At 39.9% G+C, this 72,089-nt stretch overlaps 2 protein-coding genes across 15 annotated transcripts; both read right to left on the bottom strand.

The window, feature by feature from the left end:
* Positions 1-12,607: 12,607 nt before the first annotated feature.
* On the bottom strand, positions 12,608-60,474 carry LOC309497415 (uncharacterized protein). Of its 13 annotated transcripts, XR_014205518.1 has the most exons (7): positions 60,389-60,474; positions 59,504-59,907; positions 56,655-56,874; positions 56,434-56,517; positions 56,144-56,219; positions 52,250-52,748; positions 43,551-46,782 (listed from the first exon to the last, which is right to left on the bottom strand). XR_014205518.1 is itself a non-coding variant. In XM_082167693.1 (4 exons), exons 2-4 carry the CDS (start codon positions 59,847-59,849, stop codon positions 46,743-46,745), a joined length of 462 nt encoding a protein of 153 aa, XP_082023819.1. In that variant the 5' UTR covers positions 59,850-59,907; positions 60,389-60,474; the 3' UTR covers positions 43,551-46,742. The 13 variants fall into 13 exon arrangements, 7 of the variants coding, with proteins under 7 accessions (XP_082023824.1, XP_082023819.1, XP_082023818.1 ...); XR_014205517.1 differs by having other exon boundaries at positions 56,144-56,517; XR_014205519.1 differs by lacking the exon at positions 52,250-52,748.
* Positions 22,370-37,130, bottom strand: LOC309497337 (uncharacterized protein). 2 transcript variants are annotated; one of them, XM_082167555.1, is made up of 4 exons: positions 36,934-37,130; positions 36,212-36,614; positions 23,027-24,585; positions 22,370-22,941 (listed from the first exon to the last, which is right to left on the bottom strand). In XM_082167555.1, the coding sequence occupies exons 2-4, from the start codon at positions 36,552-36,554 to the stop codon at positions 22,798-22,800; spliced, it is 2,046 nt and encodes a 681-aa protein (XP_082023681.1). In that variant the 5' UTR covers positions 36,555-36,614; positions 36,934-37,130; the 3' UTR covers positions 22,370-22,797. The 2 variants fall into 2 exon arrangements, with proteins under 2 accessions (XP_082023681.1, XP_082023682.1); XM_082167556.1 differs by having other exon boundaries at positions 37,095-37,109.
* Positions 60,475-72,089: the final 11,615 nt, after the last annotated feature.

The raw sequence follows: 72,089 nt of genomic DNA, 5'->3' as shown, positions 1-72,089 counted from the left end.
TTTCAGTAAAACAGGACTGACCGGAGTCTTTTGCTAGAAAACTCTGATAATAATAATTTATACCTAACCTTAACATGCTAAATTCAATGTAAACCTAAATTAAACATTTTAATAAATTTGTAATCCCACAATACTCTCTGACTCTTACTTTCACAGAGCTCTGGACTATTTGCAGGGAGTTGGTGACTTGTCCCAGCAGATGACCCGGATTTGGACCTCTTTGGGGGTCGGTAGTCCTCCTCTACATCAGTGTCACCAAAGAAATGTCTGTTTAAATTAAAAAAAAGATATTTATCTACATGCAAATCAACATTTAAAGGAGACAGAGAATGGTTGAACAGGGCATTGATCTCTGTTCTGTGTTATGTGACTGAGAAAATGGCCCAGGCTCAATGTCGGCCCTTACAGACTCATAGACCTAAATGCACGTTCACGCTAAGTTCATGAGAGTTTAGGGTGTTTTGCTGTCTCGGTTGCCCACTTCACCCTGTCCCAATCATGCAAACAGCAGGGTGAGCACTCACAGCCTGGCAAAACTCATTCACTTTACAGCGTGAGTCAGTTAAAGGATTAGTTCACCTCAAAGTTGAAAATTGTGTCATCATTTACTCACCCTCAAGTTGTTTTAAACCTGTATGAATTTCTTTCTTCTGCTGAACACAAAGAAAGATATTTTGAAGAATGTCGGTAAACAGACAGACTTGGGTCCCATTGACTTCCATAGTAGGAAAAAAAATGCTATGGAAGTCCATGGGACCCAAGTTACAGACATTCTTCAAAATATCTTTCTTTGTGTTCAGCAAAAAAAAAAAGTGCGCAAAAACATTTTTGTCACTTATCTTACTCAAGGGGAGACCGTGAATAACCCAATTTCATAAAACGGTGGCATATTCTTTTAAATAGTGGTGGTAGTGGATTTGTAAGTGTAGGATTTGTAAAAACCACTTTGCCAAGAAACAACTTTGAGATTTGGCATACCAGATGATTTGATGATTCTGACATCATGTGTCTGCCAGTCATCCTGTGGCTCCTCTCCATGTTTTACAGCCCTATTTATTCTTTCATCGCTGTTATAAGTTGGCCACGTTGCACAACCATCCTCGTACCAGCTTTGGGGCACCACTGCTACGGTTTTACTGGTAACAAATTCAACTACATGGAACATCCTTAATGGAGAAGACAAGAAAAGAAACAAGTGTGAATGCACAGTTATTGTGAGTCAAAGTAAGAAGATCTAGAAGATTGTTTTTATTAATTTTGATAATATAGGGGCTCATGTGAAGTGTCAACTTGCACAACACTGATACTGACACTGATACTGACAGTTGACACCTGAAAGATGATTAACTTCAGCAAAGTACTTACAGCAACTTATCAGCCCGTTTTCTGATGCAGCAGAACCACTGCCAGCAAGTCAAACTTTGGTCAGTCCTCATACCCTGATCTAAACTAGTCATGCTATGATTATGATTGGATTAATGAAGTAACTAACTAATTAATGTCTGAACTAATAAACAATTAATAAAAAAAATAATAATATTTTTTTTTTTTTGCATGTTAATGTTGGAGAGGAAAGGCCACAAAACCTTCCCTGTGGGGCAGGGCGACACATTTCCCATCAAGCTCTGAAACATTGGCAGCCTTGATGATCTCAGATTTTTCTGAAATGATGTAAATATTCAGTGTATCCGAGCTGAATGGGTAGCTAAAGAACAATGACTTCCTTCTATATTCCTTCTATATTGCATAAATGCCCCCTCAATGCATTCCACAATATTTTGGATGCAGACAATGTCATTTCCAAGCCTGAAGATGTTATCACCAGTCGATGTTCTGAGAGTCCACTTCTCAGTGGACATCTCGCCATACTGTGCCTTGATGGCCATCCCCCTAACAATAGGGCCCACAAAATGCTGCCATCTTAAAGTGCTGCCAGGTAATGTGACCTCCCGAATTTTTACTTTTGACAGACGACGAATGATCTGTGCCAAAGGATATTCCGGTTTTCTAACCAGTTTTTTTTATCTTCTGCAGATAATTTTCATGTGGGAAGGCAGAGAAGGAGTCAAGGCGACCATGCTGCTGAACTTCACCTGCCAGATGGGTTATGCAGTGTACATTATACACAACGTGGTGTCTCCCATAAAGTGTAGCAAAGTGTTGCACAAACGACTTAAGTAAAGTGTCAGCATAATCAGTGAGGTGGGAAAATTTTGGGCTTGCTAAGATGGAGATGCCAGAGAAGAGAAGCATAAAATTCTGATACAGGTCTTTGTCCAGAAAACTGGCCAGCATTACAGGTCCAGTGTACAAAAGAAATTGTCTTAGCTCAGTAGCCTTCCAGCGATCCAATTCTCTAAGAGATCGCAGCTTTCTGGCAAACTCCACCGGAATATAAGGCCTCATGGATACCAATTTAGCAGACATTTGTTCAACTATAGTTGCAGGGACACGGACAGTCAGAGGACCACGAAGCCACATATTGAGCAAGCGCCTAACGATACCCAAGCACACGAGGTGCATGTAATCTAGGGGAAACTGTGACACCATGCCAACCCCAGTACCCTCAAATGCATATGGCCCCTCATGGTGATGTATCTCATCTAACCTGTCATTGAAAGACTCATCCGTCCTTAGTGCATAATCTTTACATGGAAAACTCATTCGGCTCTGTTCGTGTCTACCAGGGTTTGTGCATTTATCACAGCCGTGGTAGGCATTATGACTTTTGGTGTGTTTCACAAATGCTTTTGCCGGTGTGTCACAAATTACTGTATCAAGTTTAAGCGTCAAAGTCTTTCCCTCGAAACAGAAACCCTTTTCCAGATAAACAAATTATTTGGTGAAGTCTTAGAGGAATTCTTTTGCTGATGAAGTTTTTTCTCCAGACTATAATGCGATCACTACAGGCTCTTTCATAGGGACACTGAGCAGGAGACCCAGGATGGGCCACAGCTGAACAATTGAGCTTTTAAATAATGGTAGCCCATCTATGTTTATTTGTAGCCTCAAAGTTAACCCATCAGTTAGCGTGTGTGCATACCCGCTGAGTGTAGAACTAAGTGAATGGATGATGCCAAAATAGTAGTATTTTCCCCCTGCCTTCTCTTGAATGGAATATTTAGTCATTGTCCTAAGGAGGGTCCTGCCATCCTTTGGAAGATCAGAATGGGAGAGGCGAAGGATGCCTAGTAGGGCAGTAAGAGCAACCAATGAAATTCCAAAGTGTCTGGCCCAGTCCGCAATCTTGTCAGATAAGGACATCTCATAGATCTCATCTTCAGGTTCGGAACTATCACTGCCACTAGCTAAGAGACCCTCAGTATAGTCTGACTCAAACTCCATGCCACCTTCCTCTTCATGAAAGACTGCTCCTGCTGCAATACCCGAGGTATAATTTGCACAACCGAGACAATCTTCTAACAATCCTACACTGTCATTGTCATTCTCATGCCTGTCATTTCGCCCTGTCTCTGTGTCCATGTCAGTCAGATTGAGATAGTCATCCTCATCCCTAATTTGTTCAAGTTGTTTTCCCACATCTACACGGGTCCTCCGTCTTATGGTGGAGCTGGAAACTGGCACAGTCTTTCTGTTCATTTCCTCTAAAGAAACATTTCATTTCATCAAACATTTCAGAAAGCAACCAGTGAGGGGTTAAACGACCAGATTTTTAAATGCTGCTTCAAGTATTTTGGAGTCAATCAGCCCATATCCCTGTTCTTTGAAGCTACCAAGTGCTGCCAGTAGATAGAAGAACGACAGCATTTAGTACAACGTAATCCGAATTTAGCAAACTAGCAGCTAACGCTAACAGATGGAGGCATAAGAAAACTTAACTTTCTTGCCCTACATTACTAGTCAGAGCATCATCAAACTGGTGTCATTAACTAGACAAGACATGAGGATTCTGTACAAAAAACCCCCAGCCCATTACTATAGACCATTTGAAGATAATTCCATTATCATGCTGTAGTGGGGACCAGTGTCAGTATTTGACTAAATATCTGGCTAAATCAAGTTGGAAAAGTATTAAATCTTACTTTACTCAGATATTCGGATAGATGAAACCGTTGATCAGACTGGTAGCACTTGAACAATCTGTAAGCTGAAACAGAACACACACACACACACACACAGTCTCTTAATATGATATTAAATAATTATCTGAAACAACATTACATGGGGAGGTGGTTGAAAATATATTTGTCATGATGTAAACCAAAATGAACTCAACCTAACCAAACCAGTGTACAGTGTTAAATGCTGTAGTGGGGACCAGTGTCAGTATTTGACTAAATATCTGGCTAAATCAAGTTGGAAAAGTATTAAATCTTACTTTACTCAGATATTGGAGAGGTGGTTGAAAATATATTTAGGCGGTCTCTGACGTGCCAGGGCGGGAAGTGCCCTGATTGGCTCAAGCGTCTGAGCCGCCTCGTCATAGGTTCGTGCAGCATTTGCTGCAGCACAGCCAATGACTGCTCTAGACTCTAGACCGCAACTTTACTGCGTCACAAAAAAATTGGCTTCAATATTCTCGAGAAAAGGAGTTTTCCCGTAATACGAGACCTCTCGGAACACAAATTTAATTGAGAAAGGTCATAACACTTGTATATTGTTACTGTTAGTCTAACTGATTTTATTGTTCTCATTTGTAAGTCGCTTTGAATAAAAGCGTCTGCTATATGAATAAATGTAATTAATATAAAAGTCATTAGGTGTCCTTCCGCTGTTTATGAAAAGTCATAAAGTCGTAATTACACGACTCTGCAGAGCTGTCTGCTCTAACGTTACTGAACTCAAGCGAAATGTCATCCACTCCCTCGAGCAACTAACAGTGACAAGACGTCGTCACTCGCGAAGTTATGGCAACCAAATAACAAAAATATATTGTATATAATATATATAATATATTTGCATATAGTGAAAGTGACAAACAGCGACGAAAGCCGTGACATGAAATACGCACTCACGTGTCCCGTGAAATATGACAGCTAACGTACAGCTTATTGGAAAATACATAGCATTGTGGACACTGAATTTTATTAATTTAACTTAACGTTACTGTTTATTAGACCCCAGACGACACAAGAAATGTTTATGTTCACAAGGTATGGTTTCAATGTAACTTAGACGGTATAACTAACATTAGCAGAAGCCCGCACTTTTGAGTTTGACGTTCAAATAGGCGGCATAGTTGTCTGAACCGACTCAAACAGTGATTAAAATGCCATTATATAAGAGGATGGCAGACACACACACGAGACCAAAATTGGCAAAATGCAAATTTAATAATGCACAGCTAGCTAGAAGCTAGCGCTAAACCATGAAGTGAACATTCTAAAGTTGTCCTAATATCAAACAACGTCATTACAATCATTAGTATACAGTGATTTAAAAACCAATGTTTACTGTGAATGTCGCAATACATCAATAAATCAATATACTTACTCAAAAGAGGGTTCCACACAACCGTGATACAGCAAAAATATTCTCGACTGATATATCGGCTCTTGGTGACGTGCTGTAGTCCAACCGTTGCAGTAAAAGGCGCGTCCGAAGTGCGGATCCGTATGTGATCCGTTCTGGGTCTGCCGATTAAAACCGCAGGCGGGGCCGATCCTGGAGGCGGGGCTGATCCTGTTAGCGCAGCGAAAACGAATCTGACAGTCAGGCGGATCTGGCGGCTTGAGGGCGGGTCCGCCACGGACTCCTTTGCTGTTTGGGAACGCATATGAGAATTTAACCCACACAAGATATTTTTATTGTTTTGCTACTGATAGAATTAAATGGAAAAATTATATCTCTGCTTCCTTTAGAATCATAGTTTAACGTGCGTAACTGCTTGGACAGAAAGTGTAACGAACGTTAGTAAATGTTTCCATTGCATCGTGGTGGATTAAGGGAATTATACTTTCAGTGTTAGTAGTAGTATTTTGTAGAAGACACACCTAAATAAATGTTATGCGCCAAAATTCAGGATTTTATTAAAGGAAATGAAAGAAATGACTTGCACTGAATGCACTGCACTTGCAAATCCAGATGCACTGAATGTCCCACCTTGACATCCGCAATTTCTGGGGACGGAAATAAAATAAAGTCTCATTACACGATAATGCCAAGGCTTAGTGGGATAAAAGTAACTTTATTATTTCTTACATCTATCTTTAACAAAATAGTGAAAAAAAAAAAAAAAAAAAAAAAGACAACTGTGTATTATTCAATCTATATTGTTCATTACACCCCTTGTGGACAGAAACTGTGGAATCGCCCATATAGTTCCTGTCATACCACAGCATGAGACTGTCTTTTTCCAGAAAAGTAAATCCATGATTTGTTCTTATGAAAACTGACTAACAAGTCTATATCTTTCATTTGATTATGATGCAGTGGAATCCTCTTATAGTGAGCACATCCATACAGGTGAAATTGATCACTATAAATGGTTAGATAAGCAGAATTCAAGCATGTGTATAGAAATTATTCTGACATAAGATCACTACACATGGATGATCACAACAAGCTGGTTCCAATGCATGAACTTATCTTATCTATTACGTGCCTCATCAGCTGAGAAACCGGGTGCTCTCCACAGTGAATACGGTCTCCTGCCCTGACTGTGATAGACTGCCGGGGCCTGGGTCTGACTGGGATCCAGTACTGCTGGGGCCTGACTGGGACTCGCCTGACTCTCCCTCCACACACAAGCTTTGTGACTCCAAAAATGGCTGGCTGCCATTGTTCGCTCCTTAATCAAGAATGAAATGTATTTGTCTATGTCAAGAACAGCATGCAATTGGATATAACGGCACAGCTTTTAACTATAACTGGCAACAATATGCTGACAATACAATACAATGGGATCCTCTTATAGCGATTATGTCCACCCGATTTTTTGTGCCTTTTTAATATAAATGGATGACTACTATAGCCAAATTTAAGTATGTATATAGGAATGATTCTTTCCCAAGCTTTTGGATCACTATAAACAGAGGATCACTTTTAACGGTGAACACTTTAAGCAGTTACCATTGTTATTTCAAGTCCTTGACAAAACATACCAGGTGGAAGTTGTTAGCTTCCCTTACAGTATGTACCCTTACAGTATGGCCTTCATCCAAAAAGTATAACCCCTGGGGGGACTGGTGTAGGGGAGTCAAGAGGGGTTGGGTTCTTTCCACATCGAGAAATCCCTGCATCTCCTCATCTAGGTACACTGTGTTCGAATGGAAGCTGATTTCAGTACAGCAGATGTACATGGATTGTACTTTTGATGATAAAAGCATGAGATCAAGCTAGCTAAACATTGTATGCCAATTTCGCTATGCTGAGAAATTGTACGTTACATATATATTTTTTCATAAGCATGATCAATGCTCTCAAGTTCAGGTTTATGTCACCTTAACATTTCCATGCGGCAATACACTTTCACGACATACTTATTGTTTCAGACACATAACATTGTAATACATCGTGTGTGTATTATTATCATTATTATTATATTATTATTAATTTGACTGCAACGTTATATTGTCCTAAAGTGTATTCTCACCATGTACCGCCTGCAGAAACACTGCATCCGTAGGGGCTGCCATTGTTGTTTTGTATGGTTTCGCGGGCTATGTGACGTCAGAGCTCGTAACTGGGAGTACATCAATCTAGTACGAGTTCACGGGTGGGAAGTCACGGATTTGACTGCCGTTCCAGTGCACTTTCACGGGTATAAGGTTGGAAAAACACGGGTTACAGGTTGCCTGGAACGCACCATAAGGCTTCTCTCCCGTGTGAACTCTCAAGTGGTAAATTAGGTTTCCTTTTTGCTTAAACTCATTCCACACTGTTGGCAGGTGTAAGGGCTCACATGTGGTTTTTAAGGTTTCCTTTTAGCCTGAAACTCTTTCCACACTGAGAGCAGGTGAAAAGCTTCTCTCCAGTGTGAATTCTCATATGGACTTTAAGGTTTCCTTGTTGATTGAATATTACTCCACACTCTTGGCAGGGGTACAGCTTCCTTCCAGTGTGAACTCTCATGTGAACTTCAAGGTTTCCCTGCTTTTTTAAATTTAGTCCACACAGGTGGCAGGTGAAATTACCTATAGTCCCTGTCTTTCGAGCCCTTTTTCGTAAGGAAGTTGTTTCAGCCTGTGAGCAATTCAAATACTTTTCTTCAGTCATGAAATCATGATGCGTTCAGCGCAAAGAGGAGGCGTGTTCCGGCGCAAACGTTCCCTGGTGCTATTTTGCAGGTTTAGAAAACAATTCTAACATGCGTGTTGCACATATTATTCATATGCTATTTTAAGGGCACATGCTTGGCCATAATCAATGTAGCGTGTGCACAACGCGCATGCACTTTGCTTATCTCATCTACACACAGACGCAGCAGTTCTCATTTTTAGAAAACCATACATTATTACAAGGAAAAATATTAACACACGAGGGAAATCATTGTTGTGTCCATGAAGATGTGAAAAAATAGGCATAAATCTAGCTTACACATTTACCCAAATGTTTATACGCCTGTTTAACTGAAGCTAATTTGGGTGGGTTTCTCCCATCCCCATACAATGTCACTTCTCTGTCTTTTATGGCCCTGATGAGAACGTCGGTCTCCTCGGCTGTGAACCGCTCCTGGCGCACGCTTGGCAAATCCGCCGTTATAATAGCAAGCCGCCATGGAACAAGAGCGCCTGCTCTTAAAGGGAATGTGAGATGTCGCTCTGATTGGTTTATTTCATGTTACGCCCAAACCACACCTATGAATAATGAAGCTACTTCATATCCATTTTCTAACCCATTTTCTAACCCATTTTAGATTTGCGTCGGGCGCAAGAGTCATTTATCCCGCCGGTATAATAGCAACAGCCCCCAAGACCCGCCCACAAAGTTACTTGCATTTCGTGCTTGATACTTGCGTTTCAGATCATTAAAATAGGGCCCTTAGACTCATAAAACATTAAAATAACATGTATGTTTGAACCTATACACGAGGGCTGCCAAACTCATTTTTTGTAGGGTTGCATTTTCACCACCAATATGAACTCAGAAGTGATGTATGCCTTCACAAAAGTCCTGCCTCTCTGGTTGTTGTGTGGGACTTTTATTTTTGACTTTTACTAGTCAATTTATTTTATATTGACAGAACTGGGAATGCCAGAGCCACCACTACCGTCCATCTTCCTTAATTTACAATCTGTTTAAAAGTCCCATCTTAATACGTTATAATGCACATGTGGTTGATGACTTGGTATGGGCGCACATGTGAGGATTTACTCTCAGTCATTTTTATTGTCACTTAAGCCTGTTTTATGCTTCTGCGTCGAATCGACGGCGTACCCCCGCGGACCCCTCTGCGTCGACGCGAACCTCGACGCGACCCCTCCGCCGTAGCTTGACGTGCACCTCCAAAAAATTGTAACTACGCGTCGCGGTGACGCAGACCGCAGGGGCTGTGATTGGTCAGATTATACATCATTTCCGGAGTAAAATATATTAAAATAGAAAACAGTCATTTTAAATTGTCATAAAATATGTTTTGTTTTATTGTTTTTTATATACTAAACACAGCCTTGGTGAGCAGAAGAGACTTCTTTTAAAAACATTAAAAATCTTACCGATCTAAAACTTTTGACCGGTAGTGTATATGTATATATTTATATATATTCTTTTCTTTTTTTGTTGTTGCTAGAAATAAACTTCAATCAATCAAATCAATGTTTGTTTTGAAAAAAAGTTTGTTGTTTATTTACAATACAATGTTCACGGGTACATCATGGATATCAAGTAATTAACCAAGTCTGCCACGGGACACTACATTATCCTGCCATGGCACCGTGGTCGAACCCATTTTGTAGCCCAACCCGGTGATCTTTGCACCCGAAGATAAAATCTTTAAAGTCACTGCCAGTCTCTGAGCGAGGTCAATAGGCATACTGTGTGTAGTCTGATGCTGTATTAACGGCTTTAAACGATGAACAAGATCGTCAAATCGACCTTTCGACATCCGAAAATACTTAAAGTGCATTTCTTCGTCCAAGTCCCTCAGCGGTCGAACAACCGTAACAAATTCGCCAATCCTTCCCCTGTCTTCGTGCACTGGTCGTACAGACCACCTTCGCTGACGTCTTTTTCTTCTACGATTAAACATTTGCAATAAAATCATTTGTTGATTAGCTCCAGCTGCAACAACACTCTCTCTCTTTCGTTCGCCATTGTCGGAAATGAAAAAGCGGAACCGGCGCATGGAACCAAAACAAACTAGGAAAGAGATTCGCGAACCACACCACCCCCCTAGCGTTCTGGCGGTGAAATGCACCGCGATGCAACGCAACCCGACGCAGAACCATAAAACGGTCACGACGCCGTTGGAGTGACGGCGTAGCTACGCCGTGGAGTTGACGCAGAAGCATAATGAGGGCTTAAGAGAGCATTGACACTCCTTGGTAACACCTGTAATGCTAGACAGACATTTTCTATCCATATAAAAGGAGGGACAAAGGAAAATGACACAACATAAATGTAAAATAAAGACAAGGGGCTCAAAAGGCACCCATCACCCTTTTCCTATGATTACTCTTTCTAATGTAAGATCCCTAAATAACAAACTTGATTAACTAATTATTAAGGTTAAGACAAAAGATTTGTTTAAGTGCAGTAATTTAATATGCCTAACAGAAATTTAGTTGACAGAGAATAACCACAATACTGACCTGGATGGTTACATGCTTATTAGAGTGGATCGGGCAATAGAGAAGCGGGAAAATCCATTGGAGGTGGACTCTGTCTATATTTGGACAATAACTGGTCAATGCAATTTAAATATTGGACAAAGGTTGTACCCGCACTAATGAGATCATCTCGGTTGCAATAAAGCGTTTCTATTTACCCCAAGAGATTGGGCAGATTACGGTGAGTCTTGTCTATGTAACAGGACCAAAAAACACTGTAGCGGCTGATAAAATTACAAAATGTTTCAGAGACGCTTTGGAGAGATCTGTGGATGAGCCAATGTTTACTCTTGAGAACTTTAATATCTGTGATATACGTATCTGCAGCTCTTAAGCAATATATCACATGCCTGACACACTCAACGCATATCTTGGACACATTTTTTGGAAATAATTTTGATGCCTATGAAGCAGTGTCGAGACCTACCCTAGGAAAATCACATCATAATTTTATGCAACTATTGCCAAAATATAGACAGAAAATTAAGACGACAGACTGGCAGGTAGGGCTGCACGATTAATCACAATTTCCATGTAAGAGCACTTAATTGATTTCGCTTATCACGATTGTTAAATCACAAAGGCTGCGATTTTTTTTTTATGCGCAGCTTGTCATTGATGTATGGCTCTGTAACGTCTCAATTACATATGTACCCCTCGTTCGCTGAAGGAGGGAATGGAGACGTTGTCTACGTGTCGGCTGATTGGGATCACGCTTAGGGAGCATGTCATCTTTGAGTATTGATAAAACGACTCAATGCACATATTGGCGTGCGAGCTTTGCATCCACGCTCTGCCCCGTAGTGCGGGTATAAATACGGAAGTGGATGCACGCACCACTTGTTTTTCGCTGAGGAGCCAAGTGGAGCCCGGAGTCAGCGGTGATCCAGCAATAGTGGCGACGGGACTGGGGATTGGGATCCCTATTAAAACGCCACTAGTGCTCCCACCTTCCAGTGCCTAGACAAAAGCCTCCTGATCCGCAAGAATGGCGCATGTATCCGGTCTATAGGAGGGGAATGGCGCAACAAGCCGACTCTTCGAACCGGGCTTACAGTGTAACTGGCTTCATGTGAAGGGAGCACACGGGGAGCAACCGGCTCGACACACTCGGCTATTTTTCTAGGGAGCGTGATTGGTGTCGCACAACCCGCAGCTCTACAAACATCTGTCAGTGAGGCACCCTGTCCCAACGCCCAGGGAGAAGCTACATTCTCATTTTAGAGGAGTGGGCTCGCAACCCAGGGGGGCATAGTGCGTCTTGGGATTGATACACCAAGATGACGGCATCCACTATCTTTTTGTTGGACTAAGGTCCTGAGGCTTTGCATTCTGTCCATGTTAACCACATTGGAGTGGACGGGACAGAGAAAAGCCAGGGCTGGGTCTGCCTCCTCCGGGGCAGCGCTTACAGGTTCACCACCTGGTCCCCTTTAAGGGGAGAGGTAGGAACTTTGGGCACATATCCAGACCGGGGTCTCAGGACAATGTGAGAATTAGCCGGACCGAATTCCAGGAACGATTCGTTGACCGAAAATGCATGCAAGTCCCCTACCCTCTTGATAGAGGCCAAGCAAGTAGGTTAACTGTTTTTAAAGACAGGACTTTTAACTTAGCTGCCTGCAGGGCTCAAAGGGAGGTCTCTGCAGTGCGGTAGCACCAGAGATAAGTCCCAAGAGGGTATAGAGGGGGTGCGAGGCGGATTCAGTCTCCTCGCTCCCCTCAGGAACCTGGGGAACAAGTCGTGCTTTCCCACGGATTTCCATCCACTGCATTGTGGTGTGCGCAAATAGAGCAAAATACTCTTTGAGGGTGGAGAGAGACAGCCCTCGCTCCAACCCATCTTGCAGGAAAGAAAGCACGGAGTGATCGAAGAGAAGAACACCATTCAACAAATAGGTTCTGTGGAAGAAATTGAATGTGTTCTATAATTGTCATTTTCTTTTATTCATAGTAATTAGATTAATGTAGTAAAATGACTGCATGTGGAGTCCCATGATTCTCTGCTACATTGATGGAACAAAGAACTGTTATTAACCCTTATGAATGTACGTATGCGTATGACCTTGTATACGTGACTTGACAATGAGAAAAGTGTGACTAATGTATGACTGAGACAAAGGGCCTTTACTCAAGGGTAGTAGGATGCAACAATATGTTAGTTGGTGGACATATTATGTTCATTTAGCCACTCTGATGACATAGGGAGTCAACTATAAAGAAGGAAGGGTGATTAGTTGTCACACTCTGCAGGCACTCTGTATGACTATGACTGTTGACCTTTTCTTGCAAGAAAATAAATAACCTTTAAAGAAATTATTATTGTTTGCCACCACAATTCCACTTCAGGGCATAAGCAAGCCTTGTAAAGGGTGCTCTCGAGGAAATGATAACGACCCACGACCTGTTTGTGGTAGATCACCTAGAACCTCCGCGTCCCGTCCTTTCGGGACCAGACATGGAGTTTCTCGGGACTCGGCTGTGAAGCCATTCATATGGAGGAAGCCGTTCTACTGCGGCTGCATCTGCCAGGAGCCCCAAGAGCCTCTGAAAAGTTTCAGTGGGACCCTTTCTTACTTCTGTATAACACCGACCAGACACGTTCCTCTTGAGAGACGTGTTGGAGAATTTACTCTTTTCCCAGTTGACCCAAAGACCCAAGTGGCTGTGGAGCACTCGAATGGTAGGACTTTGTACTGACTTCGAACCCTAGAATGCAAAAACACAGACATATCCAGTGTTGCGGAAGGATAGAGATCTGAAGTACGCGTCCTTCAAGTCAAATACTGCAGACCATTCTCAGTGACGGAGCATTCGAAAATGCGTATCTCCGTTAACCACTTGAACGAAAGAAGCTTATAAAGGGCCCGATTCAAGAGTCGCAGGTCCAACCGTAACCCACCACCTTTCTTGGGTACAATGAAGTACGGGCTATAGAAGCCGGTCTTCATATCGGCTGGAGGGACCGGCTCAATCGCACCCTTCGCCAGTAGGACTGCGATGTCCGCACGCATGACAGGTTCACATTCGCTCAACAACGGAGTGTAGCGAACAGCACTTAACTTGGGTGACACCAGCTGGCCGCCGGGGCAGGAGAGGCGGCAGAGAACTGTTGGGCCCAGATCTCCACTACGTCGCCGAACAGCCCATCCTGGGAAATGGGGGAATCCAGGAACCGAACCTTGTTCGCATCCCTCATATCAACCAGGTTGAGCCAGAGATGGCGCTCCTGGACCACTAGGGTGGACATCGCCAGACCGATCACGCAAACCGCAACACTCGTGTCCCGGAGGGCAAGGTCAAGAAAGGCATTTAGACAGCGGGCTGAGAACCCCGGCCCCGAAAGACAAGTCGTGCATGCATCCACTTCCATATTTATACCCACGCTGCAGGGCGGAGCGTGGATGCAAAGCTTGCACGCCAATGTTTGCATTGGGTCATTTTATCAATACTCAAAGATAACAGGCTCCCTAAGCGTGATCCCAATCAGTCAACACGTCGACTACGTCGAACATAAGTGACAGAAAGGGAAAGGGAAACGCTGCTCCATCTGAAAGCACTGTGAATTTGAGTCACTTATAACATGCATTTGAATGGAGAAATCCTGGAATGTTTTCCTCAGAAAAGACATGAACATCTTGGATGACATGGGGGTGAGTAAATTATCAGGAAATTTTAATTCTGAAGTGAACTAATCCTTTAATGTTTAATATTAAGCATTTGTACTTGTCTGACAGATGTTATCGAAATGTGTAAGTGGACCAAAAAAAATAACCGGGTTCTTTTCAAATAAATTATATTATATCACCCTTAATTTGTAGCTCATTGGTTATACGTGTCCTCTCACGGGAGACTGGTGCTCCAGCGTATGACGCAGGCGTATCGTAAGTTCCGGTGACGAATGCGGAAGTGCAGAGTATAGAAAACAAAACACTGGTTGCGAATTAGAAGTCTAAAACGAGGGTGTTTAAAGGAAAATTTCGGAGGATTTCGAGATAATCCAAGAGGACTTTTTTGACCAGACATATTTGTTTGAACCGGAGTATACCGACCATGAGCTCCGGGAGATGGAAGAAGCTACAGCAGCGGCAAAAACATTTACAGGGAAATGGTGAAGCACGTAATCTTAAGACTTTTGCTTTGTTGAAGCAACCTGGATATAAACATGAAAAACTATTTTTAGACTAATAAAATGTAGAGTATAGCTCAAACAATTAAATTCTTCACATGCTTGTCAACACACTTGGTTCTCGCGAGAACTAGAAAATTCTCACCAGAACATCCTACATCATACGCTGGAATGCCACTCTCTCGTGAATGCGTGTACGACAGTTAGCGGGAGTTAGAGATTACAGCTTGTAAAGTTTTAAACATGGATATTTTTCTTACACAAACGCATCACTTCGCTTCAGAAGGCCTTTATTAACTGAGAATTATGAGAATTATAAAACAGAACCAACCATTCACTGCCATTATAAAACATGGAATTTTTTAACATAGAGCGGGTACTAGACTGCTGTTACTTTATGTTAATAAAACAACAAGAAAAAACAAGATAATCATTCACGGTTCTTCAATGAATAACATTAGTAACTTTTTTACATTTCATTTATTCAATGTTCTATTACTTTTTTGTATTTATTTACTGAACCTTTCAACTCACTGTTGTTTGTTGACAAGAAAAAATAACTTTATATATATATATATATATATATATATATATATATATATATATATATATACATATATATATGAAATTAACAATTTAGCCTGCTTAAGGCTTCTCTCAAGTGTGAATTCTCAAGTGCCTGTTAAGGATTCCTTTTCGGACAAAACTTTTTCCACAGTGTTGGCAGGTAAAAGGCTTCTCTCCAGTGTGAATTCTCATGTGACTGTTCAGGTGTCCTCTTTGAGTAAAACGTATGCCACACTGTTGGCATGTGAAAGGCTTTTCTCCAGTGTGAACTCTCATGTGGACTTTAAGGCTTGCATTTTGAGTGAAATTTATGCCACACTGTTGGCAGGTGAAAAACTTTTCTCCAGTGTGAATTCTCATGTGGACTTTAAGTCTTTCTTGTACACTGAAACTCTTTCCACACTGAGAGCAGGTGAAAGGCTTTTCTCCAGTGTGCATTCTCATATGGATTCTAAATTTCCCTTGTTGCTTGCAACTTATTCCACACTGTTGGCAGATAAAAGACTTCTCTCCAGTGTGAACTCTCATGTGATTACTAAGGTTTGCTTTTTGCCTGAAACTCTTTCCACACTGAGAGCAGGTGAAAGGCTTTTCTCCAGTGTGCATTCTCATATGGATTCTAAATTTCCCTTGTTGCTTCCAACTTATTCCACACTGTTGGCAGATAAAAGACTTCTCTCCAGTGTGAACTCTCATGTGATTACTAAGGTTTGCTTTTTGCCTGAAAGTCTTTCCACACTGAGAGCAGGTGAAAGGCTTCTCTCCAGTGTGAATTCTCATGTGGACTTCAAGGTTTCCATGCTTATTGAAACTTATTTCACACAGTTGGCAGGTGAAATATCTTTCAGTCCCTGTCTTTTGAGCCCTTTTTCGTGTGGTAGTTTTTTCAGTCTGTGAGCAAATAAAAGATGTTTTCTCAGTTGGATTTTTCAAATGATGATGTGTCTTGTACTGATCTTTCTCTTCCATTTCATTCAGATCTTGACTCTCCTCATTCAACGGCATCAGGTCTAAAGCGAAAGAAAAGACAAAAGTTAATCCCAGTTTAATGCCACAAAGTAAAGACATGTAAAGCAAAAAAAAAAATATATATAACATGTATGATAGATACACGCGCCAGACGGAGTATCCTGAATAAAAAAACAGCAAAAACAAAAACATCCAAAAACAGCATACACTCGATTTCCTCCATTGTCCTGTGTGTGTGGGTAGCGGGTGTGTCTCGCGTAAAAGATTAAGTCACGGCAGTTTCCTGCGGCGTCGCTATGACGACCAGGTACTATTGTGGAGGTATTATCTGCAATGGAAAACGGAGCGAAAAGCGAGCCGAGCCGAGCCGAGTCGAGTCGAGCTGGTACTGGTAATGGAAAAGCGCCATAAGCTACAATCCACATGGGAAAATAGTAAAACAGTAAAACAAGCAGCTGTGCAAAATATGATACACTGGTGTTTTGCCAGATGAGAAGTTTATGTATAATCTTATTACTCTTAATTCGTTTTATAACTGTATCCACTGTATGTACTACTGATTGCACTGTATTCCTTCCCTTTGATTCTAAACTGAACTCAAATGGCACTGAGAATTGGGTAAGAGACAAACATAAATGACTTAATTGGAATTTAAGAGATGAAACCATGCTGATAATCTGGGTATGTGGTGGAGTAGTGAGTTTGATGTGTGATTAAACTCGAGGTTCTGTAGGGCGCAGACAGGATTGATTCCATTCCAAGAGCTTCCGAACAAATGGGTTTTTGGGGTGCGGACTGATGGGTTAGTGAACCCGAGGTTACCCTGTGAGTCAGTCCTAGAGCTCCTCCTGTCCGATTTTAGGGAAAAATCAGGTCCATTGGAGACGTCCAATAGATTTCTTAGGCGAAAGAACACCTCAGACAGTGTAATCACCATGGGAAAATTTCAGAGTTGTGAAAAATATGATACAGCGTTGTTGTCAGATGAGAAGTTTATCTATGTATTATCTATGTACCATCTTTTTATTCTAAATTCATTTTATAACTGTATCATATATCTCTTTTCATTTATTTTATAGCTGTTTTAATTTTCCTTGCTTTTATTTTGTGATTATTTCAATTCCTTCCTGTAAAGCACTTTGAATTGCCATGGTTTATGAAATGTGCTATTTAAATAAACTTGCCTTGCCTTCTTAATGGGGTGTTGCATAATCTCCGAACTTCTCAATATTGTTCAAAAATATTCTCTTTCTTTAGGACACATCTCAAAAACTTTCAGCGTAGGAGTTGGGGGTTGCACTTGAATTTTTTTAACAGTGGGAAAAAAACTTAAAATACAGTAATATTTCTAAATGTAATACTATAAAGGGTCTACTATTATTTGTGTACATTCACAATAACAACAAAACATTGTGCTTTTCTAAAATAAAGAAAACAAATAGGCTGTGCTTCCAGCCATCTCAGTTTCTGTGAACTTCTTTCTGGAACACATCACAAAAATTATATTGCCAATCGAAATGTCGTACAAAACGAGTGAGTGAATGTTCAATAATGTAATATATAATATGATACAAAAGTAATATGAACATTTACATTGTAGTATGATAAATGTTAGTTTAAGAAGGTTCAGACCAATGTTTAGGTATGGTTGACTGTACAGATGTACAGGATCTGTTTGCAGAAATGGCACAAAAGTGAATGACTGTTCAAGTCTCTATGTTTAGATCAGTGTCCTCAATGTGCCTTTGTTCTTCATTACTAATATTTTGATTATTATACTTTGTAAATTTCCTTACAGTCACATTCACCTTGATAGGCCCATTAGGGCCAAAAAAAACCTCAACCTAATATTGTTGGGGAATTTCATCTGTCTCATGCAAAAGTCTAAGTCTATGCAGCAAACTAGGTCACAGGGTTTGTAAATGGTAAATGGAATGCATTTATATAGCGCTTTCACAGACCTATGGCCACCAAAGCGCTTTACATACACTCACCTAAAGGATTATTAGGAACACCATACTAATACTGTGTTTGACCCCCTTTCGCCTTCAGTACTGCCTTAATTCTACGTGGAATTGATTCAACAAGGTGCTGAAAGCATTCTTTAGAAATGTTGGCCCATATTGATAGGATAGCATCTTGCAGTTGATGGAGATTTGTGGGATGCACATCCAGGGCACGAAGCTCCCGTTCCACCACATCCCAAAGATGCCTTATTGGGTTGAGATCTGGTGACTGTGGGGGCCATTTTAGGACAGTGAACTCATTGTCATGTTCAAGAAACCAATTTGAAATGATTCGAGCTTTGTGACATGGTGCATTATCCTGCTGGAAGTAGCCATCAGAGGATGGGTACATGGTGGTCATAAAGGGATGGACATGGTCAGAAACAATGCTCAGGTAGGCCGTGGCATTTAAACGATGCCCAATTGGCACTAAGGGGCCTAAAGTGTGCCAAGAAAACATCCCCCACACCATTAAGCCCAATTTATACTTCTGCGTCGAACCTACGCCGTAGAAGTATAAATGAAAACCAACGCGTTGCCTACAGCGTAGAGGCTCCGGCGTAGGTCCGACGCAGAAGTATAAATCAGCCTTTACACCACCACCACCAGCCTGCATAGTGGTAACAAGGCATGATGGGATCCATGTTCTCATTCTGTTTACGCCAAATTCTTACTCTACCATCTGAATGTCTCAACAGAAATCGAGACTCATCAGACCAGGCAACATTTTTCCAGTCTTCAACTGTCCAATTTTGGTGAGCTTGTGCAAATTGTAGCCTCTTTTTCCTATTTGTAGTGGAGATGAGTGGTACCCGGTGGGGTCTTCTGCTGTTGTAGCCCATCCGCCTCAAGGTTGTGCGTGTTGTGGCTTCACAAATGCTTTGCTGCATACCTCGGTTGTAACGAGTGGTTATTTCAGTCAAAGTTGCTCTTCTATCAGCTTGAATCAGTCGGCCCATTCTCCTCTGACCTCTAGCATCAACAAGGCGTTTTCGCCCACAGGACTGCCGCATACTGGATGTTTTTCTCTTTTAACACCATTCTTTGTAAACCCTAGAAATGGTTGTGCGTGAAAATCCCAGTAAATGAGCAGATTGTGAAATACTCAGACCGGCCCGTCTGGCACCAACAACCATGCCACGCTCAAAATTGCTTAAATCACCTTTCTTTCCCATTCTGACATTCAGTTTGGAGTTCAGGAGATTGTCTTGACCAGGACCACACCCCTAAATGCATTGAAGCAACTGCCATGTGATTGGTTGACTAGATAATTGCATTAATGAGAAATTGAACAGGTGTTCCTAATAATCCTTTAGGTGAGTGTATAGCCTCACATTCACCCATTCATACACCGACGGCAGTGTCAGCCATGCAAGGCGCCATCCAGCTTGTCGGGAGCAGCTGGGGTTAGGTGTCTTGCTTATGGTCAGGTGGTGCACACTTGGTCAGGTGGAACCGGGGATTGAACCACCAACCTTCTGGTTTGTAGACAATGAACCTACATGAACCACTGAGCCACTGCCGCCCCAAAGGATGTAAGGATGGAAAAGTACCAAAAAGCTCTGTACATATATCTTATGGGAAGATGGACATGGTGAAAGGCACGAGAAGGTACTGAAAAACATGTAATATGAGAAGTTTTCAAAAAAAGTATATGTAATATTAGATTTTTTTTTTTAAGCGTATGGTCAGAGATTCTCCACCAATAGAAAGAAGGCCTCGGGGAAGATGTTTCTAACGGTGGCAATATCTTGAGGAGGAGCAAAAAGAAAAAGATAACTGTACGGATGCTCATTGGGTACCTAGCGATAAGAGATAAGAAAGGTATAAAACCTGTAGGCTGACCATTGTAAGTCAGATGAACAGTTAGCATCTCACTTTGTTGAATAAAGTTAATTCTTCAGTGACTTTAAATCTGCCGCAACAATATCAGCCTAGCTGAATGTATCCCCTTCTTTAGTACCGTATAATTTACCTTTAATAAGATATGCAACAAGCAATCAGCAGAATGTTTAAGACTTCTCACCAAAATAAAACAAAATGCAATCAAATGAAAATTCTCATTACAAATAATTGTGGCCGTTGAGTTAATAATTTTATAGATTGATCAGTAATCCTGCAAAATGACTGTTTTATCAAATAAAGCTTAAAGTGTATAAAACAGTGCTGGCCAGAATAAAATCAAATGGCACATGACCTATTAGATTTTGAATAACTTACCCAAACAGAAAATTTCAGCAGTAAAGCTTTAGCTCCTTGATTGATGCTGACGCTTGTAATTGCTGGGGTTGAAATGCTTTCAAAAGATTTGGCTTTCTGCTCTAAATTAAGCTCTAGTGTAGGTCTTCCTTTGATAAATAAATCAAGCTTTTCTTTAAAAGTTCATCTTGAAAACAGCATGAAAAATTAGCAATGATAACTAAGATTAATTGCGTTATCTTCAATAGATTCACTCAACGCTGCATAACGATGATGCACTGGGAACCTTTGTTTTTGCCAACCACCATACTGCCCTAAAAAGGCAAAGTGCAGTAACTACACCAACACTGAAACTGAGAAAAATGGCTTCAAAGTTTTCATACAGGCCAGCCAAACATGTTGTAGGTACAATAGTGTTGATACTTTTATGTAATACCTTTACAGGAAGGAAAATGTTATACATAAAAAAAAAGACCATTGATATGACCTTTGACCCTAAAAATGTAGATACTGCACTCTGCCTTTGTCTAACCTCAAGCAACTAAAACACTATTACAAAAGCAGAGTGCAGTATCTACAATTGAAATATGTTAATCCAACTTTCTTTTTTTATTCCTTATACCTTTTCATTTGTTTTAATTGGTTTTATGTTTTGAAGTGTTGAAAATGCTTGGTAGTAACCTTCATCCAGTGTATTCAAGAATAGTATTTTCTCGTAATATCCCTGTCACATCAGTCTTAAATGATTAAATTGTCATTCTCATTATTTTCCCCAAAACATCCTATTTTACACACAATCAAAATGCTGGTATTTTGGTTTGTGGACTTTTATTTTAATTGAAAATTAATTCATCAAATACCAAGGTTACTTATAAAACAGCACTTAAAAATTCATATACATTTAACAACATAACTCAAACAGAATAACAAGGAGATTTTGTGTGTGTGTGTGTGTGTGTGTACACTCCCAAGCTAGACATGTAATTCAACAGCCCTGCAATAAATCTACCTTCTCAAGTAGCATGTTACATGTGTAACGTTCAGGTTTTGTTTGAACTAAGACAAAAATGTTAATCCTTTACATTTTGGAGGCTGTAGTTTTTGTTAAACTGTATTCCATAATGAGAGGTTTTTCTAATATCTAGTCAATCTGGACAAAATAACACCTCTAGCATACGACACATAAAATGTAACCACAGCACAAAATATACAGCCTCCAAATTACAGTTGAATAAACACTTTTCAAAAAAAAAGTTTAATCAAAACACAGTCTAACCTTCCTGAAAGTAGGATTATACGTTTTAGAAGATAAACTGGTTACTGTACACTAAAGTGTCAACATGACATCATGACTTTGCGTAAACATACACGCCACTTTCAAGTCAAGTGGCGTGTTATCTATACGCATTTTGAGCTATCCGCGTGTATGTCCACGCCGTCATCTTCCGCGTGTATGTCTACGCCGTTAAATGTCCGAGTGATTCCGCGTGTATGTCTACGCCGTTAAATCTCCGAGCGAAACGAAGCAAAATGTATATCTACATCTGGGGAGCGATATTTTTTTACTAGGATGGTAGGGGAAGACTCATAAATGGTATTAACCCCAGTGACGGGTAGGTTTAGGGACGGGGTTGGGGTAAGTCATATATATTTATATAGAGAGTAATGTAACGTTAAGTCAACGGCGTTGATAAACACGCTGAAAAGCGATTATGCGTGTTGATAGCACGCCAAAAATGGAAATACGAATTGTCGTGTCATACATACGCCATTTCATGAGATCAGTCTGAAAGTGTAGAGTTATTATGGAGAAGGAATCTTTCTTGCTGAGTAAGTGTAATTGGTTGTGGTCTCATATCTGTTGGTGTAAGAACATCTTGCTCTACAAGCAAATGCAGAGTTGCTTACATGTGCTGTTTATGGAGCATTAATGTGGGTGTAGGCGTTACTACGGACTCCATCCAGTTTGCAGATCAGAGATTAACTGACAACAGGTATTATCGCGTGTATGTGGTTATGATCTGCAAGGTCTATGAGGAATTTGTGGTTCATGAGTACATCTCGCAATGCGACATCCTGATATTAACTGCTTCATATCAGAGCAGAAAAGGCGGATGATGAAGGACGGTGTGTGCACATGTGAAAATGAGAGTAGGGGTGTGCACTTGTGTGTGTAAGTGCATATTTATTTTCCTCCTCAATCCTCCTCAGCCAGATTCTCCCAAAAATGACGGCGGTTGGGGGGCATCATTGGGCAGAGCTTTGAGATGATGTCCATCTTCTTCTCCCTCTCTACCCCCTTGTCTCCAGGCCTCAACTGTCCAGGGTACTCCAGGGTTACCTATCAACCAAAATGTGTATATAATTGCAAGTGTTACAATGTTTATAGGTCTATAGTATGTGAATTACAAGTCTTACACTCTTACCTTCTTCATGAGGAAGTCGCATCGTGTGAACTCCTCTTCATCGTGCGACAGTTTGTAGAACATGCACCTGGAGCCCCTCCTCATCTGAATGACAGTCATTCTGGGCAGATTTGGCACATTCTTGACTTTGGTCACTGAGCGACCATTGCTCCATGCAAGGATGTTGTTGCACTGAAGCTCCATCACATTTACTTTGCCTGAGTTGGAAGAGGCAATCACATCTTTGAAGTCCAGAAAGTCCAGGACGAAACCTCCAGGTTGTTTCCTCATGGCTTTCTCCACCCCATGGTGGAAGCTGTCAGCGCTCATGAAGGTGTGCCCTGTTTCAAAGTATTTCAGTGTGATGTCTTGGATGTTGTTAGTTTTGTTATTCACCAGCTTAACCAACGTGGTGAGCAGGACCCAGTTTTTGTTTTTTGAGCAGTTGTCCACCCAGTATGTCACATGTCGCACATCCCGCTCCTGATGGAGGGCGATGACATATGCAGATGCCACCTCTGCTGCTGTTCTCCCCGCAATGCCTTCATGCCATATCACAGACACAGTGTTCTTTTTAAAGGGTGACTTCTTGCCAAAACAGGCAAAAGTCTCATGAAAGGCAGTGATTCTTCGAGTGAAGACTGCAGACTTCACTCCTGGCATACGGGGCAGCATAATGACCTTTTGGAGGTCAACACTACGGATTACCTGGTCATCCACCTCTTCTCTTTCTGCATCCAATCTGTAGTGTTGGCTCCCTATCTCTGCTCTCCTCTTATGTTCCTCCCACTGTAGACAAGAATGACATTGAGAATTCCCATCAGCCTGATGCTCTGTATTCAGGTGGATCTCATGCTGCAAGCAGTGCTCACACTCCTCCTCTCCCAGTTTAGTGAAGCTGATATTCAGTTCCTTCACAGCCTTCCTGTAAGTCTCGTAAGAGCATTTTTGAAACCTCTGCCTGTAGTCATTAAACATTGACCGGATGTTGATGTCACTGGGCAGATACCTCCTGTTTGGAGCATGCTCCCGCCTATAGTGGCTTATTGAGGGATGAAATGATTCAATGTGTTCAAATATTGGAGTCATGTCCACCTTGTTGCTGGGTGTATGTCTTCCCCTTCGGTCTTGAGGTGGTGCTAGAGTCGAGGAGGTGGCACTACCAAAAACAGTAACTATCAAGCGGTCATTTTTTGGGTGGTATCCTAAGGTGGACAAAAACATAGTCTTACACACCTCCTGTCGCTGGCCCAGGTTATCATTAAGATGATACTGGTATGACCGCTTTCGTTGAGTTGGACCACCTGTGGTGTATCGCTGTGTCTGCTGCTGTGAGATCATACGAAATATGAAGTGCTTCTTTTCAGGGTATGTCAGCTTTCCATATGCACCAAATATTTCCATCCTCTGGCCCTCTGTTATTTTCCTTATGCATTTTGTTCTGCACTGTGGGCCACAAGGCTTCCCAATCCGGGGAGTCTTTGGGTTGTCAGCTGCAGGCAGCTCTTGACAAGGAACAGGGTTGATAGTAGAAAAAAATCCTGAGCCTGAACTTTTTTCCCTGTGAGGTAAGCGGGCCCCTAAGACAAGATATATGCCCTGATCAACATAATTGTCAAGCGGGATCCAGGGGTGTGCTCCCCCGGGAGAACATTTTGATAAATAGCCCCTTGGTAAGGTGCTGTGTTTTCACACTGCCTGCATCCTCGTCATAAAATCGGACCAGTACATTTAGAATCTTATTTGGGGTGGAACGGTAGGCTACACAGAAGTCATGGTTCGGTTCATACCTCGGTTTAGACATCACGGTTCGGTACGAGTTCGGTACAATGGAGGGAAAAGCAAAACAAAAATGCAGAAGGCTTGTGCATGTCTCAGGCTGTACCACCAAAGGAAAATAAATGTCTTAAGCCTTGTATTTATTAAATACGTTTTATTAATAAAGTAAAGGCATAGAACCAGTTTATTTGTAGTGCACTGACAATAGTTTTATATAATTAGTTTATTAATTAAATTTATAAAAAGACAAAAAAGACCTTGATATGTTTGGTAATTGTACCTGAATTAATTTAAAATTAATTTTCTATATTTTAGATCAATATATTTGTTTTCCATAAAATTTTAATTAACACTAACTTTATTCTCATCTTAATTATAAATTATTTTATAATATTATTTCTGAATAAAATAATACTACCATTAAAAACTAATTTGATTTTCTATTTAATCAATGTAGAATGTGTAACTTAAAAATAAACAGATTAGTGCTCTGTTTTAGGACAAGAAATGAAAACCAATGCAATATGATGAATGTCCAAACGATGGCACCCACAGACTGTTTTTAAATGGGGTTGGATAAATATTTTCTGCTTTTAAACAGTGTGTGTGTGAGAGAGAGAGAGAGAGATTTTGGTTGGGTGACAGTTGTAAGTTACAGTTTGACAAGAGTTTACAGTTTGACAAAAGCACAATGTTGTTTTATATTGCGAGTGTACACAAATATAAGTAAACACTTTGCAGTTTGAATGATGTCCCGTGTGAACAAAATGACGGAGTATTTTTTTATGTTTCCATTGTTCGATCGCACCCGCGCCTCACACACACACACACACACACACACACACACACACACACAACATATTCCAGCATTGCAATCTTTACATCGCAGCCTGCTTCAGAGCTAAGGCGGAGCTACAGATTAGGTTTCCCTAAAGAACCCGCGTATCTAACAGTAGTTCCGCATTACATTTATTAAATTGCACGCAAGTTTTATTTATTTTTATACCGTGTATTCTCCGTGTATATTCATGCACCGAACCGTGACGCCCCTACCGTTTCGGTTCAATACGAATACATGTACCGTTCCACCCTTAAATCTTATCCATGCTTTTGTTCGTGGCCTCATCAATGTTAAGTGAAAACATGTTATTCTTAAGCGTGTCGGACAGATTTCTTTTCAATTCTGGCGAGATGCCGTGTGTAATAAGATAGCCTGCATGCTGCCTCGAGACAGACAGATGCGTAAGGGCGAGTTTATCCTCCGCTAATTTCTGTTAGATAGTCTAATTTATTCTTTATGCCTTTATCGACAAGTTTGGTGTCTTCCCCTGGCTTCATAAAGTTGCACTCCATGACTTTGGCTATGTTTCGCGCTGCCAGTGTGGGAAACACATTCGTAGTGTATGGGAAACACAAAACAAATTCGCACGTGGAGTGACTGCTGAATCAATCTGATTGGCTAAAACCCAAGACCAGCCCCTACCCTATTACCGATTGGCTGAAGTAGGCTTACTGGTGTGGTTTAGTGAAAGCGCCTCTCAGATCTTGGGAATTGTCAGATCATGCAAACGCAATCCTGATTATTCTTTATTTTTTTCGCAGACACGTCTGTACGTCAGAAATCCGGCGTGACGCCGGAGCGTTATCAGGCCTGAAGGAATGCTGGTGCTGACCTCATCATCACCATCCTCATCACTTTCATCCTCTGGCCCATAGGTAACATCCATCCCATCACATTAATCCCCTTCATCCTCTTTCCTTTCATCATCATCATCCTCCTCCTCCTCACTATAACCACCTATCACCATGCTGCACTCATCCTGTTCCTCACTGTCAGCTACTGTATTCACTAGCAAATCCTCAGTGAAACAGCTGTCCTCAATATCTGCGTCCAGCGAGGCAAACAACGCCTCAAGGTATTTTTTCCTCATTCTTTCATCTTCATTATCTGATATAGGCCTATCAGTAATTTCTAGGGCTGTACTGTCCCAGTCGATTAGTCGATTAATTGGTCGATACGTTCTGGTTCGACCAAAATTCTGATTGGTCGATTTTTTGCCGCGTTCATTTCATCAGTTTTGCCGCGTTCATTTCATCAGTTTTGCCGCGCTGAGGCGCGCTCATTTCATCAGGTGGAAAGCACTAACTGCTAATGGGGGTGTTTTCAGAGTACCCTTGTTTCACTGTAACAGTCTGTCTTCAGAACACCCCCCTTGTTTTCACCTTTTTTGGATTAGAGCGATAACTATAGAAGGTTTAATGCTGAATATTATTTATTTAATTGTGAGAGCGTTTAATAGTCAATCCTCTTCTAACATGTCAACAACAAAGAAATCGACAGTGTGGCAGCATTTTGTTAAAATTGATAACAGGAAAAAGGTCGAATGCAAAGTTTGCAAGCAACAGTTTTCCACAGCTCGACGACAAACATGACATATCATCTAAAAGTGGTAAGCTCACTTGTCTGCGTTAGCTTGCCCTGTCTGTTTTGAGTAGGCTATATGAACATATCAGAATTTGCATATTTCAATGTTTTAGTGTGATGATAACCTAACTTTTTTATTTTTTATTTGGAGCCTAATGCGCAATTGCGCTGTGCTGTTGGTTGTGTTAGTTTTGAGCCTAGGATGCTTTATTTTTCAGTTATGCACTTTATTTCGTTTCTGCTCTTGATCTGGTTTGTTTAATAAATATTATTTTTTTATTAAAGTGGACGTGCCTTTTGTGTTTATTAAGAGTAAAAGCTTTAAGTTAATAGTCTATTCGTGTCTCAGCTGCGAAGCTGAGCTCATGTTCAGCCTCGCTCGGTGCGAGGACATGCACGGTGAAATGATAGTGTCTGACAGTTATAACTTATTATTATAACATATGACAAAAATAATTGTCTAAATTATGTTGCATATTCCTCAACAGTTCTTGTGATGATATCACTAGTTGACAACATAGTACTATTTTCGGAAATCATAAGCTATGATATTGCGCAGGTGCACGTGATGCAACGCTGTCAGAGTGTCAGACTCATTTCAGTGCAAAATAATTAGGTCAAAAACGATTTAATATACTGCAAATAGCCTACTAGTTTTTTATGTTTATTTATAATTCATTTAGGCGGACAACAAGGCTACCAAGTACTGCGCACAGTGCGCATCTAATTAATGTAACGTTTTTTTGTTTGTTTTTTTTTACCGTCATTTTTAGTCGATTTTAGTTTAGTTTAATTTCAGGACTTCAGTCGACCAAGATTTTCTTTGGTTGAGTACAGCCCTAGTAATTTCGGGGGCTCTCTCATGACATTGGCCTGCAAAATCATAAAAGAATATGAGTTTCTCATAATCAGCCTTGTATCCTAAAGATTTATCTGTTTTTCTCATTGCAGCCCGTTGTACGAGGCTTGTGGACTAGGTCTGTACATATAGCGTAAAAATTCACGGACACCATCTGAACTCTTATCAAATAGTCATAATAGAAATATAGAATAGAAAAATTAAGCTATTGTGTTTGCATGAGAAAAATTGTGTTGTTGCGTGAGACGGTGTGCATATGTCCATTTCGTGTGTCACAGTCAATTTTGTGAGACTCGCCCATCTGGCAGTCCGTGACTTAAAAAAAAGATGTTTTACTCTGACAACTGAAAAATAGATATTTAATCTTGACATATTAAAATTATTATTGAGAACGTAGCCTATCTCCATATATAAAAATAAAAAAAACTCATTATAAAATGAAATGAAACTAGTTGTGTAACCGACCGTTTCTTATATGTGACCCGTCACGGAAACCAGGGACACAAGTCGGCAGCACAACTTTCGAGCAAAATGAGAAAGAAGCGTTTTTTTTTCAAAATTGGTGATTTTTGTTTTTTTGCAGAATCTGTTAGTTGAGATCACGAAGAAGCCTCTCCATGTTTGAGATAGCAGTATTGGTATATTTAAAAGTGTACATTTTGATGTTGAAATCAGCTTGTTTTTCGGAGATTCTAGCACGCAGTAGGGGCGTGTCATTGTCGGTGTGTATTTCCATACTGAATTTAAGCCGGCGTGGCTACTTATTATGCAGCGCTCTGGCCGGCTCTATCTGATTTCAAAATTCAATGAACATGGACGCCAATAACATTACGATGTCCAGCAATCGATTTAAATAGTAGGTTACATGGGGTTTAATTTGTCGTTTAATGAGATGTAGCCTAATACATGTTGTCAGTGCCAATACATAAATCCGCCTTTATAATTAACGTGTATATGAATGGTACAGTGGTAGAGCTTTCGCCAGCCGTGTCAGAGGTTGAGAGTTCGAATCCGCCCTTGTATGGATTTATTTATTTTTTTTCTCGTATAGTTTTTTTTCTCTCATCAAAACGATTATGTTCATCAGTGGTTGTATATCAAGCAGGGACACGCAAACGTTTGAATTATTTTGTTATTTCAACAGAACGAATAGAGAGTATCCGCAACGCAACGGATTGAAGCGCGCGTCGAGTGATGACAATGCAGTGTGTGCGCGAGCCACACGAGTAAACACTGTAGCCTATCTGCGCCACTGATCGCAGCGGCAACGAGCACTTTGATCACTTGATTTAAAAAAAAAACACACATTTCAGCGCTAGTATCTTATTTAAAAAACGAACGAAATGAATGGCTCTGCCAGTTAACTGGAGATGTTTTATTTAGAGAATTTGTAGAATTGGTACATTCAGGGGGGAGGGGGAGACGGGGAGCTTTACAGGGGGTATGACTTATCTAAATGAGATGTAAATGAGTCCTATTGTCATTCCCAGAAGGGCGAGAACTTGCCAATCTTTAGAAGCAGATTTCTACCATTTCAGTTTTTTTTGAGTGCCTACCTTCAAATGGCCACAACTTCTCCAAATATTATCAGATTTACATGTGTTACACATCGTTGGAAAGCTTGAATACTACACTTTCAGAGTTATGCGAATAACTCAAAATGCCCCAGAACCGACTTGTGTCCCTACTTTCCGTGACTGGTCACATATTGTCTCACTGTTTCAGTAGCACCTCACTCCAGTACACGAGATCCAGGGGGCAGAGTTGGATCCAGATGTAGGGGGTGGAGATTGGTGGGTTTAGGGATCAGGGGGTGGAGATGGGTAGGTTTAGGGGTGGGTTTAGGGATCAGGGGGTGGAGATGGGTAAGTTTAGGTATATGTAAGGTGGGCGGAGTTGGATCTGGATCCAACTCTTTCCCCTGGATTTCGACTGTTTGGGCTCTAAAATAAAGACACAAAGACGGCACTGCACGTCTCACTTAATTCAACCACTGACAACGGTCAGAAAATGCAACGCTTTTTCCACTTCCCTTTTCCCGTCAAAATAAAAGCTCTATGTTTACAACTTCCTCTTAAGCTTCAGAGATTACCCAAAAAAATACATTACAATAGCGTAAGAAATGGAGACAACAAGAAACAAAACAGTTATGACAGCGTTTCCAGAGTGGATAGATGCTAACGTTACTGCCTTCAAGGGGAGCAGGTTAGCTAAAATGGTTTATATGCTAGCGGCTTGATAGCTAGTAACGGCAATTTATTGATTCAGGTGTTATTTGCCAGGTTAGGTGTTCATATTACCATGTTCCTTACCGCTGTCTGGATACTTGAGTTTCAAAGCTAGAGACACCATACATTTTCCGCGGGATTGTGCCATGTTTCTCTGGGTTAATGATGATACTATATATGTTGTTGGCTTGTTGGTGGTCTGTGTCACCTCGCGCAAGGCATTCCTTATCAGACTCTGTGATAAGGATGCTGTGCGCGAGGCGGACAGATTGGTTGATTCTAATGTGGCTACAGAGGCAGACCGCAGTATCTACCGCGTCAAAGCCGGGTAAACAAAGGCAGAACGCAGTAGCTTCACTTACTGCGGTTTGCCTTGGTACTAGCTTGGATTTTGTAGTTACTGCAAATTTGACATAGTGATTTCTCTGAAACGGGATACAGCTGAACCAGGAGATTTTGTCACAAGACGTAGGAGATGTTACAAAGCCCATTTCCAATCTAAACTCAGTTTGACCAAATATGTAGTTACTGCGTTTTGCCTTTGTACGGCAGAGTAGTCAGATGGTGATTGAACATGCACATAGGACTGGCAATCCATCCAGATATTCTGGAAAGAGACATAGGCCTATCATGATCAAATTACTCGGATACAAAGATAAAATGGCTGTTCTGGGAAAGACTAAGGCCCCGTTTACACGATGGGAAAACGCAGATATTTCCCTGCGTTTTGGCCTGTCATTTACACGAAAACGCAGTTTTTATCCCAGAGAACGATTATTTCTAAAAACTCCGGCCAAAGTGGAGATTTCTGAAAACGCCGGTTATGTGTTGCCGTGTCAACTGGGAGAAACGGGGTTTTAGGTTCTCAAACGTCACATTATGCGCCAGAAAATGCTTACGTCATGTGAGCGCCCTATGTTCAGAGTTTGTTCCATACTGTCTATGAGTTTGTTTGGCTACTATTTGATCATGGATGCTGTTAAAGTGGTACTCATTTTTACTTTTGTGAAAACGCTTTTGGCCTGTTTGCATTTGCCGCGCTGTCTGTCCACACGAACGAACCTCGCGCCATGTCTATTGTTTTGAAAGGAACAGGAAGTCGCTCGTGCTATTCGTCGTTGTCGATTTTGAGGATTCTGATTGGCTTGCATGGCTTTATCCTTCTCCTTACACTGCCGCCCCTTTGTATTTATGCGGGTTGATGTAAACGACAACTTTTTTTGAAAACGATATTGCGTGCACGATGTTATTTTTGAAAACGGAGGGGGAGAAATATTCGTTTCTCTAAATACCCGGCTATGTGTAAATGTGGCCTAAGGATCTGAAAGGCACCAACATTATGTGAATGAGGACTACACTGAAGCCGTCAGGCAAAAGCGTAAGGAACTCATTCCAGCCATGAAAGCTGCCAGAGAACAAGGTGACAGCCTAAATCCGACATGACAAGCTTATTGTCCATCCCCCTGTCCAAAAGCATAAGGATTAGAAAGGCACCAATGGCCAGGAGCTGGAGCAAGAGACTAGTTCTCTGGTTTCCTTAACTTGAGCTCAAATAGACTGAACTGAACTATATTTGTTATGGATAGTTGGCCCATTGATGATAAGCATCTCCTTCCTGTTTCACAGGGTCTTGTTATGGCCCATTTGAATGTCTGCAGCATCAGAAATAAGGTACTTGAACTTAATGATCTGATTACAGCAAACACCATTTATATCTTGGCCGTATTGGAGACCCATCTGGATGCTACTGTTCTTGACAGAGATTTCCATTGATGGCTATAATATTTTTTAGAAGGGACAGGAATAAACATGGGGGTGCCATAGCATTATATATCAGAAATAACTTTCCGACAGCACTGTGCTCTGAGTTTATCTCAGATGGTATAGAATCTTTATATTCCTCACCTTAAGCCGGTGCTGATCGGCTGCTGCTAAAGACCTCCTGGGACTGATGTGCAATATCTGAATGATTTATGTGTGTTAATTGACAGAGTTACAGATGTGAATGGTGATATTTTTTTTACTTGGGGATATGAACATAGACTGGTTTGCAAATCAATGTCCAATGAAACAAAAGATAGTTTCATTGATCGATGCTTGTAATCTGTCTCAGATGATTTCACAACCAACCAGAGTCTTTACTAACAGTGCTGGCCATATTTCTGCCACTTGCATAGACCATATTTATACAAATATTCCTGAATGCTGCACTAAACCAGTTTCTCGATCTGTAGGTTTTAGTGACCATAATATCATAGCAATTACCAGGAAAACAAAAATTCCTAAATGTTAGGTCAATATAGTATATAAAAGAATGTTCAAGAAATTTATTCCGGAAAGTTTTTTGCCGGATGTTGGTGATATTGATTGGACTGACGTGTATGCTGCCGAGGAGCCTGAGGCCTCCTTAAATATCTTTCTGGAAAGCTCCATGAAGATTGTTTATAGGCATGCCCCTATGAGAAAGTGTATTGTAAAAGCAAGACCAGCCCCATGGCTGAATGAGACTATAAAGAGCCTCATGAAGGAAAGAGATGAAGCCAAATCTACATTAGTAAAATCTGGATTAGTGGAAGACAGATTTAAGTACTGTCAACTGAGAAATCAGGTTACAAAACTGAATAGATTGTTGAAAAAAGAATATTACATGCAAAGAATAAATGCTGTAAAGTAAGATGGTAAAGAGCTCTGGAAAACCCTTAATGAAATAATGGGGAGACGGACAACTGGTGGGGCTTCCTTTGTGGAATCAGAAGGCAAGTTTCTGACCAAACCATCTGATATAACGAATTTTAACGATTTCTTCATAAATAAGGTCCATGCACTAAGGCAGAATATGGACAATACTGATTCTAATTACCTAAAGCTCATAAAAAATAATGTGATGTTAAATAAGAGTTGCACTTTCCAGTTTAATAGTGTGGACTGACTATGTTTGCGGTCCGTTATGTCAAATATTAAATGCATGCTTAATGAAAGGTGTTTTTCCACTATTTGGAAAGAAGGTACAATTATTCCCTTATCTAAAGATGGCAGACTAGCACTCACTGGGAAGAACAGTAGACGCCCAGTTCTTAGTAAACTGATGGAGAGAATAGTTCACTCACAAATACAGGAATACTTTGAATGTAACGGCTTGAACATAGATTTCCAACATGCTTATAGACATAACCATTCAACTTGTTCCGCCCTTACAGTAATGACAGATGACTGGCTCAAGGAAATGGATAATTTAAAGATGACAGGTGCAGTATTACTTGATTTTAGTGCAGCATTTGATGTCATAGATCACAATCTACTCATCGGTAAACTAAAATGCTATGTCCAACCGCCATCCAATTTATGAAGAGTAATCTCAAAAGTAGGATGCAAAAGGTTTATTATGGCAGCTGATCTCAATCTAAGGTCTTGGACTGCGGGGTCCCGCAAGGGAGCTGCCTGGGACCACTTTTATACGCCATCTTCACAAACGATTTACCATCCGTTTTGTGTAAAGCAACTGTACAAATGTATGCTGATGATTCCACATTGTATTATGCTGCAAAAACTGTCAGTGAACTGGACAATGTTTTATCAGCTGAGTTAAATATGGTTTTTGATTGGATAAAACGAAATAAGTTGGTGCTGAACATCTCGAAAACCAAATCAATTATTTTTGGATTGAGTCATAAACTACACCAAAGATGAGTTTGAACTTGTCTGGGGAACCTATAGAACAGGTAGATAAAGAAAAATTACACAATAATATATAGTCAGCTGTCATTGGCAGAACATATTAATATCATAGTGAAGAAGATAGATTGTGTGATCTCTATGGTCATCTACATCTAAAAGTCAACTAAAGAAATTACAAACTGCCCAAAACAGAGCTATCAGTATTACATTGTCCCATCAGAACAAACACTATCAGTATGCACCGTCGACTCTCATGGTTAATGGTGGAGAACAGGCTGGTCAATACAACTACATTTTTCAGAAACACTGTCTTTTCTTCTCAACCCAGTTTCTTAAGTAACCAAATTGTTAGGTGTGATCAGGTTAATTCTCATTTGACTAGGTCAGCTGATGATGGCCAGATGATGTTACCACGGCCAAAATCAAATGCTTTAAAGAGAACAGTTATTTATCGTGCCATCAATCATTCGAATAATTGCAGATATGTAAAATGAATGGGAAAGACAAAGACTCTTTCGAGTACCATCTGAGAATGCACTATTTAAAATTGTGAGTAGGGAATGAACAAATTTACTGTATGAATGTAATACTGTAATAATTTATTCTGAATAATTTCTGATGATGTTTATAATGATGTCTAAAATGTTTCACTGCTTTTAGATAATCATTGTTACGTGAATTTTTTTTTCTTTTAGTCGTGGACCTCAGGAAGACTAGCTCGTCTCACTTTGGTGACAGCTAATGGGATGGATCCTTTTAACAATAAACAATAAATCTGCAGACTATTTTTCCAGTCATGAATTTCTATAAAATAATCTAGTCTCGTTCTCGTGAACACAATCTCGTTTCTCGTGATATAAGTGTCTCGTAACACCCCTACTATTCAGAGAACATGGGCTACGCAAGTAACCCGAGACGTTTTCCATAGCCAATAGCGCTAGCTATTTTATCAATACCACAGCAGTATAGCCCTTGTGCTGTGTTCCCATCATTTTACTAACATTGAACAGTAGACCTATGTGTATACAAAATATAAAGAACAAAAACATTTGAGCTCAAGCACCGCAAATGGAAAAAACGCCTGATAAAGCAGACTGCACCAGATATCGTAAAGATACACTCGAGTCAGCATAATGAATATCGTGTTTATATTTTTTCACGTTTATGTTGAGAAAAGCAATAATATCCACATGCAGGGGCGCGCGAACGGCAATTTATGCTCGAGTGAGAAAACGCGCTGACAGATGTTTCAGAGACACAAAGATACCGGTCCTAAGTTCCTAACAGCACTTCGCGTTTTCTGTTCTTAAACCTGTCTCGCTCAATGAAACTCAAATTAAGTATATGTCTCAAAATCATTTTGCTATCAGATAAGTTATCATCTTGGATCACGGGGGGTCTAGCTGCGCTTACCTGCAGTCGTGAATGAAGTGATGGACAGCTGCCTTTCCTCATTTGACTGCTGTTTGGATTTCATGTAATTTCTCATTATGATGATGATATTATAACTCAGATTAATTAATTAATTTGAACGAAAGTAATTCCATTTTGTAAGATAACTTTCAACATTATGTGATCAAACGCACACAACTTGTTAACACGCTCCACCCAGTGCATTTAATTATAACTCGAGTTAGTGCTTGGGATTTAACATGCGTTTACATATTTAAAGGCCAGCAAAGCAGCGTAGTAAAATTTGAATACTCGTGCACACTAGGGCTGTCACTTTTGAGAAAAATCTAATTCGAACGGATATCAAATATCAAGCAATGTATTCGAATATATTCTAATATCCACAAGCCGTTTTTTTGCAAATTCGGCAAACTACCATATCTTTAACGGTTACTTTACAATCTACGGTGTAGAACCCAAAATATTTCTAGACACTACTTTTTAGATGAGTTGGGGGGGTCATAATTGTCCGCTCAGGCTGGCCGTTCTGTGCGCTATCTTCCATAATACAGGGTGGCTATTGGCTATTATTCGCTTGATTTGGTCATGGGCCTACGCTAAAATACTTTTAGAGCAAACATTAAAATAAAAAACAAACGGTCTAATCATAGACTGTAAAAAATGCGCTACATGTGGCATTTTAAAAAACAGATAGTTTATTTATAGTTCGATTACGGATATTTCACATCATGTTCGAATGCATATTTGAATATCGAATAAAAAGTGACAGCCCTAGTGCACACCCCTAACAGGGATCAGATGAGTTCAGCTTTGAGAATGAAACTAACCTGTTTGTTCCTCAGTTTCTTTTTCTTTCACTCTGAATGTTTCTTCAATATTCATCTCTTCACTCTCCTCTTTAATAAACGCCATCTTTATTTGTTCCTCAGTATCTTCTTGTTTCACTCTAAATGTTTCTTCAATCTTCATGTCTTCACTCTCCTCTTTAACAAACTCCATCTTTGTTTGTTCCTCGGTTTCTTGTTTCACACTGAATGTTTCTTCAATCTTCACGTCTTCACTCTCCTCTTTCATAAACACCATCTTTGTTTGTTCCTCAGTTTCTTCTTGTTTCACACTGAATGTTTCTTCAATCTTCATGTCTTCACTCTCCTCTTTAATAAATACCATCTGTATTATATATTTATATCAGTGTCACGTGGACCTCAGTCGCTTCTCTGTGTGTGTGTCCTGTTTAAAATGAGAATAATTAACAGAAAGAAAAATAAATCCATACTAAATCTCTGTGTGCATCTCAATCAGCTCTAGTTCAGTAGTTCAGCAAACTAGTAAGGGAGTCAGTCAGATTTAATGTACTTAAATCACCTGATTAGACAAAAAAACTACAAATTAGCACTACAAATTAATACAATAATGCAAATTATAGAGACACTTAATATATTAGGCAGTTTGAGTATTTAATGATATGTAGAAATAGAAATATAGCGCTTCGAATCATTTTGAAAAAGTATTTGATTCACTGCTCGCCAGAGACCGAATTGAAACGCACCTTTTGTTATTCACGAGTTTTCATTGTTACTTTGCTCACACGACGTTAATAAATGTTAGATAAAGCAATGCATTGTTAAACTTAATAATGCCTGAATCAGTAGGCCTCGCTTGAAGACGATTAAACGGTTTCTATCGCGTTAAACACCTTAAAACACAAACCTTTCTTCAGCCGAATCACAACAGATGCGGGAGCGCGGCGCCGCCTTGTGACGTCATACTCGAATACCAAAATAAAAGTCCTGTTCACACGCTGCAGGTTATAATGACAAAAGTGCATAGAAATTTTCGTCGAAAAAATATATATAAAAGATGACACAATTTAAGAGCTGAATGTATTGGTGAAATACATTTAATAACACTATGGTAAGTTAATAATACAGTTCACAAAAAATAAAATTAAAGCAATAACACAATGCAGTCACTTTATTCTTTTGTCTTAATGAAATACTTATTTTTCCATTTACACTTACATCTACAGGCAAAGTAGTTCATTGTCCCACCCATACAGTTTAGCCACCAGCCTTTCCCTTGAGATTTACGCCACTCCAGTGTCTCTCCGGTTCATCCACTGTCCCATAGTTATCAATTCTTGCTGGTTATTCTATCTGCCATTGATCAGCATTAAATGTTCACCCACAGATGAAAATCCTTGCATCATTTACTCACCCTTATGTATGTATTTATTTTACAAAACAAAAATTAACAGTGTGGGTGACTGTTAATTTTTGTTTTGTAAAATTACAGTAAAAACCATAGCACATAATTATGTTAAATTAGCCTAAATCAAGACACAGCACACAACCTTAATTTTTACTGCCTTCATATATATAAAATATAGAAAACAATTTTAAATTGTTCATAAATAAATTGTTAAATAAATAAAATGAATGGGGAAATACCATTACTTCACAAGCAAGTAACAGAGTTTCTGTGGGTCCTTAACAATTTGATTTGATCGTACAACAAAACTTAAATTAACTTTTTAATAGGCCTTAAATTTGGGGATGGAATAACAGGCACTGCGGTCTGGATATATGCAAATAAATGTTGTTTGAGAGTGTAGTGAGGCCGAGCAGTTTAGCTTCAACCCTAAAACAAAAGCTCCTTTTTTTATTTTTATTATGGCTACTGTATCATCATTTATTATTTTATGGCTTTAAAATGGGAAAAGTGACCCAAACAATGTCAATAACTGTTGAAAGATTATGAAGACATCATGAAAATCTAGGACAATCATCATTTTTAGACATTCTATACCTATTTCAGGTATTTTTAGACTCAATTGAACTTTATATGTCCACATTTTTAAAATGAGAAAAACACACTGTCATGTATATGCATTTTAATACTGACACATATATAATTTTTATCACATTGGTCACTATTTAATCATATTTTTCAAATGAATTAATATCTGGTATAAATGATTTCTTCACCCAAACAGTTTTACCCTTTAGACTAAGTCTCATGGTCTTTAGTTATTTTGCTAATATTTTCAGTACATCATTGGACAACATGTATTTAAATATGTATTTCACCAATACATTAAACTGACATCTCTTTTATTAGTTATATATGTTTTATATAACGTTAATAAAACTTTTATATGTTAGCTCATCTATGAACATGATTTCTGCCTGAGTCCTGACGGATTGCTTTCCATTAGCTGTGAGGTGAAGACGACAACTCCCATGATACCACGCTCATTCATGGCCTCATCAAGCTACACTTTCGTTTTGAATAAACAACCAGTAAATGCTCAGAATGTATATTAGAATCTTTTTTTTTTTTGTATTTTAAGAAAGGGGAAAAAAGCTAGAAATCAGTCAGTCAATGCTCTTCTACATCTAATTAAATAATGTAATATGAACAATAATGCGAACATCATATGTACAGCTTATTGTCCGTCACGTTACAGTAACCTGTAGTTTATCTTAAAATGGTCTGTACCGGTCTATGTTGGGAGCCTTGTGAAAGTTGAGGATTCAGTCTTCTTGCTCCTCTACATCTTCCCCGATGTCTATTTTAATTTTGGCTCATCTTAATTGTTCAGCCACTGCCATCTGTAATGATCTGCTTATTCCCATGACACCCTATATCAAACAGATCATGCTAAAATCGGGCTAAAATCAGGTAATCTGAACCAGCAGCTGTATATTACCGCTTACATTTTTTGTTTGTTTAAATCTATAAAAATTCATAAAATTCATTGTTTAAATCTAAATCATGCCTGCGATACTTTTCCCTACATGAACTTGCATCAATAGGCAACAATCTCTGCAGGAATCTGCTTTCCACAAATTGGACAGGAGTCCTAAGAGCCAAGCGGTTATCAAAAGGTATACAATTAAACAAATCTGAACCTGAAAATATTACAGTGGTATATAAAAATAATAATAATAAAAAAAGGTGTAATTTGTCTGGAATGCAGCTTTAATTTTACCCAGAAACATGATTGATGGCTTAACACACAAATAAGATCTGATTCTGCTCTGCTGTCTGGTCTACTTCCTTTTCAGATTCATCTTTCTTTGAAAATAAAACACAGCAGACCAAACTGTTAAAACTACGACTTATCCTCTGAACACTGAATTATAGTACAAGGATCAAATTATAGCTTAAAAAATTGTTTTTTCAGTCATGTGGTCAAGGTGGCATAACTCTTGTGGTTCTGCCATCTTTTCAGTGATTCAAAACAACTGTGCGTTCACTAAAAATTGCATATAGTCAGGATTTAGTATCTTTATGATCAGCGTATTTATGTGTTAGATGAGGTGAAATAGCTCAATGATGACTGGGGCAGTTATCAGATTTACTAAAGGCCAGATTTACTAAACAGGGCAAATTAGCGAGAGAGCGCAATCCCATAAAAGCGCAGATGAGAGTGGAAAGTTCTGTGCACGATCTACTGGCGATGCGTACATTAGAGAAAACAGACGCAGCCGGACCATTTCCATAATTACCAACGTAATCTGGTTTAAGACATGCTTTTTTGTTTTTTACTTGCTATAGCAAGTTTCCGCTATAGAAGAAAGCAACATCTGATTGGTGAAGTTTGCTCACGCTCATTGGCTATTGCGAGTGTCACGTCAGAGGCAGCCCGATCAAGAGTCGTAAATATCAAAAATGTAATCGGACATGGTGTCAGGAGAGCTCAGACAAATAAAGGCAGTATTTTTGCAACAAATTCAGTCCATTGCATCCTCAACATCCTCATCAGCAGTCTCAGACAATTCCCTCCAGAAGAGTCTTCGGTTCTCTGGCATTAAAGGGATCAGCTTCTTGATGATGTCTGCCTTCTTTGTAAGGGACACTCCTTTGTCTTTCTCACGGAGGCAAGCTGGAATTTGTAATTTGTTCTTTTTTAAGTTCTTCTTCAGGAAGTCAAGTTTACAGTGCTCAGTATCGTCATGGGAGGTCTTGAAGAATAGATCCTTGGAGCCTCTCCTGGCCTGGATCTCAACCATCTCAGCCAATTTCGAAACAGTCTGAGTGAGCTTACTCTGACTCTGGCCACCCTTCCGAGCAAGGACATTTTTGTTCTCCAGTCTGATGATTTCATTTGATGACTCTGACAAAATCATCGAAGTCAAAAAGTTTCCCCCCAGGGCATCTTTTCATGCCAAGTTCCACCCCATGGTGAATGGAGTCACCGCTCATAAAGGTATGGCCAGGTTCAAAGAATTTGAGGGTAATTTCCTCCAGTGATGTCATCTTACTATTTACAAGAGTCACTAGGCTGCTCAATAGTTTTTGTTCTGGGCAGTGCAATTATCTGCCCAGATCACTGCATGTTTTATGTCACGCTCTGTGTCGTGCGTCAGTGCTGTAATGAAAGCAGATGTAATTTCTTCAGCATTGCGCCCACTAATACCCTCATGCCACACAACTGACAGTGTCGGTTTCTTCTTGATCATCTGCTTCGACTGCGTTCCCACTGTTGGTAGCATCACCAGTTTCTGAAGATCAGCGCTCCGGACAGACCAGTCATCTGGCCAGTCCTTGCCAGAATCTTCCTTGTAATGACGTCTAGCGCTGTTCGCTGCTTTCTTGTGTTTTATCCATGCCATGCATTCAGGACAGTCAGTGGCTTGGTTCTGTGCATTTGTCTGTTCATCACTCTCAGTGTTCATGGAAATGGATTCATTGTGCATGCTCATGTGTGGTTCCACTGACACTTTGTCTGCAATAGGTGTTCTGGACTGTTTGTCTGTGTCTGTTTCCATGTCATCATTGTCACTAGCTGCAGTCCCATCCATGGTCTGTTCAGTCTCTGCCTTTGTAGCTTTGAATGATTTGTTCATGACCAAATGCTTTGGCATGAATTTCAATCCGAACACATTTCTCACACTCTTCTTCACCTAGTTTTGTCAAACTAATGTTCAATTCTCGAACCACTTTGCGGTAAGCCTCATATGAACATTTTAGGCCAGGATTTTTTTCATAATATCACATCTCCAGATAGTTTGGAAGAAAATAGCAAAAATATTTAAGTTTAACCCCTTTTTGAATACAGCTTAAAGTATCTGGATGAATCCCAAATTATGCATTGGAAAATCAACCTTTCTGTGGAAGGATTGGTTAGCAAAGGGTATTCTGAAGTTAGGTGACGTTTATGAGAATAACATTTTGAAATCGTTTAACCAGTTAACACAAACATTTGGACTTAATAAAACCATAGACTGTAAAAAAATATGGACGTAGTGTCCGTGACGTCACCCGTAGGTTTCTGAAGAGCATTTTTGAAGCCTAAAGTGGCCGTCGCCATCTTGGCCTTGCGTCACTCCCGGATAACAGAAAATAGGCAAACAGGCGGGGCGTGAGTGAAGCTAAGAAGCCTGGCCATAGATATGAGCCTGGCTATCTGAAATCACCTAGCTCGACGTGATCGAGTTAGCTGATGATGTAAAGCCAATTAAAAGTTCCTATTTTTGCCCTTCGAAATATTATAATAGTTAAAAGACATGGCTACAAGTGAGACTGTGTATTACTTCGAGAGTGTTTGTGCGTGACAGTGATTTATGTGCATAACGTTACATGTCAGTCACTCTTTCATGGTCCTTCAGCGCGGCATCGCTCAAGTTCGTAGAGAGCTTATTCAGTCCATTTTAAATTCTGATTTTGGCCGCCTCTCAAATTGGTTAAACCGTTAAACCATAGATATATTGCCTTTGAAGTGCAAGTAAATGCGCTAGAAAATCCGCGCTCATTCATGTGCATTTAATGCACGGACGGAGAAAGCGCCGACGCCTGCATGATTTCATCTGACAGTACATAAGCATATTATAATCCATCTGTTCCATGATAGCAGAATGAACGAGCCTTTATTGACGTTTTAAATTTGAAAACCCCAAAAAGCAAAGAAATTGTCAGACATCCATCCATGTTCACCGAGGAAAACAACTGAAATACAGCGCTGGTTGTTCTCTCAAACGATAACGACGGAATCCAAAGACGTGGGCTTTGTACTCAAGTATTACATTTTATGAAATAATCCCGAAAAAAAGCACAAACACTGCAGAGAAGGCAAGTTCAGCAGCTAACATTTGCTGAGGTGAGGTGACGGCTAGTAACAGCAGACAAACGGCTAGCATTGACAGCGGCAATCCATCTGTCACTCAAGTGGCCACACCCTTAAATTTAAATATTAATCAACTAAACGGACGAGTTATAAAAAAATTCACCCCCCTCACAGTTGTTATGAAGGGCAAAATTAGCTGTATAGACCAAAGCCACATAGAGATCCAGGCTGTAAACATGTTTTTTTCTGCTGTAAAGTTGGTAATTTTAACATGAGGGAGATACAGATTCGACTCACTTCTGCACCCAGGCCAAGCGGCCAGTCAACGAATTGCAGTTTAACTCACTTCCGTGTTGGTTTCAAGAGAGAGACGGGGAGGTTGCCGCTTGAATAAAACGCAGTTTTGGAGATACTTACAGCTGAGACACTTGTTATGTGGGACTTTTGGTTCTAGTAGTCAAGGTCCACCAGAAGATAATATTTTATCATTAATTCTAGAAGCATTAGTAGTGTACATAAGTCATCAGTATATTATAGATGGATAATGGAGAAAGTAGGTTATAGTTTCCATTCTGCTTCTAAAATAGTCTGGAGCAAGGATTTGAATGTCTCAATTAGTGATGAGGATTGGTAATGTCGCAATGTCAAGGAATTTGGGAGTTAAATATTCGGTTTAAAATATTGAATCGTTTTTATTGGAACCCGAGCAAGGTTATTTAGGCTTGGCCTGAAGGACTCGGCCGAATGCTGGCAATGTGAGAGAGAGGACGGAGACCTGATACATGCTCTGTGGTCCTGTTCTAAAATACAAGAATTTTGGTCTAAGGTCCATAACTATATTCAAGAGGTGTCAGAGCGTTGCTTTCCATTTTGTACAGGTTTATATGTCCTTGGAGACCCATCTTTTTTAAGCCCAGATGTAGAGACAACTGAATGGATTCAAATAAGTATTATGATTGGGAGACAAATTATAATGAGAAGCTGGCGGCTGCCAGGTTCGCCATCTTTTCAAGAATGGGTTACAGAATTGGGCAAAGTTTGCACTTATGAAGGAATGGCATACAGATTACATGATAAAAATGAGGACTATAGGATAAAGTGGGGCAGATATCTGACATTTATTGAGGGTATATATACAGTGGGTACGGAAAGTATTCAGACTCCCTTAAATTTTTCACTCTTTGTTATATTGCAGCCATTTGCTAAAATCATTTAAGTTCATATTTTTTCCTCATTATTGTACACACAGCACCCCATATTGACAGAAAAACACAGAATTGTTGACATTTTTGCACATTTATTAAAAAAGAAAAACTTAAATATCACATGGTCCTAAGTATTCAGACCCTTTGCTCAGTATTTAGTAGAAGCACCCTTTTGATCTAACACAGCCATGAGTCTTTTTGGGAAAGATGCAACAAGTTTTTCACACCTGGATTTGGGTATACTCTGCCATTCCTCCTTGCAGATCCTCTCCAGTTCTGTCAGGTTGGATGGTAAACATTGGTGGACAACCATTTTCAGGTCTCTCCAGAGATGCTCAATTGGGTTTAAGTCAGGGCTCTGGCTGGGCCATTCAAGAACAGTCACTGAGTTGTTGTGAAGCCACTCCTTCGTTATTTTAGCTGTGTGCTTAGGGTCATTGTCTTGCTGGAAGGTGAACCTTCTGCCCAGTCGGAGGTCCAGAGCACTCTGGAGAAGATTTTCGTCCAGGATATCCCTGTACTTGGCCGCATTCATCTTTCCCTCGATTGCAACCAGTCGTCCTGTCCCTGCAGCTGAAAAACACCCCCACAGCATGATGCTGCCACCACCATGCTTCACTGTTGAGACTGTATTGGACAGGTGATGAGCAGTGCCTGGTTTTCTCCACACATAGCGCTTAGAATTAAGGCCAAAAAGTTCTATCTTGGTCTCATCAGACCAGAGAATCTTATTTATCACCATCTTGGAGTCCTTCAGGTGTGCTTTCATTTGTCTTGCACTGAGGAGAGGCTTCCGTCGGGCCACTCTGCCATAAAGCCCCGACTGGTGGATGGCTGCAGTGATGGTTGACTTACTAGAACTTTCTCCCATCTCCCGACTGCATCTCTGGAGCTCAGCCACAGTGATATTTGGGTTCTTCTTTACCTCTCTCACCAAGGCTCTTCTCCCCCGAAGCTCAGTTTGGCCGGACGGCCAGCTCTAGGAAGGGTTCTGGTCGTCCCAAACGTCTTCCATTTAAGGATAATGGAGGCCACTGTGCTCTTAGGAACCTTAAGTGCAGCAGAATTTTTTTTGTAACCTTGGTCAGATCTGTGCCTTGCCACAATTCTGTCTCTGAGCTCTTCAGGCAGTTCCTTTGACCTCATGATTCTCATTTGCTCTGACATGCACTGTGAGCTGTAAGGTCTTATATAGACAGGTGTGTGGCTTTCCTAATCAAGTCCAATCAGTATAATCAAACACAGCTGGAATCAAATGAAGGTGTAGAACCATCTCAAGGATGATCAGAAGAAATGGATAGCACCTGAGTTAAATATATGAGTGTCACACAGCAAAGGGTCTGAATACTTAGGACCATGTGATATTTCAGTTTTTCTTTTTTAATAAATGTGCAAAAATGTCAACAATTCTGTGTTTTTCTGTCAATATGGGGTGCTGTGTGTACAATAATGAGGGGAAAAAATTAACTTAAATGATTTTAGCAAATGGCTGCAATATAACAAAGAGTGAAAAATGTAAGGGGGTCTGAATACTTTCCGTACCCACTGTATATATGTATTTATGTAATGTTCAGCCAGTTTCAATAAATGTAACAAAAAGGGAGTCATGTCTATTGCAGTTTATTTAATATTAATAATAATGGCTTTCAGAGAAGACAGCTGTCTGTACCCTCACCAGTAGGGTAGAACAAACAAAGGCCTGTGTTCAAAAGCACAAACATGCAAGTGTTAAAGCAATGTTTAAAGTTTATAAAAGTAAATAAACATTTATTAATTACTTACAGTCAGGGGATTGCAGTAGGTTATGTTAAGTCCTTTCACTCTACAGCACAGACTTGTGTTCTGTGTGGGATCTATTGATAATGTGAACTGGTTTTACCTTCCACTGAAGCTCAGGTGCACAGTGGTTAAATATGCATCAGCAAATCAAGCCAGTGACAAAGATCAACTTCACATCGTTTCTCTTAGTAGGATGAAAATAATCTTATTTAAACAGTGATTAAATTTCATACAGAAACCGATCAAAGAACAATCCCTTTCCAATCACCCAAGCGGTCAATCACACAGCGCGAGTTTATGTGGACACTTGCCAAAACTCGTAATGAAATCAATAACGCTGTTACACTGCACAACGAAGCTCTTACTGTATTTACATCGTGTTTGCATTGTTATTTGGTGAAAGCATTCATGAGAGTACAGAAATTGCGTTGCAATGATGAATCTCTTCATTCACGCGATCAACAGTCTGTCATCTGCTCAGTGCTCATCACAGGCAGCCGATCACAGCAGTGGGCGTTTAGACTTAAGTCTCACAGCAGGCACGCCCATTCAAAGTGAGTGTTCAAATTGGAGGCTAAAATCAGGGTAGGAAAAATGCCTTTTATTTCTAAATTACGAAATTTTTGATGAAAAATAAAATAAAAAATAACATTATAAGGGCACCCCAGGAAACATTATAAAATAATAATATAATCCAGTTCATGACCCCTTTAAGGTTTTCATACCGATTTGGCATCCGCACCGTTGTCATGTAAAGGATTGTTTCTGTTGTGAACTCTCATGTGTTTTGTAAGGTTTCCTTTCTGAGTGAAACTTGTTCCACACTGTTGGCAGGTGTAAGGCTTCTCTCCAGTGTGAACTCTCAAATGGTAAATTAGGTTTCCTTTTTGCCTGAAACTCATTCCACACTGTTTGCAGGTGTAAGGGCTCTCTCCAGTGTGAATTCTCATGTGGTTTTTAAGGTTTCCTTTTTGCCTGAAACTATTTCCACACTGAGAGCAGGTGAAAGGCTTCTCTCCAGTGTGAATTCTCATATGGACGTTAAGGGTTCCTTGTTGACTGAAAATTACTCCACACTCTTGGCAGGGGTAAAGCCTCCTTCCAGTGTGAACTCTCATGTGGACTTCAAGGTTTCCATGCTTTCTGAAACTTAGTCCACACAGGTGGCAGGTGAAATTACCTATAGTCCCTGTTTTCCGAGCCCTTTTTTGTGAGGAAGTTGTTTCAGTCTGTGAGCAATTCAAAGACTTTTCTTCAGTTATGATATCATGATGTGTCTTGTACTGATCTTTCTCTTCCGTTTCATTCAGATCTTGACTCTCCTTTCTCAACGGCATCAGGTCTGAGGGAAAAAAGACAGAAAAGTGAATCCCTGTTTAAAGCCACAAAGCACAAACATTTAGACTCATAAAACATTAAAACTAATAACATATGTTAGATCCTATACACCAGTGCCAAATTCTTCTTGAAGAGTTGCATTTGCACCACCAATATGAACTCAGAAGTGACGTATGCCTTCACAAAAGTCCTGCCTCTCTGGTTGTTCAGTGGGACTTTTATTTTTGACGGGGTGGCAGACTTTTATATTGACAGCACTGAGAATGCCAGAGCCTGAGCACTCACCACTACCGTCCGTCTTCCTTAGTTTACAATCTGTTTAACAGTTCTATCTTAATACGTTATAATGCACATGTGGTTGATGACTTGGTGGGATAGCGGAAATGAGAAAACTGCATGACACTGGAAAATCTGCATTTACGTGCATTTTAAGAGAATGGTGTGGGCGCACCTGTAAGGATTTACTCTCAGTCGTTTTTATTGTCACTAAAGCCGGGTGCACACTGTGTGATTTATAATAGTCCTTTTCGATTGTTGCTTGTCAGACTGTACCAGGGCTCGACATTAACGCTTGTCCACTTGCCCGGGACAAGTCGATTTTTTGAAGGGGACAAGTAAAAGAGAATTTTTTAATTTCAAGTAGCTTAGAAGTAGATTAGAACGTCAATAACAACAACAAAAAAACTAGGGAATCACTAAAACGAGAGAATGATTTTGATATTTTTTTATTTAAGTTGCGATTGATGGATAATAAATGTATTACTGGCGGTAACATGGTTGCGCTGTTGAGGCTCACGCAGCCTCTCGAGGAGAAATCTACACCAAGTTAACAACATACTGCCTATAAAGAAATCTAAATGCGGAGCTTTTATATTTTTTACATATGTTAAGCAACCTCAATACTTTTTCCTGAATACCATCACGATTGAAAATGTGACATTAGTTTCCTACAACAGTTCAATAAACAGTGTAGCTGATGCTGGTAGGTCAGCTGTAATTATGACATATTGGTGATTTCAGGGGTTAATGTTTCTTTTTTTGACTTTATAATTTAAGGGTGTATTCACACCTGCCTTGTTTGGTTCGACTGAATCGAACTCAAGTTCGTTTCCCCCCTTGGTGCGGATCTTTTGGGCAGGTGTGAATACAGCAATCGCACTTGGGTGCGGACCAAACAACCGAACCGAGAACCAGCTGAAGAGGTGGTCTTGGTACGGTTCCAAACGAACTCTGGTACGGTTCGTTTACAATTGCAGAAAGCACGGCCCCTTTGAGTTAACAGGCTTCCGTAGGCGGAGTTGCATTATGTGAAAGTGTTGTGTTTACTACATTTGCAAAAATGAGTCGTGGTTTGACCTGGAGCTCCGAAGAGACAAGGTGCCTGATTAACATTTAACAAGTCTTTATGTTCATTTAAGACTTTATTTGACTGCTCTTATAAGGATACTTAACAAAACGGATATTTTGGCATAATGGTGTGTGTTAACTTATTGTTCATTCAAGCGCGAAAGAAAATTCGATTCCGGCGCGCTGTCTGTGCACCTGATACTGTTGCGCGTCTTTCTGCGCGTCGTGTGTGCATCAGGACATTCACAGACAGAGCGTTCTCTTTTGTCTTACTGCACTTAAATGGTTTAAAAGCATTTGCATTAATAGGAGTGTGATCATATAATGTAATGATAGTTTAAGGATGATAGGTATAGATGACATTGTATCATATGATGCTCAGTAGTTTCTTCATATTGCGTTTGCAGAGAACAACACCAAATCAGTAAAAGAACAAATATTGCATTACGAAATATCTTCATGCCGAGTCTGTTTTTGCACTTCCTGCTTGAGAATTCCTGTCTAATGAATGGACGACCTTAGCACATGTGTGGTTTTGTTTACAAATTGTGGTTCACTTGCAAAAAGAGCAGTGTGAAAGCGAAACGTACCAAACAAAAAAAATCAACATTGTATTTGATCCGGACCAAAGCAAGTTAACTATCGGACTTTCCTGGTGTGAATACACCCTAAATGTGTATTTCTGTGGGTGTGCCAATTTCATAATTTTGTTGGCTGATTTATTTCACCTGGACATGTTAGTATTATTGAATGGTGAGACATGAATTCAGATACACATGTTAGTGCTCCTGACCATTCTACTGGTGGTTACCAGGCAAACACGGTAAAAGTGTTAATATTTTGTATATCATGTTTGGTTTTGTTTCTTTAGTGGTATTGTGTGTCAAATTATGGTTTGTTTTCTTTTTGTGTGAAGTTTTCACGGTCTCAGATCAATAAATAAAAAATGGACATCAGTACTTTGGAAGCTTGGACTGTTTAATAACCAGTAAGTAGTTACAAACAGTTAAAATTAAGTCACTTACATTTTAGATGCAATATAGTCTGTTTTTGTTCGGTTTCAGCAGCGAAAATAGTTCCAAACACAAATCACAGAAGAACTATATAACACATCTCACAGGAACACTCGCGTTTTCATTACTGAATGATTCAGCATTTTGAATGAATCTGTTGAGTCACTGACCCATTCATAAACATCTGTCTCATTTTTGAATGAATCAGCCGTTTGAACGAATTAATCAATGACTCACTCATTAAGAGGGTCGCTGCCGCCACCTACTGGCAGTTAAGTGTTATATTTAAAAGTAGCATCATTCTTTCCAATGTTTCTTATTTATATATTTAAAACAATTTCATAACATTATTTAATGCAATTGTAATTTTTCAGAGTAAATGATTTGATCAGCCCAACCTAGGGTAACAGCCCTATAGTGTCTTATTACTATAAATAATTGAATTTATTGATCAAATTTAGGAATTTAAAATGAAAGATGAAGCATACAATTTACTAAGATTGGGGGAGGGGATGCTCTCTAAATTTGCAGATTTTACAATATGCAGATTTAAATATGTATTTAAATATATAAGTTGATTGAACACTGATGAGAATATTGCTTCAGAATAAATGATATTTAACACACACAAAAAAATCCGGACAAGCAACTTTTTTTACCCAGACAAGTGAATGACAGATCAATTTATTTGTCCGAAGGGCAAGCACATGAGCCCTGCTGTACAATCACGATCATCGCTGCAAGTCATTTCACACACAAGATCTCAGTTGTGCTCATGTACTTTTTTTTTTCTTTTTTTTGTGGCATTGTAACGCTGTTCTTCTGTTTTAGGGGTGGCCGATATGGCAAAAAAATATTATATCCCGATTTTTTCAGGAAAATCACAAGTCATGATTTTATCACGATTATTTTCATGTTGTTATTACAATTTTGCAAGTGACTGAGCAGTACAGCCACACTTATGTCCCTATTTAAAAACTAAGCCTTGCAAGGTAACAAAATATAACAGAAAAAAGAAAGACAGACCATGTAGTGGGCGAAGATAAAAATCTTTATTTCATCATTTCACAAACAAAACTGCACATTACAAATACAAAAAACATACTATACAAATGAAATAAACAGTGCTTTATTTTTTAGCCACAGAAGGTGTATATAACAGCACCATACAAACACAAAATTTAATAAACATGTAAAAAAACAAAAATGCAACAGACTTCACTGTAAAAATTATACATCAATTCCTATTTAAGCTACTGAAGTTTTTCAGTGAAGATCAGTGAGTGATCTTCTCCTTTGTTCATTTATTGCTGTTAATTAAGGGCCAGCGGCAACTTGAATTTTTTTGGTTGCTGCCACTTTAAGAGCTCACACAGAATGGATAAAGACACGCATCCCTTTATATTCCAACTGTCTACTTTCACTTTAGACAGAACTGACTGTTTATGTATTTTTTTTGTGTGTTCGACAGTTTAAGTCCAACAAGACGCAAAAGATAACTTAGCTCTGTACTCACGCGCTGCAAGCTTCTAGAGTGCGCACGCTTCGTGTGTACGCCCTCAGAACAGCACGCAACTTAAATGTTATGTTTAATGTTATGCAACATTATGATATGCATTTATTTACGCATGCAAATTATACACGTTCATGACTGCGAATAACTGCAGTGTCACGTGAGCGTAACTCTACCGCTGCATTAACATGTGAAGTGAATGTATTTCGTGTTGGACAGTATGTTGGGACGGAGGTGCCAGAATTGCCTAGAATAGGCTACACTGTAGCATGATAGTACGATATTTGTAAAAGCAGTACATGTGTTGAAACGAAACGCAAAATGGACCGGAACCTCATCGCTTTAACATAATCACAAGGAAATCGAACCACAAAAACGAACCGTAATCAGACCACCCCCTGAGTTGGTCTGAGTACGCTTTGCTTTTTGGTCCCTTTAGGGGGGTCTGAGATCACCTGGTTTGCTCACGCATGCTGAACCGCTCCGACAGCATTTGGAGGGTTCAAACAAACTAGGTGTGAAAACACCTTAAAAGAACCCACTTTTTTTGTCCTCTTCCCCTCTATGGTCCACTTTCACCTTCAACAACATATGTAAGACACGTACAAGCGCTTAATATTAAACAATATCAAAGGATTAGTTAACTTCAGAATTAAAACTTCCTGATCATTTACTCACCTCCACGTCATCCAAAGATGTTCATGTCTTTCTTTCTTCAGTCAAAAAGAAATTAAAGGTCCCATATTGTCAAAACTTGACATGATAACAGAAGTCTAGGGGCTGTGAAACAACCATATAAGTTTCAAACCACAGACAGATGCACACAGCCTGCATGAAGTAGCAGTGGCTTTTCACGAGCCGTTGTGACTTCTGCATAAATGTGATGTCAGAACTACTCAGTCACCGCCTTCAGTCACCACCCCCACCAATGGTGGGTGGTCACTCAGAAAATAACAGGCCAATCAGAAGAGAGGCTCATGAATATTAAGTAGACTGGCCAAAATTGACCTGTTCTTGGCAGAGCTCCTGAGAAAGGAGAAATATATATTGAGATGGTTTTTGGTGCTTATACCACAAATATATATTCTTACGGACATCAAAAACTAAAATAAAACTTCAGAAATATGTAGAATATGGGACCTTTAAGGTTTTTGAGTAAAACACTCCATATAGTGGACTTCAATGGGGTACAACCAGGGTAGGGGTGGGCGATATGGAAAAAATATCATATCACGATTTTTTCCCTGAATCTGTGAACGGCTTGTTCTGAGACGGTGCTTATAATTTATGGGGATTTAAAAAAAAGTACTGGCCGGATTTTTATCATTATAGGGTGGTTGTGTACACACACTGCCAACTCACACTGATGTTCAAACGTCATCTAAAAGTGAGTTTTGCATAATAGGTGCCCTTTAATCAAACAACTAGAGAAAACAAGATAATCATTCACGGATCTTCACTGAATAAAATTAGTAACTTTAATAAGAATCAATGTATATGTAAATCATACAGTGACGACTATGCAATGTTTTTTTACATTTCATTTATACAATGTCCTGTTGCTTTTTTGTATTTATTTACTGAAAGATTCAACTCACTGTTGTTTGTTGACAAGAAAAAAGAACTTTGCAATAAACTTATGGCAAAGTTCATTTCCTTTTTACGTAGTTCGAAATACGTGTGCAGAGATCAGTGCTGGTCCTAGACTTCTGGGGGTCCTAAATGTACACTGTCAACAAACAACAGTGAGTTGAAAAGTTCAGTAAATAAATGTAAAAAAGCAATTAGAAAAATACAGCATAAAAAAAAAAAAGTGTAATGAACAATTTATCCTGCTTAAGTCTTCTCTCCAGTGAGAATTCTCACGTGGACTTCAAGGTTTCCATGCTTATTGAAACTCATTTCACACAGTTGGCAGGTGAAATATCTTTCAGTCACTGTCTTTTGAGACCTTTTTCGTGTGGTAGTTTTTTCAATCTGTGAGCAAATAAAAGTTTTTTTTTTCAGTTGGATTTTTCAAATGATGATGCGTCTTGTACTGATATTTCTCTTCCATTTCATTCAGATCTTGACTCTCCTCATTCAACTGCATCAGGTCTAAGGTGAAAAAATACATAAAAGTTAATCCCAGTTTAATGCCACAAAGCAACAGACATCAAAACATTTAGACACGTAAACATCAAAACCTATAACATGTATGCTAGATCCTATACGCAATCAACTGTGTTCACATGGTTATTGGCGGGTGCCTTTGTTTTGCATTCGTTCAGCCAATCAGTGTACATTTGCGTCACTGGTAGTTCCTATTGTGCTGGGTTACACCCTACTCTGAAATAGGAGCTAATTTAGTCAGCCCAAAAGGCGTTCCTATTGCTACAATTGTTCCCAGTTTCTGCAGTGACAACACACCATAAAGCGGGTACTTCCCGCCAATGGTTACATGAACTATGAAAATGTTCCTCCGGTCTGAAAGACCCTTATCGTTAGATCGGGGTTGAAACTAAACTCTGCAGTTATTAATAAACTTTCATTGCACTAAAGTATTGTAATATGAAAGGCTCCAATACAGAGCGGCACAAAGTGTTTGTGCATCCCGTGCGCAGAATGATGCGCTTGAAGCAACACGGAGTCAGAGCACAAAGGGAAGAGATATTGATGCGTAGTGTAATATATATATACACGCACACACAGGGTTTTTCCTGGCTCAAAACGAGGCGGAGGTGGTAAAATTCTGATCATGAAAATTTTGTACATTTTAAAGATAAATTCATTAATCTGGTGCACTTTTAGTAACTCAAATAAATTCTTTGATTTAGATATCTGCAACTGATCATCACATTAAAATTATTCAAATTCTCAGTGTTAAGCATGACAATATGGTAACATCACACTGAAGTAGGCTGCTTTAAAATTAACATTTATTTAAAATAAAAGTTCTTTTGGCAAAATTACATTTTCTTAATAGCCTAAACAGAGGCTTTACTCCCTTCAAACTTAAATTGTCAATGTTTCCTTACATCACTGTTGGAAAACACTTATCAGAATCATTTTTTTTTACCTTTATAAAGGGCATTTTCCCCCAATTGTATTAATGTATGCTCCATCTTTCATTTCAAATTCTTAAATTTGATCAATACATTCAATTAGAATAATAAGACACTATAGTGCTGTTACCTATGGAAGTAAAATAATGCCAAATGTTTTGGAAACAAAATCAATCAATCAATCAATACCAATCAAATTAAATCATTTATATAAAAAAAAAAATTGCAACTGTATTAAATTAGATTATTTTAAATATTTTTGAATATTTTTGAATATACAAATAAGGAATGTTGAAAAGAATGATACTTTGAAACTAAACTGCCAGTAGTAGGCGGCAAGTGACCGTCTTAATGAGCGAGTCATTGAGTCATTCATTCAAACGATTCGTTCAAACGGCTGATTTATTCAGAATGAGGCAGTTTATGAATGGGTAATTGAATCTTTGACTCAACTGATTTGTTCAAAACGCTGAATCATTCAGTAATGAAACATGGCTGAGTGTTGCTGTGATCTTCGTTTGGAACTATTTTCGCTGCTGAAACAGAACAAAAACAGTCATTGCGTCTAAAATGTAAGTGACTTAATTTTAACTATTTGTTTATTGAACGGTTATGAAATAAGTGTCTCGTTTTCAATCGTGATGGTATTCAGGAAAACAGCACTCTGGTCATGTGATGTTTCTTAACTATAAAATATGTAATAAATAAATGCACATCAGTACATTAGGTAGGCCTATATATTATTATCAACTAGGCTATCAATCGCCACTTACATTAAATGAAATTAAAACTAGAATCAATCGCGTTTTCGGTGATTCCCTAGGTAATTTTTATTTAATTTTTTGATATTGACGTTTTAATCAGGCCATTTGTCCGGTTGGGCAAGTAAAATGATCTTAAACACAATAAACACGTGTCCCTGACAAGCGTTAATGTCGAGCCCTGGCATATGTTTTCCTTGATTGGTTTTCCCTGAAGAGAATTACGTTGTTGGAAACGAAAGTAAAAGAGTGACGTATGTTCATTGCGTTTTACCGTGATAAGAGTTCCGTGTCTTTATTAAAGGGATACTCCACTTTTTTGGGAAATGGGCTCATTTTACAACTCCCCCAGAGTTAAACTGTTGAGTTTTACCATTTTCAAATCCATTCAGCCGATCTCCGGGTCTGGCGGTACCACTTTTAGCATAGCTTAGCATAGATCATTAAATCGGACAGGACCATTAGCATCCCTCTCAAAAAAATGACCAAAGAGTTTTGATATTTTTCCTATTTTAAACTTGACTCTTCTGTAGTTATTTTCTAGGCTGATATGGCTAGGAACTATACTCTCATTCCGGCGTAATAATCAAGAAACTTTGCTGCCGTACCATGAGTCCAGCAGGCGTAATGATATGACGCAGCGCCTGAAAATAGTCCCCAGCTCAGTAACTTCCAACGTGACCGGGACTAAGTTTGTCTAACCTATTAGACCTATTTTCAGGCGCTGTGTCATATCATTACGCCTGCTGGACTCATGGTACGGCAGCAAAGTTTCTTGATTATTACGCAGGAATAAGAGTATAGTTCCTAGCCATATCAGCCTAGAAAATCGCAACTTTACATTTTCCGTCGGTCTTAGTACACGATGTAACTACAGAAGAGTCAAGTTTTAAATAGGAAAAATATCGAAACTCTCTGGTCATTTTTTTGAGAGAGATGCTAATGGTCCTGTCCGATTCAATGATCTATGCTAAGCTATGCTAAAAGTGGTCCAGACCCGGAGTTCGGCTGAATGTATTCGAAAATGGTAAAACTCAACTGTTTGACTCTGGGGGAGTTGTAAAATGAGCCTATTTTCAAAAAAAGTGGACAAACCGAATGGGAGTAATTTACAGTAAATCGTGCTGATTAAATCTAACGATCGCTTATCATATCTCGTCAAATTGGCAAATTATACTTTGTTCTCAAATGGTTAATGTTAACAACATTAGCATTGCATGACTACATTTAATGTGTATTACCTGTAGTTCAGTTTCCATTTCTGTGCAGTCTAATTTCTAAAAAAAAACGAATCATTGCTTCTAATACGTAAAAATCTGAAAATAAGACAGCTTATTGAAGATAGTCATATAGCGTAGCCTTCAGTCTAGTTTTTAATCCAAGTTACGGTATGTGTGAAAAGGCCTTACATTTGAAAATAATAATATAATATAATCAAAGAAAAGACAGGTCCTCCTATTGGAGACCATACAATAGATAGGAAAGAATAGATGGGCCATCCTGTGTATTGACTGTTTGGGACATTCAGTTTACAGACACAAATGTTGAATACATCAGTGGCACAGGCTGAATGCATTACATCAGAATACACTGAAGACAAACACACTTATATTAAATATATTGTGGTTAATCAGAAAAAAAGAAGAAGAAAAAAACACTATGTAACTACTAGTGATAATGTACAAACCTTGCATGCAATGCCTCTTCTTCATCATGTTCCTTTTCCAAAAAAACAACCTCCAGGGACAGAAAAATCAGTTTCTCTGTATAATGAGTAACAAATGAGTGTCAATTACACAGTCTGAGATTTTTCATGTTATGGAAACAGCAGATTATATGGTAGAGCAGTTAACGTGTACAAACAAATAACAATCATAGTGCTATGAAATAAACAGTGTATCCCTGTTATGCATAAACGTGTTTTACATAATATAACTCTTCCGCTAACATCTTATGACAGGAAAAATTTCACTTTACCAATCTGATTCAGATCCAGTACTTGACAATGGAGGAGGCGGGTTTGTCTCTCTTGGAGTAGAGGTGAAATGCTCCTTCTCATAACTAGCACAAAACAATTGATATTTACCATAATGCACATAGCAAAACGAGAAAGGCACAACAAAGGAAACTCCGTAACTGTGTAAATTAAGCAAACAAGTGCGCTACTGTTACGTAATTGAACTATTGAACTGTCTTACCTGTCCAGCAGAAAAAAAGCCGTCTCTGCATCCGTCTTGAACCCCTTCAAAACACGGAGTTCACGCCAACTTTCAAAAGCCCTGCCGATGTTTATCCTTGTTTTCGCATGGGCCCGGTCGCAGTCTCTTTTTTTCTCTAGCCACTCCGCAGTCCGAAGTCTTTTGGGTTTTACAACGGGTGAATCTCCAGTCGTCACTGGTGATTGTCGTTTGAAACATTCTGGATCCGCCATCAAATTAATACGTTTAATTATATCAAGTGCTGTGAGAAAAGGCTATAAATCTCCACCTCCAACATCCTCACACTCATAGCCTACTAGCCGGGACTCCTTTATGTGGACAGATGTGACGTAAAGACAGGCTCGAATTTCCAGAGGAAATCCACCAGTACCACTGGAATTAAAAACATTATTACAAGCTTACCGTTTTGAATCGAGCTACGGCAAGCAGAGAGTGTTGAACACTGGCTGGTTATGTACTTGCTCAATTTATTTTGGATAATTTTTAACACAAAAAGTTACAGACTGCAGCTTTAAATATGCACAATTAAATCGCAATGAACATGATATTGCGCTTGATACGATTTGGCTTATTGCAATTATGAAATTGCAAAGGCTGCGATTATTTTTTATGCGCAGCTTGTTAGTGACGTACGGCTCTGTGATCAGTCGTAAATGCTGCTCCATCTGAAAGCACTGCGAGTCGCTTGATAGAGATGCACCGATCAATCGGCCGGAGATCGGTATCGGCCGATAATCACATTTTATGACTCGACCGGTACTCACTAAATTGGCCGATCTTACAAACCGATCACAATTTGATGACGTCAAACGTGAGGAGGTACATGATGCGTGGGGACTTAAATGATCTGGCGACGCAGTCATGTCATCGCTGGTGTGAAATTACTATAATGTTTCGAGAAACAATGAAAACAATTAGCTATTTGCCATCTGTTACAAAGAAATCTCACATGGAGGAGCATTGTCCTCCAGAGCGAGAGCACCTTTCTGAAGAGTATGCTTCGCCCGCTCAGTCCACACAGCGCCGCTCGCTCAGAATGCCCTTTGTGACATGCTGGTTAGAAAATATGTGAAATAAGTTGGGCTGCCCGTGCACGACTAAAGTTATTTTCTAGTCGACTAGTAGTTCATTAAAGCCATTAGACTAATCGCATATTTATATTAATTTAATTACTTAAATATACATGGGAGAGAAACCATAATGAGCGCTATCATAATATATTGCCTATATTCCGCATCTCAAGCGCATGCATAAATCTTGCCACAAAGAACCGGCAAAAGTAATGTTTATTCAGCATGATACATTTTAATTGTTTATTAATAAACTAGTGTTTTCTGGCTGTAAAGATACAGTTGGCGATGCTGACGCGCCATCTTCGCATGTAGTGAACGCGCCTATAGAGAGAAATGCACACGTCATACGGATTAGCAGAGAGTAGCCCATTTCTTATCGATTTGCATTGTAGTTGTTTTTTTTAAGTGGTGAGGCAAGTACAGCTTATACGCTGAGTTTCGGTTCATTTATGAGACGCGCTCCAGTTCACGCGCCGGCGCCTCCGTGTCCTGATTATATTGTCTGCTATATTTGCTGCTTATTTATTAAATCCAGGCAATTGGTTGATGAAACATTGATTGAAATTAAAATACAATTTATACAAAACGAAATTCACTTTAAAGAAAGGCTTTCTACAAAATAAAACTTAAGTGGTCAAAATCGTGTCTGACCCACATCTCACGCAGTTCCCTTTTCTTATAATCAACATGGATGAAATTAAAAAAAGGGAGGGGTGAGATTTTCGAATAATACCCGGTGATCTAGGAATATTATTTTTGCTTGAAATGTCCATCCCTACTAATAAGTTGCATCAAACTACTCCAATTTGTTCTTTTAGGAGTTTAAATGTTTTTGATTTATTTTTTCCTGCTCAGACTTGTATTGGGCAAAGTTTAAGTTACATCAGACTTCCCCATTTTAGGCAATTCAATTTTTATTTTGTCCTCCAAAGTTTACTATTGGACAATGTTTAAATAAACCTTGTGGGCTGCATCAGACTGCTCCATTTTTATTGTATTAATCTTTGTCTTATATTAAGTATATTAAGCATTGGTATCGAGATCGGTATCGGCCGATCACCATGACAAGAAATCAGTAATTGGTATCAGCTGCAAAAATCCTGATCGGAGCATCCCTATCGCTTATACGCATCGAACATCTTTCCAAACATGAGAAGCATTTTTATCCAACAAAAGACAACATGTAAAAAAAAAAAATCTAAGCCTTTCAATCTGCTGTTTATTCATCTTCAGCGATAGTATGATGCCCATAGGGATTTTTTGGGAATGACGGGTGTTGTCTACTTCTGCGGCGGGGCAAATTTGGAGTGTCTGGCATTCAGATGGAGCAGCATTTACTACTGATCACAGAGCCGTACTTCAATGACAAGCTGCATAAAATAATCGCAGCCTTAGCCAAATCGCGTGCGGTTTCACTTCCATTAATCGTGCAGCCTTAATCTATACCTCACATTCAACTATGGAATGGCTTCAGAAAACTTGGAATATAGTGTACGAAAACATTATGGGGCTTCATAATGTTGTTGTGCCTTTTTTGTGGTCTAACAATAACATGGAATAAGTGTACACACAACATTGGATTTGGATCGGTATTGTCTGGCCGATACCTGATCTGGCAAAATAATGGCAGTATTGGAACAAAACTGATACGGTATCGGATCGGCGCACCCCTAAAAAAATATTACTTATTTCTGTAGAGCTGGACATGTTAACAGGGATCAAATGAGTGAGTTCAGCTTTGAAAATGAAACTAACCTGTTTGTTCCTCAGTTTCTTCATGTTTCACACTGGATGTTTCTTCAATCTTCATGTCTTCACTCTCCTCTTTAATAAAATCCATCTTTGTGTCTTCCTCAGTTTCTTCTTGTTTCACACTGAATGTTTCTTCAATTCTCATGTCTTCACTTTCCCCTTTAATAAAATCCATCTTTGTGTGTTCCTCAGTTTCTTCATGTTTCACAATAAATGTTTCTTCAATCTTAATCTCTTCACTCTCCTCTTTAATAAACTCAATCTTTGTTTGTTCTTCAGTTTCTTCTTGTTTCACTCTGAATGTTTCTTCAATCTTCATGTCTTCACTCTCCTCTTTAATAAACGCCATCTTTATAGTGTTACTTGGACCTCAGTTTCTTCACCAGAAGTTTTTCTGTGTGTTTGTCCTGTTTAAAATGAGAACAATTAACAGAAAGAAAAATAAATCCCAACTAAATCTCTGTGAGCATCTCAATCTGCTCTAGTTCAGTAGTTCAGCAAACTAGTAAGGGAGAGAGTCAGATTTAAATCACCTGATTACACACAAAACAATTAGCACTACAAATTTATAAAAGAATGCTAATAATAAAGACACTTAATATATTAGGCAGTTTAGTTATTTACTGATTTGTAGAAATAGAGATATAAATAAAAATGTAGCGCTTCGAATCACTGAATCATTTTGAAAAAGTATTTAATTCACTGCTCACCAGAGACCGAATTGAAACGCACCTTTTGTTATTCACGAGTTTTCATTGTTACTTTACTCACACGACGTTCATAAATGTTAGATAATGCAACGTTACGCTTAATAATGCCTAATTCATTATGCGTCGCTTTTAAAACTTGGAAGCCGATTAAACGGTGTCTATCGTTTAAAACACAAACCTTTCTTCAGCCGAATCACAACAGATGCGGGAGCGCCGCCTTATGACATCACACTTGGAGACCAAATTAAAAGTCCTGTTCACACGCTGCAGGTTATAATGACAAAAGAAGTGCAGAGAAATTTACATAGATTTTATTTTATTTTATTATAAAATATGACAAAATTCAGAGCTGACTGTATTGGTGAAATACATTTAATAACCCAATGCTAAATAAAATAAACTATAGAAATATTTTGTAATAAATAAAAATGAAAATATTTTATATGAAAATATAAAAAAAGCTAATTCATAATATAAAAAAAACTATAATAGTATATAAATAACACAAAAATATCACTGCTTTTACAGTATTTATTAATCTATGTTAATTAAATATGATCATTTTTAACAGTACAAGTTAATAAACATTAGATAATTTATTGTAAACAAACATTAATTAACAATGAACAATAGTATATATTTTAGTGCTGTCAAATCGATTAATCGTGATTAATCACATCTAACATAAAAGTTTGTAAATATATAATATATGTTTGCGTGGATGGATGGATGTGTATATATATATATATATATATATATATATATATATATATTTATTACATGGCTAGGTTGAATTCTAATGTAGAATGCGGTCTGTTATTTCTTGATAACAGACCGCTGCTAAGTATAACACACCGTTGCCATGAAAAACAGAGCGTCGTTTATATGAGTTTAAACAGAGTATATATATGATTAATCGATTTGACAGCACTAGTATTTAAAAACTATAAACATTCTCAAATGTAACTAGTTTTCTCTGACTTTTTGACCCTAGTCTCGGACTTCTAACTACAGTCTTCACGTGTGATATTTCTTCCTCTTCCTCAGGAAGCTGGGTGGAGAGGCAGGGTAATGGTTTTTACACATACCCCAATGGAGACACATATGATGGTGAATGGCTCCAACATCAAAGGTAATTGAAATGCGGCTCTCTTTTCCACTGATCTAATCCAGTAACCTGTCGAATCTACACTCTAAAAAGTTTAACTATTATTCACTACAATCTTTTGGTGAAACATTTTTACACTCAAAAAAAATGTGTAAATTTTAAAGCTGTGAAATCAATGAAATATACTGTATGAATTGAGTAAATGCATGTAAAAAAATCAAGTAAATCTGAGTAACTGCATCTGGTACATTAACAAATAAAACTGAGTAGAAATAATTCAACATTTAAACATTTAAAAAACAATATTTATAAATAATTTTAACTGTTTTTATTTATGAGTAATATTAACTTTTTTATTTTTATTAAACTGTTTTAACATGTAGCCTATATACAATATTGCCTACATTTAAACTCATTTCACAAAAATTTTAGAAGTAAAAATGAAACATTTAAACATTCAGGTAGCCTAATTCAAGTGTAATCAACCAGTCTGTTCCCTTACGAGAACGGTTCTCTCGTATTGCATTGCAAACACTATGGGAAAACTCCTTTTCTCGAGAATATTGAAGCCTTTATTTTAAAACGCAGTGCAGCTGCACAGCGAGCACATCATAGCTGGTTAAAGCGTGCTGATTGGCTGTGCTGCTGACCTTCTCCGGATAGAAAGCCTTCTCGTTGTCGAATCAGCCCTTCAGCGGAACTGCTTCAGCGCCTGGCATTTTCCTCGCCGTCAGCTGATCGCTGTTTCCCTGTGGCATCCGACGAGCATATCCTTTCAAAGCTTCTTTCTAAAAGAGCAGAGCGCGTTGTTGCAAATGCCGCTCCCCGTCTGTGAGACCTACGGGATTCCCCTGCATGTGTCTGACAGACACACTCGGTGTGCTGTCTTCCTCGGCCCTGAGCACGCAGAGGCAGCGTTCACTCAAGGCGGCTGTCGTTCCTGCGACAGTATGCCTGTTTCAGTGCTCCGGTCCAGGCTCACTCTCGCTACATCAGAGAGTGGGCCCGCCCATCTTCCGTCTCCGGCGCCCTCTGAGCCCCGTAGGAAGAAGCGGCGCGAGCAGATGATCCACGAGCGCGGTGATTCAAGCGCGTGTACGCCGGGCCAGTCCCCGCGTGCCTCGCCCACACCAGGATCTGACACTTCTCCTGTGCTGTTCGTCAAGAGCGATCAACGCCCCTCTCTCGACGCGGCTGGACTCGTCTCTTTCGGCGGATCAGCGGAGGAGTTTGATGACTCGGTTTCCGTGGTGGCATCTGAGGGGTGAGGATTGGTCGGGCTCCGCAGACCCCGCCCCTCCCTCTCAGTCTGAATGAGTCGACACCAGAGCGAACATTGACGCCGAGCTTCTCTGTGTCATTACTCGCGCTATCGACGAGCTGGGTCTTGACTGGCTTCCACCAGAAGAGTCCACTAGAAGCCGCCTCGACGAGTGGTTCCTGCCGGGGCGCCAACAGGCCCCTCACCAGCGTGCCGCTCCATTTTTCCCAGAGGTTCATGATGAGCTCACAAAATCCTGGCGCACGCCCTTTTCAGCACGAACGCGCTCTACTGCCTATTCCACGCTCTCATCCGTTGACACTGCTGAAGAAAAAGGTTACGTGAAGCTCCCACCACTGGAGGAAGCAGTCGCCACCCATTTGTGTCCTCCCACTGCAGGCAGCTGGAGAGCAAAGGCCGCGCACCCATCCAAGCCGTGCAGAACCTCTTCTGCACTCGCTGACCGTGCATAGACCGCCGCCGGCCAGGCCGCCTCTGCACTACACACCATGGCGATTCTTCAGGTGTTCTAAGCGAAGCTCCTCTGTGCTATGGATGAGTTGGGACCTGATCCAGACTCCTTCAGAGACCCCCGCAGCGCCACAGACCTGGCCCTGCGGGCGACTAAGACCACCGCTCAGGCCATTGGCCGTAACATGGCCAGCTTGGTGGTGCTGGAGCGCCACTTGTGGCTTAACCTGACAGAGATCAGGGACGCGGACAGGACCGCCTTCCTCAACTCCGCCAGTCTCCACTACAGGTCTCTTCGGCCCTTCCGTTAAGGGATTCGCGGAACGTTTCACCGAAGCCCAGAAGGCATCTAGTGCTATGAAGCACTTCCTTCCAAAGCGCTCCAGCTTTGCTTCACGGCGCCCCAAGAGCACGCCGCAGCCAGCGAAACCAGCGCCTCAGGTCCACCAGCCCCGCCCAGTGTCTGAGACCAGCCAACGCTTCAAGCCAGCGAAACGTTACCCACTCCCCAAGCGCCAGGGCCCTTGGCCAAAGCTCACGCTGGATCACGAGCCTAAAAAGCCGAGGGGGCCATGTCCCACTGCGGCTGGACTACCCCCGAAGATTGCTCGAGTGCCTCTCACAGCCCCTTCTTCAGTTCAGGCGGCTGGAGTTGTGTTAACTGCAGACCATGGGCCCGTCATTTGTCATGCACCCCTGCACCCAAGCGCTGTTTTAACAGCGACCCACACAGAGCACGAATCGAGCAAATTTCTTCACAAAAACGTCTGTCAAGTCGGGCCTCCAGGTCTGGGCGCTCCACCTTCAGATATAATCCAGCCACTGGCTTATCGGGCTCTGGCTTGGCAAGCCATCCCCGAAGTGTCAGATTGGGTGATGAATATCATAAAGCGGGGTTACTCGCTTCAGTTTGCCCGCAGACCCCCGCGCTTTCGCGCTATAATTCACACCACGGTAAGGAGCACTGTATCTCATGTCCTCCGCTCCGAAGTGTCGAATCTGCTGACAAAAGGGGCTATCGAGAAAGTTCCCGTGTCACAAAGTGAGTTGGGCTTCTACAGCCGTTATTTTCTCATTCCAAAGAAAGACGGCGGTCTGAGACCCATTTTAGATCTCAGACACCTGAACAAGGCCCTCATGGTACGGCCATTCAGGATGCTCATGACCAGACACATCCTGGTGCAGATTAGCCCAGGAGACTGGTTCTTCTCAGTAGATCTGAAAGATGCATACTTTCACATACAAAAAATTATGACAAACCTCACATTTATAACATGAGCCTTCTCAGAGGTAGAAATCCGAGCCCCCTGCACCTCCTGGATGGTCATGTTTTGATACACGCAGCCCCTGTGGCCATAAAGGGATGCTAGTTATGCTGAGAAGTACCCGTAAAACTTCCAGAGATTCTTGTATGTCGGGTCACTCTCCAAATGGGCTAAAAAACAACAAAGAGTAAAATCTCAGCAATTGAAAATGGCAAATTTATTTTTTAACTCCATGGGTTAACTCCATGGGAGTACATTAAGCTGAAATGTTTGAATAAAATAACTTACTCAGAATGTCAGGGATGGCTTTTTTGGCCAGCTCCTGGCACTTGAGGAGGGTCGCCTTGCTTAAGACACGCTCCTCCTTCATGGCCTTGACCGCCACCTGGTGCATCAAAGTTCAAGTTACTTTATTTATACCTGAAGGTGGATTTTGTTTGCGGTAGAGTCACACACCATCACATTATCACACATCATCACATTACCACACATCATCAAAAATCATCAAAAAAGTTATTATCAGTCAAGAATAAAATAATACATCAACATACGTAAAAATTTTATTTAAGATACAAGTAAAAAAGATTTAAATACGTAGGTAAAATTTTTTTTGCAGTAAACGCATATAAAACTAAAGGAATAGAATAATACATACATATTGTATATTACAAAAAACAGAATGAACACTTGTGCAAAATATAGCTATAACTTATTCCTCAATATAATGGCTGCAGGAACAAAACTATTCTTGTGTCTTTTTGTTTTACACCTGGGGATCATAAACCTACGCCCGGAGGGTCGAAGCTGGAACTCTGTGTGCAATGAATGAGAACTGTCGTTTAAAATTGTACTAGTTATGCGCTGTACCTGTTTTGTGTATAAGGTCTCCACGTTAGGCTGTTGCTCACCAATCAGCCTGCTAGACCACTTTACTATTTGGTTGAGTGAGTTTTTATTTTTCAAAGTGAGATTCCTAAACCAGGCTGCTAGTGCAAATGATAAAACTGCCTCAATAAAAGCGTGATAAAATAGGGTCATGATGGATTTTATCAACCTGGAATTTACTCAATTTCCTCAAACAAAACAGGCGCTGATGCCCTTTTTTACATACCACTTCACAGTTAGTTCCAAATGTGAGTTTGGAGTCTATTATCATCCCCAGGTATTTATATGTATCGACACATTCAACAGTTTGACCATTGATTGATGTAATTTCTTGTGTTTGGGTTTTTTTTTCCCTAAAATCAATGAGCATGTCATTTGTTTTAACTACATTTAGTTGAAGGTGAGACGCCTCACACCATTCAACAAAGTCATATATGACTGGACCGTGGTCTGTTTCACTGTCTTGGAGCAGGCTGACAATTACTGAGTCATCTGCGTATTTAATTATAGTCCTGTTTTCCCACCTGCTCTGGCACATATTTGTGTACAGGATAAAAAGCAAAGGTGAGAGTACACATCCTTGTGGAGAGCCTGTTGATGAACAGACTTTTTCAGAAAGATTGCCATTCACTCTCACTCTTTGCGTCCTGTTTGTTAAAAAATTGAGGATCCAGCCTACCAGGTTATTGCTCAAATCAAACTGTTCTAGCAGCCTTGTGGTTAAAATATGAGGTTGAATTGTATTAAAAGCTGAGGAGAAGTCAATAAATAAAAGTCTGGCATGTGAGCCATTGTTATCTAAATGCTTAAAAAGTAAATTAAGTAAAGTGACTGTGGCATCTTCCACCCCCCTACGGGGTCTGTACGCAAATTGCAAAGGGTCAAGTAAATGCTCCGTTTTTCTCAATATTTCAGACCTCACCAATTTTTCAAATACTTTCATCACTATTGATGTGAGTGCCACTGGTCTAAAATCATTAAGGGTTTTAGTGGTGTTTGATTTAGGAACAGGGATAACCACAGCATCCTTCCAGACCTCAGGTACTAATTGTGTCTCTAAAGACTTGCTAAAAATGTAATGGAAAGGAGTACTCAATTGCTTTGCACAGGTTTTGAAGTGCGCCCACAGATGTTATCTGGACCATAGCTTTTATTAACTCTTATAGAGAGGAATGCTTTTTGCACTTCTATTTGCGTTATATTAAAATGTTGAACGTCTACAAGCTGGTTACTCAAATTGTCAATCTCATTGCTAAAATCAAAAATATTAAAACGATTGTAAAATTGAATAAGAGCACTGGCCAGCTCAGTATCTGAACTGAAACTATTCAGCTTGACTGGGCTGCTGCTCTTTAGATTCTGGAGGCCTGCTATGGTTTTCATTCTGTCCCAGGCTGACCCAAGGTTGTTTGTTGCCATCTTGTTCTCCAGTTTGTATTTATAGTCTCGTTTTGCTTTGAGAATTCCTATTTTTAGATAATTTTTTGCTATTTGTAGTTCAGCAATGTCACCCCCCTTAAAACATGAGTTTTTTTTTCTGTAAGCTATCTTTAACAGTTTTAGTTATCCATGGTTTGTTGTTAGGGTAGATTTTCACCTGTTTACATGGGACAATCATGTCTCTACAAAAAGCAATATATGAGCATGTCACATCAGTCCATTCATTTAGGTCATCCCCACAGGACTTTTGAAACATTTCCCAGTCTGTGCAATCAAAGCAATCTTGTAAGCATAATACGGATTCATCAGTCCAATCCTTAATTACTTTAATTTGAGCTTTATGTCTTTTTAGGACAGTTTTGTATGTTGGCAGCAAATGCACACAGTTATGATCCGCTAAACCCAGCGGCGGTAAGGGCAGTGATTTGTAAGCGTCTTTTATAGATCCATAGCAGAGGTCCAAAGTTGTATCCAGTCTGGTAGGACAGGAAACATACTGGTAAAAATTTGTCAATGTTTTCTTAAGACATACATGATTAAAATCACCCAGTATGAAATTTGGCGCCTCGGGTGAGAGTGATTGCATTTTCTGCACGGTTTCAAAGATGGTGTTAGAAGCCGCCGCAGCGTTCGCCCTTGGGTGAATATAGACTGTCGTAATAAAAAGTTGTGGAAATTCACGGGGTTGGTAGAAAGGTCGTAGCGATACTGATAAAAGTTCAACATCTGATGTGCAGATACGTTCTCTTACAGTCACAGAAGTGCAGTATCGTTTATTGAAATATAAACATACCCCGCCACCTTGAGATTTCCCCGTAACCTCTCTCTCTCGATCAAGTCGATAAGGTGCCCCAAATCCATCAATTGATAAATCGGTGTCCTGATCATACTCCGTCAGCCAGGTCTCTGTGAAAGCCAGGACACAACACTCCCTGAAGTCCTTCAGAAAGCTGACGTTTCCCTGGAGCTCGTCCATTTTATTCCTCAGGGACTGGACGTTCCCGAGGATCATGGAGGGTAGAGGAATATGAGAAAGCCGCTGTTTTCGGAAGCGTTTCCTGATGCCTCCCCACTTGCCTCGCCTTCTCTTTGCCGCTGTTTTACCCCCTGGGTCTTTTAGGATACAATCAGGCAGTTGTGACGTGATGTCTGTCCCGCACGTTATCCCACAGTTCAGTTGCAGCAGTGTAGTTCTGGTGTACTGTAGCCTTCCATGGCTAACAGCTCCTTTGACGAAGTCGGAGATAAATAACCCAAAGAAGAGCGTCCAGAGGGCAGAAACGATTCTAATATCCATTTTGTATACACGCATACATAAACGACGCAATAGAAATAGGAACAGGACCGTAAGAACTTTACCAATAAAATAAAGGAAGGAAAAACACAAACACGAGAGCTCTAAAACTTCCACGACAAACTTTCACTTACTCTCACTGCCGGTCGCAGTGTGCGCATGCAAGGCAAGGCAAGTTTATTTATATAGCACATTTCATACACAATGGCAATTCAAAGTGCTTTACATAGAAGAAATTAAAATAATAAAAAGAAATAAGAATAATTAAAACAGTTTAGAAAAATAAAATGAAATACAGTACAGTCGGACGAACGGTGGCACAGTGCTCATTCAGTAAATGCATAGCTAAACAGAAGTGTTTTGAGTCTGGATTTGAATGTGACCACTGTAGGAGCACATCTGATCTCTTCTGGAAGCTGGTTCCAGCTGCGGCTGGCATAATAGCTAAAAGCAGACTCACCATGCTTAGAGTGAACCCTTGGTATTTCTAGATGATATGATCCTAATGATCTGAGTGATCTGTTTGTCACGGAACACTAAACAAAGAGACGAGGATTCAAGTGCAGAGGAGATTTAATAAACAAACACAGTACAAAAACTCAGAACTCAGCTATCCAACAGACAGGAACATCAAGGACAGGTAACTCAGACAACGAACCAGCACAAGACTACAAACACAAGGAGGCTAAATAGGGGAACAAACAAAGGAGGGTAACGAGACAGACAGGTGGGACAAATTAACCAATAATCAGATAACAAGATGGGAGGGGCTAGACAATAGACACGAGCACATGGCCCAAAATAACAAAACACCCATGTGCAGCACAAGACAGGACAGGCATGTGACACTGTTGGGTTTATATTCAGTGAGCATATCTGCAATGTATTGAGGTCCTAGGCCATTGAATGACTTATATACCAGTAATAATACTTTAACACCCTCTATGGTACGGTGTTGCCTCCAGGCAACATAGTCTATTTTAGCTTTTTTTTATAAAAACATAATAAAATGTAATTGTTCAATGCTCTCTAAGGGGAGGGGAACTCAAATACTAACCAAACAAAAAAGCAAAAGAGTGGTCACATGACCCACAGGGGTACATTTAGTTCCCTCTTTCAACACACGTGCACATGTCACATGGCTCCATATTTTCTCCACTGAAAAGGGAATTTTTCACTAATTTCTGTCCAAATAATCAGCCACAAAAAATCAGAGTCACCTTCATTGGTAAGTAAAGAAGTATTTTCAAAAAACTTTACATTATATATCATCAAATTTATCATAGGAAATTACATAAAACTGCTTGTTGCCTCGAGGCAACATTGTACCATAATGGAATCACATAAGGCCATGCCAGGCATACTACGTATGAATACAATTATATTTTATTTGTAAGGAAAAGAGTTTGAATTATCTAAATGTATCTGTATTTTTGCAAACTGAAAACTTGGCATGGTTCGACGGGACATTTGGCCACTATAGTGGGTAATCGGACAAATAGTGGGTTCGTGGGAAAGGGGCGTGGCTTGGGAGTGGTCAGCGGGGGTCGATGGGGTATTTGGCCTCTATAGTGGGTAATCGGACAAATAGTGGGTTTGTGGGACAGGGGCGTGGCTTGGGACTGGTCAGGGGGGTCAACGGGACATGTGCCTACTATAGTGGGCAATCGGACAAATGGGTTAGTGGGACAGGGGCATGGCTTGGAGCCGGTCAGGGTGAACAGGACATTTGGCCACTATAGTGGGCAATTGGACAAATAGCGGGTCCATGGGACGGGGGCATGGCTTGGGACAAGTCAGGGAGGGTCAACGGGACATTTGGCCACTACAGTGGGCAATCGGACAAATAGTGGGTTAGTGGGATGGGGGCGTGGCTTGGGACAAGTCAGGGAGGGTCAACGGGACATTTGGCCACTACAGTGGGCAATCGGACAAATAGTGGGTTAGTGGGATGGGGGCGTGGCTTGGGACAAGTCAGGGAGGGTCAACGGGACATTTGGCCACTACAGTGGGCAATCGGACAAATAGTGGGTTAGTGGGACGGGGGCGTGGCTTGAGACCGGCGGTGGGGTCAACAGGACATTTGTCTACTATAGTGGGCAATCGGACAAATAGAGGGTTAGTGGGACTTGTAGGGGTCTCGTATTTCGGGGGGTTCCCGACGGGCCCCTGGAGGACCCCACACGGGTCATTAGGTCGGCCGGGGAGGTCTTCCAAATGTTTGATCTTGCTGTTGTTGAGTTCTGGCCTTCATATTAGGATAATGTTATAGTGATTGTAAATGTTTTACCTTGACACAGCATGTTTTGATGTTTTTTAATGTTTTGATATGATAACTTGATGATATAATGGTTTGTAGTACTTGCGTTCCACGATGGTACAATGTTGCCTGAGGGCAACAGCTGGATAATAAATGTTACTTTTTATTAAATATGAAATGTGTAATTTAATAAAAACTTGATAAATCTGTTTGTTCAAGTGTTTAGTTAAATAAATTGATGTTTTCAATAAATATATTATTTTTTTTCTTCATGAAAATGTCAAATGTTTCAATTTGTCCATTGTGGTACAATGTTGCCTTGAGGCAACAAACTTATAATTAATAAATAAATTAAAAAATAATGATAATGTTTATTGATATTGCTATAGTGTCAAATTTTAAGCAGGAAAAACATAACAAATATTTTTTTTCTCACTGATATCATAATGCGTACCATAGAGGGTTTTAAAATCAATCCTAAATCTAACTGGGAGCCGGTGTAAAGACCTGAGGACTGGTGTGATATGTTCATATTTTCTGGTTCTGCTCAGAATCCTAGCGGCAGCGTTCTGTATGAGCTGCAACTGTCTTATGGTCTTTTTGGGAAGGCCAGTGAGGAGTCCATTACAATAATCCACCCTGCTGGTGATGAAAGCATGCACAAGTTTCTCTAAGTCTTGTCTGGAAACAAAGCATCTAATTCTTGCAATATTTTTTAGATGATAGTATGCTGATTTAGTTATTGCTTTGACATGACTACTGAAACTAAGGTCTGATTCTAGTGTCACACCAAGACATGCGCCCTACGCAATGTCATAGCCACCCCTGCCCAGTGTTTTTAGTACACGTCGCATTTCCCGGCGAAGCCCGATAAGGACTGTTTTGCTAAGGCAGCAGGATGTTGGAGGGGTTTCCGAAATGTAGTCCATGAACTGGGCTACATTTTGGATGTAGTGCCTCACAGTGGTCTCCTTCATGTGCGCCTGCCGGAGAGAAGAGATCCACCTGCACACAGACCAAAAAAACAAAAATCAGGAAACACTGAATTCAAAATAGCATCCCATATGCAAACTGTCTTAAAGCGCACAGATGGGCTGGTCATGTACAGAATTAGGTTTGCAGCAAAACACCAAATTCAAAACAGCATGCCATCTGCAATCTATCTGACAGCGCCCAGACAGGCTGTTCATGTACATACTGTTTGTCCCCGTCAAATAGATTGCACATGGGCAAAACATCCTATTATTAAACTATTAGACAGGGACAGAGAGTAATTATGAATTATGACCTATTAATGCATTGAACACAGACAGCCTACAGAGGTCCCATCAAATAAGTTACAAGGTGGGATCTGTTTTATGATTTGATGAGTTTTATGCATTTTTATCAATCATGGCATCAAAATATAAAACAGATCCCACCTGTAACTTATTTGACGGGACCTCTGTAGGCTGTCTGTGTTCAATGCATTAATAGGTCATCATTTATAATTACAGTGTTTTTCTTAGGTAAAACTAACAGTCCAATGTGCAGGAAACATAGCCTAGCGAATATTGATGTACATTACAGCTGTTAAGTATGCATCATTAGCCTTAAAACTACAGGACCATGGACAGTTCCATTTTACTGGTTAAACAAACTTCAGAATACAAGAAGAACAGAACTTACGCGTGTATCCTGGCTGTTTCGTTCAGAAAGCACAGACTGGCAAGGTTTGACACTCCCTCTGACATGAAGCCCAGACATTTTTAATCCTGTACACCTTTCCGCTGACGTTCTCCTTCATTTTGTATGAAGGGTCGGGGCCTTCCATATGCCTTCTGTATTCCTCAAAGAGCTCATCTGCACTCAAAGAAGAAAAAGGAAAGCAAAGAAACTGTCAGCACAGGCACAGC

This window comes from Leuciscus leuciscus, assembly GCF_965113295.1.
Source record: "Leuciscus leuciscus genome assembly, chromosome: 4".
Classification (NCBI taxonomy): Eukaryota; Metazoa; Chordata; class Actinopteri; order Cypriniformes; family Leuciscidae; genus Leuciscus; species Leuciscus leuciscus.
This window is presented reverse-complemented; position numbering and strand designations above follow the sequence as displayed.

Coding starts and splice junctions, on each gene's coding strand:
- LOC309497337 (XM_082167555.1), bottom strand. CDS start 36,554: ATGGTATTTATTAAAGAGGAGAGTGAAGACATGAAGATTGAAGAAACA. Junction 24,586..36,211: donor AGAAACTGAGGAACAAACAG/GTTAGTTTCATT, acceptor ATCTTGTCTTAG/GGGCCCGCTTACCTCACAGG. Junction 22,942..23,026: donor GCGACTTCCTCATGAAGAAG/GTAAGAGTGTAA, acceptor TTTGGTTGATAG/GTAACCCTGGAGTACCCTGG.
- LOC309497415 (XM_082167692.1), bottom strand. CDS start 59,849: ATGGCGTTTATTAAAGAGGAGAGTGAAGACATGAAGATTGAAGAAACA. Junction 46,783..59,503: donor AGAAACTGAGGAACAAACAG/GTTAGTTTCATT, acceptor TTTTTCCCTCAG/ACCTGATGCCGTTGAGAAAG.